At 48.3% G+C, this 70,916-nt stretch overlaps 1 long non-coding RNA gene, 5 other non-coding genes and 1 pseudogene across 7 annotated transcripts; 2 read left to right on the forward strand and 5 right to left on the reverse strand.

Moving 5' to 3' along the window:
• Positions 1-21,036: 21,036 nt before the first annotated feature.
• On the reverse strand, positions 21,037-21,138 carry LOC139013325 (U6 spliceosomal RNA). Its single transcript, XR_011471984.1, has one exon. It is a non-coding gene; the product is annotated as a U6 spliceosomal RNA (small nuclear RNA).
• A 2,045-nt stretch (positions 21,139-23,183) lies between these two features.
• On the reverse strand, positions 23,184-23,291 carry LOC139013448 (U6 spliceosomal RNA). The gene has a single exon (XR_011472081.1). It is a non-coding gene; the product is annotated as a U6 spliceosomal RNA (small nuclear RNA).
• Positions 23,292-38,608: 15,317 nt separating this feature from the next.
• On the forward strand, positions 38,609-39,235 carry LOC139012972 (uncharacterized; annotated as a pseudogene).
• A 3,492-nt stretch (positions 39,236-42,727) lies between these two features.
• LOC139013411 (5S ribosomal RNA) lies at positions 42,728-42,846 on the reverse strand. Its single transcript, XR_011472051.1, has one exon. It is a non-coding gene; the product is annotated as a 5S ribosomal RNA (ribosomal RNA).
• Positions 42,847-46,132: 3,286 nt separating this feature from the next.
• On the reverse strand, positions 46,133-46,251 carry LOC139013434 (5S ribosomal RNA). Its single transcript, XR_011472067.1, has one exon. It is a non-coding gene; the product is annotated as a 5S ribosomal RNA (ribosomal RNA).
• A 2,533-nt stretch (positions 46,252-48,784) lies between these two features.
• On the forward strand, positions 48,785-58,659 carry LOC139013302 (uncharacterized). Of its 2 annotated transcripts, XR_011471967.1 has the most exons (5): positions 48,785-49,075; positions 50,155-50,316; positions 56,604-56,729; positions 57,706-57,825; positions 58,152-58,659. It is a non-coding gene; the product is annotated as an uncharacterized lncRNA (long non-coding RNA). The 2 variants fall into 2 exon arrangements; XR_011471968.1 differs by lacking the exon at positions 50,155-50,316 and having other exon boundaries at positions 48,791-49,075; positions 58,152-58,652.
• Positions 49,510-49,628, reverse strand: LOC139013423 (5S ribosomal RNA). The gene has a single exon (XR_011472056.1). It is a non-coding gene; the product is annotated as a 5S ribosomal RNA (ribosomal RNA).
• Positions 58,660-70,916: the final 12,257 nt, after the last annotated feature.

The following is a 70,916-nucleotide window of genomic DNA, read 5'->3' on the forward strand; positions in this document are numbered from 1 at the left end:
TTCATGCCTCCTTTGTCAAAAATTAATTGAGCATATTGGTTCGGGCTAATTTCTGGACTCTCTATTCTATTCCACTGATCTATATGTCTGTTCTTGTGCCAGTACCAGGCAGTTTTGAGAACAGTGGCTTTGTAATACAGCTTGATATCTGGCATTGAGATCCCACCTACTTTGTTTTATCTCAGGATCGCTGCAGCTATTCGGGGTCTTTTTTTATTCCAGATGAATTTTTGGAGAGTTCGTTCTAGATCTTTGAAGAAGGCCATTGGTATTTTAATGGGAAGTGCGTTGAATTTATAGATTGCTTTGGGTAGTATGGACATTTTAATGATGTTGATTCTACCAATCCAAGAACATGGTACATTCTTCCATCTGTTTATGTCTTCCTCTATCTCTTTTTTCAACGTCCTGGAGTTTTCTGAGTAGAGGTCTTTTACCTCTTTAGTTAAGTATATTCCTAGGTATCTTAATTTTTTTGGTGCGATGGTGAATGGGATTGTTTTTATAATCTCTCTTTCTGAAAGTTCACTATTGGTGTATAGAAATGCCTCAGATTTCTTGGGGTTAATTTTGTATCCTGCTACATTGCCAAATTCATATATTAAGTCTAGTAGTTTTTTGATGGAGTCTCTAGGGTTTTGTATGTATAATATCATGTCATCTGCAAATAAGGACAGTTTTACTTCCTCTTTTCCAATTTGGATGCCTTTTATTTCTTCTTCTTGTCTAATTGCAATGGCTAATACTTCCAGTACTATGTTGAACAGGAGTGGTGAGAGTGGGCATCCCTGTCTTGTTCCTGTTCTTAGGGGAAATGGTGTTAGTTTTTGACCATTGAGTATGATGTTGGCTGTGGGCCTGTCATATATGGCTTTTATTATGTTGAGGTATGATCCTTCTATTCCCACTTTGCTGAGAGTTTTTATCAAAAATGGGTGTTGGATTTTGTCGAATGCTTTTTCTGCATCAATTGATATGACCATGTGGTTTTTTTCTTTCAATATTTTTATGTGATGTATTACATTTATTGATTTACGGATGTTGTACCATCCTTGCATCCCTGGGATAAATCCTACTTGGTCATGGTGTATGATCCTTCTGATGTACTGCTGGATCCGATTTGCTAAGATTTTGTTGAGGATTTTGGCGTCTATGTTCATGAGGGATATTGGCCTGTAATTCTCTTTCATTGTGTTGTCTTTACCTGGTTTTGGTATTAGGGTGATGCTAGCTTCATAGGATGTGTTTGGAAGTGTTCCATCCTCTTGAACTTTTTGTAGTAGTCTGAGGAGGATAGGTTTTAGTTCTTCCTTGAAAGTTTGGTAAAACTCCCCTGAGAAGCCGTCTGGTCCTGGGCTTTTGTTTGCTGGAAGCTTTTTGATAACTGCTTCAATTTCTTCCATAGTTATTGGCCTATTGAGATTTTTAGATTCTTCCTGATTGAGTTTTGGAATGTTGTATTTTTCTAGGAATTTGTCCATTTCCTCCAGGTTGTCTAGTTTGTTGGAGTAGAGTTCTCCGTAGTATTGTTTAACAATCATTTGTATTTCTGTGGGGTCTGTTGTTATTTCGCCTCTATCGTTTCTGATTTGGTTTATTTGGGACCTCTCTCTTTGCTTCTTGGTGAGCCTGGCTAGGGGTTTGTCAATCTTGTTTATCCTTTCAAAGAACCAGCTCTTGGTTTCATTGATTTTCTGTATTGTTTTTTTGGTCTCTATTTCATTGATTTCTGCTCTAATCTTTATTATCTCCTTCCTTCTGCTCACTCTGGGGTTTTCTTGTTGCTCTCTTTCTAATTCTTTGAGTTGTAGAGTTAGATGATTAACTACCATTTTTTCTTGTTTTTTTGAGATAGGCCTGTAGAGCTATAAACTTCCCTCTCAGGACTGCTTTCATTGTGTCCCATAGGTTTTGGATTGTTGTGTTTTCATTGTCATTAGTGTCCAGGATGTTTTTAATTTCTTCTTTGATGTCATTGGTAACCCAATCAATATTTAATAACATGCTATTCAGCTTCCAAGTGTTTGAGTATTTTGGGTTGTTTTTATTGTAGTTTATTTCTAACATTATGCCATCGTGGTCTGAGAAGATGCTTTTTATGATTTCAATCTTCTTGAATTTGTGGAGACTTTGCTTGTGACCCAATATGTGGTCTATTTTTGAATATGTCCCATGAGCACCTGAGAGGAATGTATATTCCATGGCTTTGGGGTGAAGTGTTCTGAAGATGTCAATTAAGTCCATCTGATCTAGTGAGTCATTTAGGATTGCTGTTTCTTTGCTGAGTTTTTGTCTAGCGGATTTATCCAGTGATGTCAGTGGTGTATTAAAGTCCCCTACTATGATTGTATGTTGTCAATCTCTCCCCTGATATCTTCCAGGAGTTTTCTTATGTATGTGGGTGCTCCTGCATTGGGTGCATATATGTTTATCAGGGTTATATCCTCTTGTTGTATTGATCCCTTTAGTATTATGAAGTGGCCTTCCTTATCTCTTGTTATGGCCTTCACTTTGAGGTCTATTTTGTCGGATATAAGTATTGCTACCTCAGCTTTTTTTTCATTTCCATTTGCCTGAAAGATATTTTTCCATCCTGTTTGGTCGTCCATTCAGTTGCAATGGCCCCTGGCTCTTTATATATACAGACTAGGTGTACCAGTTAATAACTCGGACTTTGTAATCAAAGAGAACACGATAATTTCAAGAGAAACATCAAAAGTGCTTTATTCAAAGTAATGTCCATTGCTAGCTCCACATTTCCCCCATCTGTCAAGTAATTGGTGGATACTGTCCCAATAGAATTTTTCTTGTTCTGAGGCAAACCATTCAGAGACCCAATTTTCTACTTCTTCGTACGTTTGAAGTGCTGCTCAGAAAGTGCGTGTGCCATCAATCAGAACAAGTGGTCATCTGAAGGAGCAAGGTCTGGTGAATACAGCGGGTGGGTTCATACTTCCCAGGCAAGACCTTTTAACGTGTTTTTAACTGTTTTTGAAGTGTGTGATGGTGCATCATCATGAAGCAAAATTACTTTGCTGTGTCTTCTGGCACATTCTGGTCATTTCACGATCAAAGTGTGGTTCAAATTGATAATTTGTTGTCGGTAGTGATCAGTATTAATGGTTTCACCTGGCTTTAGAAGCTCATAATACACCACACCTTCCTGATCCCACCAAACGCAGAGCATTGTCTTCTTTCCGCAGCGATTTGGCCTTGCAGTCCATGTTGATGGTTGACCTGGATCAACTCATGATTTTGTGCATTTGGGATTCTCAAAATAAATCCACTTTTCATCGCCAGTGAGAATTCAATGCAAAAAACACTTTCTTTCATGCTGTTGAAGCAACATTTTACTGATGATTTTTCAGTTTTCCATTTGTCTTTCGGTCAGATGATGTGACACCCATTTTCCTCCCTTTAAAACCTTTCCCATAGCTTGTAAATGATCGGAAATTGTTTGCTGAGCAATGTTTAATCTTTCTGCAAGTTGTTTTTGAGTTTGACATGCATCTTCATCCAATAATACTTGTCATTGTTGGTCTTCAAACTTTTTTGGTTGACCTGGATGTTCTTTGTCTTTCACATAGAAATCATCACATTTAAAGCATTTACACCAGTGTTCACAAGCATCTTGAGATGGAGCATGTTCACCATAAGCTTCCCGAAGTATACGATAACTTTTAGCAGCACTTTTCTTCAAAATAAAGTAATGAATTAAAACTTCCTGCAAATGCTCTTTTTTTGGCACGAAATTTGACATTTTTAAGCGTAAAAATATCTATGATGTTAACACCTTCAGAAAATTTGATATATGAAGTTTTGAAGCTTGCTGTCAATACAGCAAAATAGCATACACATCAAATCGCATATATATCAACTATGTGTAGCTCCATCTATTGAAAAAAATCCTCATTACTAACCAGTACACTTAGTAATGTCCTTCCCTTTGGGTTTGTCAGATATTCCCTCATGATTAAATTCAGGCTGTACAACCTGGGACTAATGTATATTGTGTACTAAAGTTGCATAATATTTGATTTCCCCTCACTAGTGATATTTTCATCACTATATAGCTGCTATTTTTTCTGGTGTAATTAATAAGTAACCAAAAACCCCTGGCTGGACTTCACAGTGGTTAGAGTGTTGGACCATGGACTGATTCCTGGTCGAAGGCACCTATCTCAGTTACAGGTTTGATCCCCAAACCCAGTGGGGGTGAGCGTGGGAGGCAACCAATGTGTTTCTCTCGCGGTGACATTTCTCTCTTGCTCTCTTCCCCTCCTCCCTCCCTTCCACTCTCTGAAAAAAACTCAATGAAAAAAAAATACCCTCTGATGAGAATTAAAAAAATAAGTAAATAAATGTACTTTGAAATTATGTTAATAATTTGATTCTTATTAAACTTTCCCTCCTTTGATTTAGCATCCATCAATCATTATGGTCTGAGATTAAATGGCTGTGGAGTACAAGGATGCTACACAGACACACTCCGAGGACCAAACTGAAATTACAACTAAAATACAAAAAATCACCATCCTGAATAATCAACTGACAAAGGAAGGAGAGTAGCGATGGCATCGAGACTGGTAGGAGGGGTGAGGTGCAAAAGGGCTGGCCAGACTCCCACAGATGGCAACTGAAGTTCCAGAAAGGTATCTGTGGGGGTTCCCACTGAGAACTCTGAGGTCTAAACTCCAAACAAGAGCCCCCAGCCCTGAGCACAAGAACTGAGAAAGATGCCCATATAACATCTGGCTGTGAAAAGCAATGGGGGCGCTGTCTGCCAGGGAGAGATGGCTGGAAATCAGGCACCCTCTTAAAGGGCCAAGGCACAAAATTCCCCGATGGAGCCACCCACCTTGTGCTTCGGCAGAGGGAGGGCAGAGAGGACTGGAGCTGTGTGAGGACTGGGGCTCTGGGGTTAGAGCTTGCAAGACACCTGGTTTTCCTGTGCTGAGTTATTCCCTCACATTGCAGAGGTCATCCTTCTCACAAAGACATTGCTTTCCAGGCAGGGATTTCCAGGAAGGAAGACAGTTGACCCATCCCATTGGAAAATACCTTGCCCCATGGTGTGGAGTTTCTGAGGCACATTAAGACACTGAGAATAACAAATAGCCTCCAGGCAGAAGCCATTGCCCCATCCAGTTGGAGAACCTCTCACCCCACCTATGGACAATTGCCTGAGGCCACTCAAGACTGAATCTTGACACTCAGGGGGCAGACTCAGTGAGCACCAAAGCCCCATTGAAGCAAGTCTTGCCCCAGAAGGGTGTCTCCAGCACAGAAGTTCTCCCACCGCAGACACAGCTGATTCTCACAGCCAATTGGCCTGGAGGTCAATTCCTCCCAGTGATACCTACAACAATTAAGGCTTAATTACAACAAGACTGTGCACAAAGCCCACAAGGAGGTGCACCAAGAGTGTCTACCTCGGGTAATTGGGACACTTAGCACAGAAAGGCACTCTATCGACACAACGAAGCATAAAAAATGCCGAGACAAAGAAACAGGACACAAATGACAGAAATGGAGGAAAGCAAACTGCTGGATATACATTTTAAAACCACACTTTTAAGGTCTTTAAAGAACTGTCAAGAAGCTGCCGATAAATTTAGTAAGGGCCTCAAAAAGACTGGTGAGACCGCCTATAAATGTAGTGAGATCTTCAAGAAATCTAGTGAGACCCTTGACGTTGTGATAAAGAACCAACTAGAAATTAAGCATGCACTGACTGAAATAAAGAATATTATACAGACTCCCAACAGCAGACCAGAGGATCGCAAGAATCAAGTCAAAGATTTGAAATATGAAGAAGCAAAAAACACCCAACCAGAAAAGCAAAATGAAAAAAGAATCCAAAAATACGAAGATAGTGTAAGGAGCCTCTGGGACAGCTACAAGCATACCAACATCAGAATTATAGGGGTGCCAGAAGATGAGAGAGAGCAAGATATTGAAAACCTATTTGAAGAAATAATGACAGAAAACTCCCCTACTTGGTGAAAGAAATAGACTTCCAAGTCCAGGAAGCGCAGAGAACCCCAAACAAAAGGAATCCAAAGAGGACCACACCAAGACACATCATAATTAAAATGCCAAGAGCAAAAGACAAAGAGAGAATCCTAAAAGCAGCAAGAGAAAGAAAATCAGTCACCTACAAGGGAGTACCCATACGACTGTCAGCTGATTTCTCAACAGAAACTTTGCAGGCCAGAAGGGAGTGGCAAGAAATATTCAAAGTGATGAATACCAAGAACCTACAACCAAGACTACTTTATCCAGCAAAGCTATCATTCAGAATTGAAGGTCAGATAAAGAGCTTCACAGATAAGAAAAAGCTAAAGGAGTTCATCACCACCAAACCAGTATTATATGAAATGCTGAAAGGTATCCTTTAAGAAGAGGAAGAAGAAGAAAAAGGTAAAGATACAAATTATGAACAACAAATACACATCTTTCAACAAGTGAATCTAAAAATCAAGTGAATAAATAATCTGATGAACAGTATGAACTGGTGATTGTAATAGAATCAGGGACATAGATTGGCCTGGACTGACCAATCAGGAAATGGACTGACTATTCTTGGGGCGGAGGGGGGGGGGGGTGCGGGAAGAGATTGGACAATTATCGTGCACCTATGGATGAGGACAGTGGGTGGGGAGTGAGGGCGGAGGGTGGGGTGGGAACTGGGCGGAGGGGAGTTATGGTGTGAAAAAAGAGGAACCAATGTAATAATCTGAACAATAAAGATTTAATTAAAAAAAAAAAAAGACTGAATCTAGGGAGAGATCAATCAAAGGACTTATATGCAAGCATACAGGCCTAACCAATGGACACAGAAAACGGGGGTGGTGAGGGCATGAGTGGGGGGATGGGAGGTAATGTGTCGATAAGGACACATATGTAATAACTTAATCAATAAAGTAATTTAATAAATAAATAAATACCCCCCAAAAAAAGAATGAATCTAATCAGTCTGCAGGCAGAGGCAGGTCTCTTGAGGCTTTGAGTCTTTGCCTAACCTAATTAGAAACAGTGTTTGACACTGTCCTGCACTAGAGATTGAAGGTGTAGCAGATCTACCTAGTACACAGCCACAAACCCAAACAGGCAGTCAAAACGGGGAGACAAAAAAAAAAAAAAAACAGGCACCAAACAAAAGAATAAGAATTTTCCAGAAGAAGAGAAAATGAAACGGAGGTAAGAAACTTATCAGACAGAGTTCAGAATAATGATGGCAAGGATGCTCAACAGAATGAGAAAAGAAACAGTAAGGATAAAGAATGACATAGCACTAATAAAGAACACAGTGGAAGGAACACAGATTAGGAGAAGCCAAACATGAGATCAGTGAAATAGAAAATAGGACAGAAAAAAAATCATGCAATCAGAGAACCAAAAAGAAAAAAACAATTAAAAAACAGAAGGACAGCCCTGGCTGGTTTGGCTCAGTGGATAGAGCATTGGCCTGTGGACTGAAAGGTCCCAGGTTCGATTCCAGTCCAGGGCACATGCCCAGGTTGTGGGCTCTATCCCCTGTGGGGAGCATGCAGGAGGCAGTCAATCAATGGTTCTCTCTCATCATTGATGTTTCTATCTCTCTCTCCTTCTCACTTCCTTCTGAAAGCAACCTATACTAATAATAGAGGAACATGCAAATTGTCAGGGACGCCATCACAGTAACAGTAACGGCCAAACAGCAGGCTGGCATTCTGCATGGGGCAACCAGGCTGGCAGGGAGGTTAGTGAGGAATGACCAAACAGCAGGCTGTGTGGGGTGACCAGGCCAGTGGCGGTGCAGTGAGTGGCGACTAAGGCAGTGGGGGCGGGCAGTTTGGGGTGACCAGGACAATGGGGGGGCACTTAAGGTCAACAAGGCTGGCAGAGGGGGCAGTTGGGGGCGACCAGGCTGGCGGGGGGGGGGGGAGTTAGGGGCGACCAGGCCAGCAGGGGGGGCAGTAAGGGGCAACCAGGTTGGCGGGTGGGGGCAGTTGGGGGTGACCAGGCTGGGGGGGGGGAGTTAGGGGCGACAAGGCCAGCAGGGGGGGCAGTAAGGGGCAACCAGGTTGGAGGGTGGGAGCAGTTGGGGGTGACCAGGCTGGCGGGGGAGGGGGGCAATTGGGGACAACCTGGCCAGCATGGGGGCAGTTAGGGGTGATCAGGTTGGCAGGGTGAGCAATTAGGAGCCAGTGGTCCCCGATTACAAGAGGGATGTCTGATTGCCGATTTAGGCCTATCTCCAGATCGGGCCTAAACTGGCAGTTGGACATCCCCCGAGAGGTCCTGGATTAGAGAGGGTGCAGGCTGGGCTGAGGAGAAACCACCCCCCACTCCCCCCACCCCCGGGCACGAATTTCATGCACAGGGTCTCTAGTAAAAATATATTAAACAAACAAACAAACCAGGAGGACAAACTAAGGGAGCTGTGGGATGACGTGAAATGTAACAATATTTGCATCGTAGGAAAACCGGACGGTGAAGAAAATGAGCAAGGAAGGGAGAACCAATTGCAGAAAACTTCCCTAACTTAGTAAAGGTAAATGTCACACAAGTCCGGGAGGCAAAGAGAACCCCAAGCAAAAAGACCCCAAACAGGACGATGCCTACACACATCATAATTAAAATGCCAAAAATTAAAGACAAGAGAATCTTTTTCTTTCTAAATATTTTTTTATTGATTTTAGAGAGGAAGGGGAAGGGAGAGAGAGATTAGAAACATTAATGATGAGGGAGAATCACTGATTGGCTGCCTCCTGCATGCCCCATACTGGGGATTGAGCCCACAACCCAGGCATGTGCCCTGACCGAGAACTGAACCATGACCTCCTGGTTCATAGGTCTATGCTCAACCACTGAGCCATGCCATTCAGGCTAAAAGAGAGAATCTTAATGACACCTGATTTCTCATTAGAAACTCTACAGGCCAGAACGGAATGGCATGAAATTCTCAAGGTAATGGAAAGCAAGTACCTAAAACCAAGATTACTCTTTCTAGCACAACTATCAATCAAAATTGAAAGTGAAATAAAGAGCTTCACAGACAAAAAAAAAGGGGGGGGGGCTAAAATAGTTTATCACCACCAAATCAGCAATATAAGAAATGCTAAAGAGAAGAAATAGAGAAACATAGGCATACAGAATTAAAATGGCAATAAATAAGGACCTATCAATAATAACCTTAAATGTAAATGGATTAAATGCTCCAATCAAAAGATATAGGGTAGCTGGATAGATACAAAACATGACCCAACTATATACTGTCAAAAGAGACCCACCTTAGAACAAAAGATTCACACAGGATGAGTGAAGTGATGGAAAAAATTTTCAATGACAATGGAAAAGAAAGCTGGGCAGCAATACTCATATCTGACAAATTAGACTTCAAAATAAAGGCCACTGCCCAAATGGTTTGGCTCAGTGGATAGAGTATCAGCCTGCGGACTGATCCTGGGTTCCATTCTGGTCAGGCACACATGCCCGGGTTGTAGGATGGATCCTCAGTACAGAAGGCAGCCAATCAATGATTCACTCTCATCATTGATGTTTCTACATCTCTCTCTCTCTCTCTCTTCCTCTCTGAAATCAATACAAATATATATATTTTTAAATCCTATATAATAGAGCCAAGGAAGATGGCTGCCGACAGGAAAGCAGACTGCAAGACAGTGTGAGAGTGAGAGAACGAAAGGAGAGTGTGTGAACTTACCGAGAGTGTAAATTTGTGGGTGAGCGATAGCTATACTCCAGGGTACTGTTGGAGACTGCGGGATCGGGCTCCCCTAACCAGGCAGCCTCCACTGCTGCTGAAATCTCTCCCGGAGTGGCCGGCTCAGCTGTGGAGACCATGCCATCTTGAGTGGCTGTTATCGGAAGCTTATACATCCAGAGATCCTGCAACCACAGCACCCAGGGACCAGCTACGAACCCAGGAACACCGGATCTCAAGCAGCGCGAATACATCGACTCAGATGAGCCCTGCTCCTCCTCACAGAAAGGTCACCTAGATAAAGGTGCAGTTTGTAATTCAGATTGGAGAGAGGAACGTGCGCAGGGGAAGTCTGCGTCCCACGAAGTCCGCAGTCGTTGAGGCCAGCGTGATCCACGAGTGTGGAAGGGGTCCCCCAGGGCTGCTGGCAGAAGGGAACTCTAAAAATCAGCCCATAGCTGGACTGGGTGCAAAAAGGCAGCCTCGGATTTTGCGAGTGTGCCGGCTGCTTAGTGCCAGAGGAGAGAGGATGTGCGGAAGAGACTTTGGGAGAATTGCACATAGAGCTGGACAGTGGAGGGTTGGAGCTCCCGCACTTACTCTGGCTCTTTTTTTTTCTCCTTAAATCTTTGCTTTTGATTATTAAACCCAATACATAGGATCGCCCAATTGGGGTCACTCACAGAGACTGCAGGGGAAAGTTGTTTTTGTGGAACCTGGGAATCAGAGCGGGGAGTAATGATCAAGGAACCAGCTCTGGGGCAGTCGACTCTCCCCAGCCAGTATTAAGTGCGATAGAGAAAACAAAACCTAAATACTGGCTAGAGAGGACTTATAGCCTCGGAGGTCAATCCAGAAACACTGCCACCCAGGGGCTGAACCACAAACTGACTCTTCTGTAAATATAAATAAAGGCAGTCTGGGAAACAAAGAAATACTGCCTGCTTTAAAATCAGGACTGTGGTTTACAACACGAAGAAACAGTGTATCGCAAGGACCTTCAACACTCTCCTGAATACCTGACAGGACTAAGGCGTGCCAAACAGAAGAGTAGAGGAAGTGAAGGACCTTCACTACTGCACATTTTTATTTTTTTCACCTTTTACTTAAGAAACTAAATTTTTTTTCTTTTTTCTTCACCTGATTTTACCTTTTTAATTTTAACCAGTATTATTACTACTACCATTTTACTTTTTAAAGTGTCATTTTATTTTCCCTTTATTTTATTTTGGGATTAGTGTTCTACATTCTATTTTCATCTTTCCTTCAGCATCATTTTACTCTATCTCAACTTCACCTTTATGCCAAAACTCTCTTCCTCACTTTTCCCCTTTTGATGTCGTTTCTCTTACCATATTCCTGCTTTAGATTTTCCCTATTCCTTCTTTTTACCCCCTGTTAACATTTCACCCTACTTACATATCTAATTTCCAATCCCCTCCTCTAAGTCCATATACACCTCTCTCTTCTCTTTCTTCACTATCCAAATTTTTTCTCTCTCTGTCGTTTTGTTGTTGTTTGCTTGATTGTTGATTATATTGGTTTTTTTTTATGCTTCTTTGTGAGATTGTTTCGCTTTTTCTTTTTATTTTTTTGTTGGTTTTTTTTTTCCAGTTATTTTTTGCTTCTGTTTTCCCTCGCCTCGCTTTATATTAGTTGTTGTTTGTAGTTTGCATTAATTTCTAGGTATCTGTTGCTGGCATTTGTTGGGATTAGTGGCTGTTCTATTGGAGTTTTCTCCCCATATAAATAGTTTCTTCTGCTCTTCTATTTCATTCTCTTTCTTTTCTCTCTTACTTTTTTTTTCCTTTTCCCAATTTCATTTGTGCACTCCTTTTCTTTTCTTTTTCTCTTCTTTCTTTCTTATCCCCTAATTCTCTTTTTTCTGGTGGTCACCTTTATTTGGGGTTATTAGTATTGTGAATACATTTGTGTTCAGTGCCTTGTGCATTGTGCCTTGTGGTGTTGTATTTTGTGCCTTTAAATCAATGCGGCAGAGAGAGAACTACATAACCAAAACCCGGAAAAGAGAGATCATGGAGAGACAAAGAAACAGCCCACATATGAAAGAAAAACAGGTATCACCAGAAAAGAAAGTAAACGAAATGGAGGCAACGGAGGCAAGCAACCTGTCAGAGAAAAAATTTAGAGAAATGGTCGAAAGGTGGATGAAAAGAATGGAAGACAAATTCAACAATATGTGTAAGAACCAAGAGGAAAAGAAGAACCAAGAAGAAATGAAAAATAACATCACTGCTATAAAGAACTCAATAGAAAGCATCAACAGTAGACTAGAAGAAGCAGAGGACCGCATCAGTGAGCTAGAAGACAAGGTAGGAAAAAATACCCAAGCAGAGCAGCTTCTAAAAAAAAATTAAAAAGCAGGAGGAGAGCCTAAGAGAACTTTGGGACAACACGAAACGAAACAACATCCACATAATGGGGGTGCCAGAAGGAGAGGAAACTGAGCAAGGAATAGAAAACCTGTTTGAATAATGACAGAAAACTTCCGTGATATAGGGAAGAAGAAACTCACACAAATCCAAGAAGCTCACAGAGTCCCAAACAAAATGAACCCCAAAAGACCGACGCCAAGGCACATTATAATTAAATTGGCAAACACCAACGACAAAGCAAGAATCTTAAAAGCAGCCAGAGAGAGACAGAAAGTTACCTACAAAGGATCCCCCATCAGACTAGCAACTGATTTCTCAACAGAAACACATCAGGCAAGAAGGGAATGGAATGAAATATACAAAGTCATGCAAAGGAAGGGTCTGAATCCAAGAATACTGTATCCAGCAAGGCTATCAATCAAAATTCAGGGTGAAATCAGGAGCTTCACAGATAAAAAAGGACTACTGGAGTTTATTACCACCAAACCAGCAATGCAAGAAATGCTAAAGGGTCTGTTGTAAAAAGAAAAAATAGGAAACAAAGAAGGAACACAGGGGTAAAGAATAAAAATGGCGACAAACAAGTATCTATCAATAATAACTTTAAATGTTAATGGATTAAATGCCCCAATCAAAAGACATAGGGTAACTGAATGGATAAGAAAACATGACCCATATATCTGCTGTCTACAGGAAACCCAACTCAGAAAAAAAGACACACCTGACTGATGGTGAAGGGATAGAAAAAGGTTTTTCAGGCTAATGGAAATTTTAAAAAAAAAGGTGGAGTAGCAATACTTATATCTGACAAATTATATCTCAAAGTGAAGGACATAAAAAGGGATAAGGAAGGCCACTTCATAATACTAAAGCGAGCAATCCAACAAGAAGAAATAACTCTGGTAAAGATATACGCACCCAATATAGGAGCACCCAAATACATTTAAAAACTTCTGGAGGGGATCAAGGGAGAGATTGACAGCAATACAATCATAGTAGGGGACTTTAACACCCCACTATCACCATTGGACAAATCCTCTAAACAAAAAATCAGCAAAGAAACATCGATCCTAAATGACTCACTAGATCAGATGGAATTAATTGACATCTTCAGAACATTTCACGCCAAAGCCACAGAATATACATTCTTCTTAAGTGCACATGGGTCATTTTCAAAGATAGACCATATATTGTGTCACAGGCAAAGTCTCTTCAAATTTAAGAAGATAGAAATCATATCAAGCATCTTCTCAGATCACAATGGCATAAAACTGGAAATCAACTACAATAAAAACAATCCAAAAAAATCAAACACATGGAGACTAAATAGCATGCTATTAAATAATGACTGGGTTACCAGAGAGATCAAAGAAGAAATAAAAAACATCATGGCAACAAACAACAATGAAAACACAACAATCCAAAACCTATGGGACACAGCGAAAGTAGTCTTGAGAGGGAAGTTCATAGCTCTACAAGCCTATTGCAAAAAAACAAGAAACAATGATAATAAATTACCTAACCCTACAACTCAAAGAGTTAGAAAGAGAGCAACAAGAAAAGCCCAGTGTAAGCAGAAGGAAGGAAATAATAAAGATCAGAGCAGAGATTAACGACATAGAGACCAAAAAAACAAAAGATCAACAAAACCAAGAGCTGGTTCTTTGAAAGGATAAACAGGATTGATGCACCTCTAGCCAGGCTCAACAAGAAGCAAAGCGAGAGGACCCAAATAAACGAAATCAGAAATGATAGCAGCAAAATAACAACAGACTCCACAGAAATACAAAGGATTGTTCAAAAAAATATGTAAAGATTATCAGGTCAGAAGAAAGCCTCAAGCCATTGCAATCACAGCAGGGCAGCCCTGCTGAATATCAAAGTTCATTGGCCTTCCAATGTCTCTTTTGCACTTTTATGCTAACTGCTGTTTGCTTTAGCCTCCAGCAACAAATGCCTGCTGAAGATGAGAAGGTAACCTGAGTGAGCAGGCCAGGCCAGGAGGGAATGACAGGGGCAGTGCCTGGAGGACGGTGTCCCTCCTGGAAGCGGGGAGGCAGCTATTTCTCATCTTTAGCTGAAGATGACAATTGAGAATGTGGCCCCAGAATATAGCAAAATTTTTAGATTTTTCAAGAGAAGGCAAAAATCTGGAGTCTTATGAGAAATATATATACATACATATATATATATTGATTTCAGAGAGGAAGGGGGAGAGAAACATCAATGATGAGAGAGAATCTTTGATGAGAGAGAATCTTTGATCGGCTGCCTCCTGCATGCCCCTCACGGGGATCGAGCCCACAACCTGGACATGTGCCTTTGACCAGAATCGAACCCAGGAACCTTCAGTCCACAGGCCGATGCTCTATCGACTGAGCCAAACTGGCTCGGGCATTGAGAAATATATTAACTTTTAACTCTTAAAAACTAACTAGAAATTGTAAAATTATCTCTACAAGATGAAATTGGCCTCCTGACCTCCAGTTTGAGACTTCTGGTATAGCTGTTTATTTTAATATCTGCTAATAATGGACTGTTGTTTACTATTTTATAGCCAATCTCTACTCCTTCCTTAACATTTTATTCCGGATAACGATATATCCACCTACAAGGTACCTTGCAGGCCCATCTGCTGCCAGTGTTACAGTAAACTCACGAAGGCAATGCTACAATATGAAAGCTTGTCCAGCTGGTTATGGGTGTTCCCAGGAACACCCTCAACTCACCCAGCACTTCTTTCACCTCAACACCATCCTGAGCTTGTGGGTGGCCAATGATATCTCTGTGGAACTTTTTGGGATGGGAATTCTAAGAAAGCTTCTAAAAGCCTACTCAGCTGGGAATTATGCCCTTTGCACCTTCCCCTTCTTGATTATTCCAGCCTGGAATGTGCATGTGATGGCAGGACCTCAAGCAGCTGTCCTGGACCATGAGGCAATCTTGCACATGGAAGCCAGCACTAAGATGTGTGTGAAAGGTCTGGGTCCTTATTCGCTGCAGAATGACTGCATCCTAACTTCATCGATGTGAGAGAGATGAAAGCCGCTGTCTTGTATAAGCCCTTATTTAGAATGTCTCCATATGTAATAGAAACCAAACCTATCTGGTAAAGTACAATTTTATTAACATTTTTTTATTTTAAAATAAATTCCTACCTACTCCCTCTACACAACCTATGTGCCCTAAGAGTACCAGTGGTTTCTAATAGTATTGGCTAATCCAGAGGATACTTTTCAGTCTCCCTCTTAATGTTTCCAAGGCATTTGACACTGTTGACCCTCCCTCCTCGGATTGTTTCACTTCCACGCACTAAGCTGAGAGGCCCTGATTAGGCCTAATGTATCTCTGCTTTCTCTATCTCCTCTTCTCTTCTCTGCCTTCACCAAGTGATACTGACGTTAGTCTGGAAAAATAAAAATAAAGAGTAGTCACAAAGCTATTAGTAAGAATAAGCTGATAGATCTACTGAGAAGGAGGCCCAAATGTAAGAATTTAATACAAGGTGAAGGAGAAATTGCAGGTTGATGAACATTCAGTAAATGATGCTGCAACAACAAGCTAGCTGTGTGGGATAAAGATAAAAAGATCCCCTATTTACTTCTTACACCAAAATATACTCTATATCAATGAAAGATTTAAATTTTTAAAAATGAATCCAGGAGAAAACCAAGATGGTGGCATAGGTAAACACCGGAAATTGCTGCCTCCCACAACAAATTCAAAAATACAACTAAAAGACTAACGGACATCATCCAGAACCACAGGAAGGCTGGCTGAGTGAAAATTCTACAACTAGAAGGAAAGAGAAAAGCACACTGAGACTCAGAGGAGGTGCGGTGTGGAAGTAAAGTGCAGAGGTACAGAGGCGCACGTGGAAAGGGCTGGCAGCTGAGGACGCGGAAAGGGCTGGCAGCTGAGGACACGGAAAGGGCTGGCAGCTGAGGACACGGTGTCTTTTTCAATTGGAAGGGAGTCTCAAGCTCCTGACTGCTCTGAACTCCAGTTCCGGGCGAGTCTCTGGGGACCCAGACTCATATGGGGAGAAACTGGACTGTCTGGCATTGGTCGGAACTCGATGGCAGCTTTCTCTCAGAGGTGCTTGCAGTGATTACCGGGACACTGAGAAGTGGGGCCTCTTAGGGTAGGACTGAGGAGCAGCCATAGCTGCTTGCTCCACCCTGTTGATCCCCAGAGACCCAGCCCCACCCAAGCTGTGTGCAGAGGCTTTTCATATGAAAGGCCTGGCCCTTTGCAATCTGAAAATTACCTAACAAACTGCAGCTGGGTCAGAGAGACCCAGAACTTCCAAAAGAAGGCCCAAGGCCCCACAGCAGCTTGCATTGCTTTACAGCTGGGCCTCATCTGGGCACCTCCAAACCCCAAACAAAGAAGAGGAATCTGCAGATCTCCCCGTAGCTCCTGCTGGGTAGCCTCAGGCAGAGGCTAAATTAGCACCTCCTTTAGAGATCCAAGAGCCAGTGTACCCAGTGGTCAGAGTGGGACCATCCAGATTACAACTCCTCAGATCCATAAGGGACACACTCAGGGGGAGACTCAGTGAGCACCAAAGCCCCACTGAAGCAAGTCTTGCCCCAGAAGGGTGTCTCCAGCACAGAAGTTCTCCCACTGTAGACACAGCTGATTCTCACAGCCAATTGGCCTGGAGGTCAATTCCTCCCAGTGATACCTACAACAATCAAGGCTTAACTACAACAAGACTGTGCACAAAGCCCACAAAAGGGTGCATCAAGAGTGTCCACCTCAGGTAATTGGGGAGGCTGAGCCACTGGGCCCTATAGGACACCTAGCACACAAAGCCCCTCTACCAACACAGGGAAGCATAAAAAATGCGGAGACAAAGAAACAGGTCACAAATGACAGAAATGGAGGAAAGCAAACGACTGGATATAGAGTTCAAAACAACACTTTTAAGGTTTTTTAAGAATTCTCTAGAAACCGCAGATAAACTTAGTGAGACCCTCAAGAAATCTAGTGAGACCCTCGAGGTTATGAAAAAGGACCAACTAGAAATTAAGCATACACTGACTGAAATAAAGAATATTATACAGAGTTCCAACAGCAGACCAGAAGATCACAAGAATCAAGTCAAAGATTTGAAATATGAAGAAGCAAAAACACCCAACCAGAAAAACAAAAAGAAAAAAGAATCCAAAAATATGAAGATAGTGTAAGGATCCTCTGGGACAACTTCAAGTGTACCAACATCCGAATTATAGGGGTGCCAGGAGAAGAGAGAGAGCAAGATATTGAAAACCTATTTGAAGAGATAGTGACAGAAAACTTCCCCTACCTGGTGAAAGAAATAGACTTACAAGTCCAGGAAGCGCAGAGAACCCAAAAAAAAGGAATCCAAAGAGGACCACACCAAGACACATCATAATTAAAATGCCAAGAGCAAAAGACAAAGAGAGAATCTTAAAAGCAGCAAGAGAAAGATAGTCAGTTACCTACAAGGGAGTACCCATACAACTGTCAGCTGATTTCTCAACAGAAACTATGCAGGCCAGAAGGGAATGGCAAGAAATATTCAAAGTGATGAATACCAAGAACCTACAACCAAGATTACTTTATCCAGCAAAGCTATCATCCAGAATTGAAGGTCAGATAAAGAGCTTCACAGATAAGGAAAAGCTAAAGGAGTTCATCACCACCAAACCAGTATTATATGAAATGCTGAAAGGTATCCTTTAAGAAGAGGAAGAAGAAGAAAAAGGTAAAGATACAAATTATGAACAACAAATACACATCTATCAACAAGTGAATCTAAAAATCAAGTGAATAAATAATCTGATGAACAGAATAAACTGGTGAATATAATAGAATCAGTGGCATAGAAAGGGAGGGGACTGACTATTTTCGAGGGGGAAAGGGGTGTGGGGCGTGCGGGAAGAGATTGGATACAAATCGTACACCTATGGATGAGGACAGTGGGGGGGGGGGGCGGTAAGGGCAGAGGGTGGGGTGTGAACCAGGTGGAGGGGAGCAATGGGGGAAAAAAGAGGAACAACTGTAATAATCTGAACAATATAGATTTAATTTTTTAAAAAATGAATCCATAAAAGCTCTTTTAAAAAACTGATTTATTTTTTTAAATCTTGTCTGAAAATTCTTTCTAATTGTGACCCCCAAAAACTGAAGCCAGAAATAGATAAATTATATTACATAAAATTAAAAATTAAACGACTTATATACAGAAATATGCCTCTAAGTGATAAAGGAAAAATGGAAAAAAGTTATTTTTAGCAAATAAGACAAAGGATGAATTTCTTAGAGATACAAAATTCTTTCACAAATCTAAGTAAAAAGCAAAGAAAGAGAGAAAGCGTGTAAAAAATTTGAACAAAATACAGGGGAAAAGAACAAATGGTTCATAAACATGTGAAAAGAGGTTCAACTCACTATCTTTTATTAATTTATTGAGAGAGAGAGAGAGAGAGAGAGAGAGAGAGAGAGAGAACCATCAATTTGTTGGTCCACTTATTTATGGATTCATTGGTTGCTTCTTGTATGTGCCCTGACCATAGATCAAACCCACAACCTTGATATATTTAGACAATGCTCTAACCAAATGAGCTACCTGGCCAGAGCTTCAACTCACTATAAATAAAATAAAATAATAAAATAAAATAAAGTGATGTTGCTTTTAACTTATGAGATCAATAAAGAGTAAAAAGATCAAGAATAGTGTTGGTGAGAATGTGAGGAAATAGGTATTTCAGTACAGTGTAAGAATATAAATTGGGAGAGCATTATTAAGAGCAATATGGCAATAGCTAATTTTTAAAAAATGCACAAACTCTTTAAACCATTTACTCCACTTCTCTCCCGTCTGCACAAAGATAATCTATCTATATAAAACCCTAATATTCAAATAGACTGAATGGCGGAACAACTGAACAATCGGTCAGCGCAGGAGGTGAGCGCAGAACACAGCGGGCATCAGCTGCAGCGGGATGGTGGAGCAGGTAAGTGGGGGCGCCAGACAAAGGTGAGGCACCAGTTGCTGTCATTGGGGTGAACCTCTGGTGGTTACTGAAAATTTTTTGCTCCTGTGCACCGTGATCCCTCCCAGCGCCACCTGGCACCGGTCCCAATCGCTTGGCGCTGACAGTAGGTGCGAGCGGTGGCTGCTGGCCCTGATCACCCCTGAGGGCTTCTGCACCTCCTCCTGCTCCTGAGGGGCAATCAGGGCAGCAGCTGCCACTTGCACCCACTGACGGTGCCGGCCTTGCTTGCACCTGCTGCTGGCGCTGGCCCCAATCGCTCCACGCCATCAGCAGGTGCAAGGGGCTGGTGCCATCAGTGTGTGGAAGTGGCGGTGGTGGGAGTGAGGCTGTTGGCAGACAGGAGACTGGGGGCCATGATGGGAGGGGCTGGGTGGGGGTGTGGACGATGGGCCAAGACCTGCCCTTTTGTCCACCACAGCTTCACAGACCACAGTTCCTTTCAAGGTGCATGAATTCGTGCACTGGGCCCCTAGTTGATTATATAAGGCCATTATAGCGTTGTTTGGATTTGTAAAGTACTGGAACTAACATAAATATGCTTCCATATGGGGACATGTTAATGAAAATGCTATGTGGGCATAAAGTGGAATACTCTGCAGGTACCAAAAAGAAGGAACTAGGTCATGTGTACTAATATTGAAAGATGTGTGGGATTCATTCATTCATTGAACACATGTTTGTTGAGTGTCCACTATGTGCCAGGCTCTCTTTAGGCTTTAGAACAAAAAGGTTCCTGGGCTAACAAAGTTGCTTTCCAAAGGGGAAGATGGACAATAAGCAAACCAAGAAATCCTATATAGTAAAAGGCTAATATGCAAATTGTCCACTCGGGAGTTCGACCGACCCGGAGTTCAACTGACTGGGAGTTCGACTGCTCGCTAGGACATGCGCTGACCACCAGGGGGCAGCGCAGAATGAAAGAAGGCCTCAGCTGACAGCAGGAAGACCTCGATGGCCCTGATCCCTGGCCAGGCCTAGGGACCCTACCCATTCACGAATTTCATGCACTGGGCCTCTAGTAAATACATAATATGAAAAATGCCATGAAGAAAAATGAATCAGAATATGTAGGATGTTAGGGGCAAAAATAGAATATTGGGGACTAGTTATGGTTATGGAAAATATTAATCATGCTCTGTTAACTATGATTGCCTTATATTGGTTAAAGAAAGGACATTCTCACCTGGCTGGGAATTGTACAACCCTGGGACCTAGGAGTCAACCTTGGACTGTGGTCCATTCTCATTCACGAACTGCCTATTGACAGAACCTAGCTGGAGAACCTGGAGACAGAACATGGCTGGAGAACCTAAAGACAGATCCTGGCTATGCTGATCGACTGAAGGCTGCCTCCGTGTCATTCCTTCTTATCCGACTCTGTCCACATCTTTGGGAACCCCTGGACCAGCTGGGGCTGGACCCCAACATCCGCCCAGGCCACCCCCAGCAGCATCCCCCACTCTTCCCCTAAGCAGAAGCCGGGAGGCCGGTTCTCTTCTGGCTCTTCCACAGCCTTACCTGGCCCACGTTCTAGCACCATGGATTCTGGAAGCGGGGATAAAGACAGAAACTCGGCAGACTCGGAGCCTCTTTGGACCAAGATCCCTCCAGAAGTCTGATTCGGGAGGCTTTGCCACCCAGCCCTACAGAGGAGCCCAGAAGCCTTCTCCAATGGGACTGATGTGCATCGGCCACCGAAAGGCCGAAGGTCCAGCCACCTTCAAGCCGCCCAAGATGGACCTGCCAGTGATGGGAGGGAAGAAGCAGCCGCCTTGGACCCCTAGTCTCAAACCCCGTGACTTGAATGTGCTCACACCCACTGGCGTTTAGAGCTTTCTCTTCCAATGACTGAATAGAGGTGTCTTTATTACCCTGGCTCTGACATAGGAATCTGTTTGTTTTTAATATGAAGCGCTTCGCGAATTTGTGTCATCCTTGCGCAGGGGCCGCACTAATCTCTGTATCATTTCAATTTTGGTGTATGTGTTGCTGAAGTGAGCACGAAAAGTAGTTTCTTGATCAAATGTGTTTGGGAAGTACTGAGCTAAACCAAATTTAAGAGGACTTTTTAGAGCATGCATCATGAATATTCTAAGTATTAATACAATATGTAGTAGTGCTCACCCTTAATTGAGCACAATATTTTTCCTTCCTTCCTTCTTTCCTTCCTTCCTTCCTTCCTTCCTTCCTTCCTTCCTTCCTTCCTTCCTTCCTTCTTATGGCAGAGAGACTCCAAGATGAACCCTAATGATCACTGCCTCCTGGTGTTCATAGGCCTGTGTAATTTGTTTCCCTCAAGTGTGGGCAGGGCTTGGATCTTGCTTGTAACCAATAGAATATGGAAAAAGTGAGGAGAAAAAAAGAACTGCCTATTAACATGGAAAGATTAACAACCTTCTTGCCCAAACAACGGGGTCCCACCCCAACTTCCTACTTTCCCATATAATCCTTGTCCTACCTTATATAAGCAGATAGCTTATGGGGGACTGTTATGGGGGGCTGCAGGCAGATTTTCATGGTTGCCCTGCTCTCCCATACTGCTCTGCTGAATTGGCTCAAGTAGAGACAGGCAGCCCAGACCCATTGATTGTCTGGTTATTGATGGAGAGTAATTGGGGTTTCTATACTAATAAAAGGGTAATATGCTAATTAGACCAGACATCTTCCAGACAACCTTCCAGGTGTCCTTCCTTTTTCTTTTCTTTTTTTAAATATATTTTATTGATTTTTTACAGAGAGGAAGGGAGAGAGATAGAGAGTTAGAAACATCGATGAGAGAGAAACATCGATCAGCTGCCTCCTACACATCTCCTACTGGGGATGTGCCCGCAACCCAGGTACATGCCCTTGACCGGAATCGAACCTGGGACCTTTCAGTCCGCAGGCCGACGCTCTATCCACTGAGCCAAACTGGTTTCGGCAAAGGCGTCCTTCCTGACAAAGTCGGGCCCAGTGAAGCCAGCAGTGGTCCTGGGCACCTGCGGCTGTTGCTGGCCCGGGAGAAGCCGGCCCAGGTCCTGGGTATCTATGGCCGGCCTGGGAGAAGCTGGCCCGGCTCCCAGGTGCTGCGGCTGGCCAGAGGGAGGGAAGCCTGGGGCCCGGGTGTGGGAGCTGAGGCAGAGGCAGTTAGGGGTGATAAGGCAGGCAGGGGAGCAATTAGGGGTGATCAGGCTGGCAGGGGAGCAGTTACAGGCAATCAGGCAAGCTGGCAGAGGTGGTTAGGGGTGATCAGGCAGGCAGAGGTGGTTAGGGGCAATCAGGCAGGCAGGCAGAGGGGTTAGGAGCCAGTGGTCCTGGATTTTGAGAGGCAGTCAGACATCCCCCAAGGGATCCCAGATTGGAGAGGGTGCAGGCTGAGCTGAGGAACACCCCACCCCCCTCCATACACAAATTTCGTGCACTAGGCCTCTAGTGTTTTTATATTGGGTGGTCAGAGAAGGTCTCTCTGATGAGGTAGCCAATGGCTGCTGTAGTTTTGAGTCTTTTTCTTTTAATCTTTTCAATTTTCTCTCCTTCAGTTTCCCAATTAATAATAATAATTTTTAAATATACTTTTATTGATTTCTATTCCAAAAACTTCAAGAGGCAGGAACACTTCTAAGGTCTTTTTTATGAGGCCAGCATTACCCTAATTCCAAAACTAGATAAAGACACTACAAAGAAAGAGAATTACAGGCCAATATCCCTGATGAACATAGATGCTAAAATCCTCAACAAAAAATTAGCAAATCAGACCCAGCAATATATTAAAAAGATCATAAACCATGATCAAGTGGGATTTAAGAACAGGAACAAGATAAAGATGCCCTCTTTTGCCACCCTAATTCAACACAGTACTGGAAGTCCTAGTCACAGCAATCAGACAAGAAGAGGAGATAAAAAGCATCCAAATTGGAAAGGAGGAAGTAAAACTGTCATTATTTGCAGATGAGATGATATTGTACAGAGAAAACCCAAAAGACTCCACCAGGAAACTAATAGACTTAATAAATAAATTTGGCCAAGTAACAGGATACAAAATCAACATCCAGAAATCAATGGCATTTTTATTCTTATGAGTGCTTCAAGAATTTGCGTGTTAATCCTTGCACAGGAGCCATGCTAATCTTCTCTGTATTGTTCCAATTTTAGTATATGTGCTGCCAAAGTGAGCACTGATGGCATTTTTATACACCAATAATGAACTCTCAAAGAGAGAAACTAAAAACGCAATCCCATTTACTGTTGCAACAACAAAAAAAAATAAGATACCTAGGAATAAACTTAACTAAGGTGGTAAAAAACTTGTACTTAGAAAACCATAGGACATTGAAAAAAGAAAGAGAGGAAGATATAAAGAAATGGAAGCGTATAGCACGTCCATGGATTGGAAGGATTAACATCAATAAAAAGTCTATACTACCCAAAGCAATCTGTAGATTCAACGCAATCCCTATTAAAATACCAATGGCATACTTCACAGAGTTAGAACAAATATTCCAAAAATTTATATGGAATCATAAGAGACCACGAATAGCTGCAGCAATCTTGAGAAAGAAGAACGAAGTAGTGGGATCACAATGTTGTAAATGTTTCCCTCCACGTCCCGCGTGGTTCAGGGTTCAGGATCTGGAAGAAGAGCCACACACAAATGAAAGATAAGAGACACGAGATAATTTGGGAATATTGGGGGCCAGGCGGGCAAGTCCAACTCAGGAGGAAGGACTTCCACCGGTTCTCAGGCCGTACCAACCTTTTATAGTCAGAGGTAAACAGGGCAGTGGTCACCATAGTTACACAGTTCTTGTGAGTTTCACTTGCTTTGACCATAGTTACACTTCCTGCACTTCCCTCAGCCCATTAGCTTCCCGGATAAGATCTAGGGAGCGTCATAAGGTCAAGCCTAATTATGCTAAGAGGACTGTGCCCTCTAAGCTGGGACTTGTTTGTGACTTTGCCAACAGGTCAGTCCGAGGCTTAACCCTATATCAGTTCCCCCCACATCTCACCCTTTTTTTTATTATTATTAAGCTACTATAATGAAAATAAAACTTAAACATCAAGAACAAAACTCTGGCTATTAAAACAATAACAAAACAATGCCAATCCATAACCCAAAACTTTTTAAAACTTAAACATAACATTTCAAGAACAAAAAATGTTTAAATCCCAATTTCAATGTCCAACAGTTCTGAGCCCAAGTTTCAATGTCCGACAGTTCCTCATGTGTACATGTCAGCAGTCATATTTCAGTTCTGGATGGTGGACAAATGGTGGCAATGCAGAGATCAAGCCTCTCTGGTTTGATCCTGGGCAACCTGCAGCGAAGCACAGCTGCTGACTGCTAGCATGGCAAAGCATCGTCAGTGTCTTCCCTCTCTGGATTGTTTTTCCTCTTGTCCTCGTGGCTGGAGCATTCCTGATAATTCCTCCCTGTTGCAGGAATCCACATGGTCTTGGAGTTGTTTTCTGAAAATATACAAACGTATTCTCGACCAAAGGTTAATAGAGGAAAATTTTACTTGGGGTCCTTTTTATTTTTGCCCAAATGATTTTCCTTTGGCTTATTTTGACACCACGTATGTTTTTCATGGGTGTCTTGCTGTTAGCATTACAAATGAAAAAGAATTTTTTTCTAGATGTAATTTAGTTACAGGATATTTTTCCTTACATGATATTTTTCTACTATCCCCCTTTTTTGATTTATTAGGAGGCTTTTGGAAAATTTTTATAATGTAGTCTAGATAACTTTAAATTTTTAATTTTTTTGCACAAAAATATGACTGCTTTAAGTTCATTGCATTTTAAGCAATTTTACCATGAAATGAAAATTTTGGTTAATACTACTTATTTCAATTAAACTCATTACTGTCACATTAAATACTCTAACAACAATCTTAGTTTACACTGTAAATATTAATGGAAAGGATTATTTTGCATCCTTGAGAAGGCCCTGAGCATTCCTGGTGTTAGGCTGGATTTAGTAATAGGGTAGCTGCTGTCAGCCAAGTCTCTGTTGTTTGAGTCCCGATCTGAGCTGGGCCAAGTCTCTTTCTGATATCTGGGTCTGGATCTGATCTGGGCATGGAAAGCGGGAAGCAGCCATGGGGGCAGGAGACCGCCCTCAGAAGGGGCGAGTGTTCAAGCCCCTGCATAGTTGGGGGGGTGAGGATCTGTGCCCCACCTCTGTTAACCCCCAAGTTCTCTCCTGATGGCCCCTCTGTGACTGTGCCTGTCTTAGGTCGTTCCTTCCCTGAGGAATCTTACCCATCTCTGCCTAACCAGCCATCCTCCGGGGCCAAGCAGGGTGATGTGAGGTTCAGTTCTGTCTCCTTGGTAGCCTATGCCCCTGTGGCCTCCACGCCCAGCAACTGTCTTGGGATCCCCTCGCCTGCTGGCGGGGCCCCGGCATTGATCACATATCTTGGGGAACCCAGGTTTCTTCTCCAGAGAGGGCCCAGCTCACACCATTGGGCAAGAGACAGATCCATGGTACCAGCCACCATGAGGCTTCAACCTCAGCATGAACAGAGAGCTCAGGCAACAGCTGTGGGCAATTGGAAGAGGGACCCCCTTGGCAAAAAGGGCAAGAGAGGCCAATACAGAATGCTCAAGTGCCTTCCCAGGGGGCCTTCCACACAGTGGAAGGGATGAAATCATTTCATGTTCTTTTTAAATTGCTGCCAAACATTCAAAGAATTAGTTTGTAAGTTTGTTTGGGATAAATGCACAATATGCTGTTGTAAAATATCAAAAATTATTAATAACATTGTAGAATAATATCATGTAAGGATATTCTTTGCTCAATTCAATTTTAAACTGGAAATGATATTAATTAAATTTAAGGCAAAAACCCAAATTATTTATCTTTCTATATTAAACCTAGTACATTTAATTGCAGTCCTCCAGATGTTTGAAGGAAAAACCTCTTTCTATTATTTTCTTGCAGAGTAATTTCTAATCCGCATCCTCATCCTCTCACAGCTGGGTTACACTTGGAGAATTTCAATTTAAAAAGAAAAATCTTTTTCTTTTAAACCAAGTAACCTACAGGGTTACTTCTTGGATGTTGACTGATAGTGCCGCAAGGTCATGTATTTCAAGTCAAAGTCATTGAACATTTATGGTGACTGTACATATTTTCAGATTTGGTATTTTAACAGCAAATCATTAGATTATCCTATAAATATTAGTGGAAGATACTTCAAAAATTTTAAAATTTCTCCTTTTTATTAAATTTAAAATAATATTTTTAAACAGCATTCCCTTTCAGCTTATTTGCATATACAGAGGGATCATGGGAAGCCTTCAGTAACTTTTTTTTTACTCTTTTTTAAATTTTTATTGCTTAAAGTATTACAAAGAGTATTACATATGTCTCCTTTTTTTCCCGCCCTTGACAATCCCCTGGCCTCCCCTACCCCCCAGTGTCTTATGTCCATTGGTTATGCTTATATGCATGCATACAAGTCCTTTGGTTGATCTCTTACCCCCTCCCTTCCTGCCCTCCAACCCTCCCCGGCCTTCCCGCTGTTGATTGACAGTCTGTTTGAGGCAGCTCTGCCTCTGTATCTATTTTTGTTCATAAGTTTATAATGGTCTTTATTATCCATAAATGAGTGAGATCATGTGCTATTTTTCCTTCATTTGACTGGCTTATTTCACTTAGCATAATGCTCTCCAGTTCCATCCATGCTGTTGCAAATGGCAAGATTCCTTCTTTTTTACAGCAGCATAGTATTCCATGGTGTAGATGTACCACAGTGTTCTGATCCATTCATCTACTGATGGGCACTTAGGCTGTTTCCAGATCTTAGCTATGGTGAATTGTGCTGCTATGAACATAGGGGTGCATATATCCTTTCTGATTGGTGTTTCTGGTTTCTTGGGATATATTCCTAGAAGTGGGATCAATGGGTCAAATGGGAGTTCCATTTTTAGTTTTTGGAGGAAACTCCATACTGTCTTCCATAGTGGCTGCACCAGTCTGCACTCCCACCAGCAGTGCAGGAGGGTTCCCTTTTCTCCACATCCTCTCCAACACTTGTCGTTTGTGGATTTGTTGATGATAGCCATTCTGACAGGTGTGAGATGGTACCTCATTGTTGTTTTGATTTGCATCTCTCGGATGATTAGTGACTTTGAGCATGTTTTAATATGTCTCTTGGCTTTCTGAATGTCCTCTTTTGAAAGGTGTCTATTTAGGTCCTCTGCCCATTTTTTGATTGGATTGTTTATCTTCCTTTTGTTGAGTTGTATGAGTTCCCTATAAATGTTGGAGATTAAACCCTTACCACCAGTGATAACATTGGCAAATATGTTCTCCCACGTAGTGGGCTTTCTTGTTGTTTTGTTGATGGTTTCTTTTGCTGTGCAGAAGCTTTTTATTTTGATGTAGTCCCATTTGTTTATTTTCTCTTTAGTTTCCAATGCCCTAGGAGCTGTATCAGTGAAGAAGTTGCTTCGGCATATGTCTGAGATTTTGTTGCCTTTGTATTCTTCTAGTATTTTTATGGTTTCCCGTCGTATATTTAAGTCCTTTATCCATTTTGAGTTTATTTTTGTGTAGGGTGTAAGTTGGTGGTATAGTTTCATTTTCTTGCATATATCTGTCCACTTTTCCCAACACCACTTATTGAAGAGACTATCTTGACTCCATTGTATGTTCTTGCCTCCTTTGACAAATATTAATTGAGCATATTGGTTCGGGCCAATTTCTGGGCTCTCTATTCTATTCCATTGATCTATATGTCTGTTCTTGTGCCAGTACCAGGCAGTTTTGAGAACAGTGGCTTTGTAATACAGCTTGATATCTGGTATTGAGATCCCACCTACTTTGTTCTTCTTTCTCAGGATCGCTGCAGCTATTCGGGGTCCTTTTTTATTCCAGATGAATTTTTGGAGAGTTCGTTCTAGGTCTGTGAAATATGCTGTTGGTATTTTAATGGGAAGTGCATTTAATTTATAAGTTAATAATGGTTCATAAGTTTATAATGAACCATAAGTTCATAATGAACTTATAAGTTCATAAGTTTATAGATTGCTTTGGGTAGTATGGACATTTTATTTTATTTTATTTTATTTTTTTAAAATATATTTTATTGATTTTTTACAGAGAGGAAGAGAGAGAGATAGAGAGTTAGAAACATCGATGAGAGAGAAACATCGATCAGCTGCCTCCTGCACATCTCCTACTGGGGGTGTGCCTGCAACCCAGGTACATGCCCTTGACTGGAATCGAACCTGGGACCTTTCATTCCACAGGCCGACGCTCTATCCACTGAGCCAAACCGGTTTCGGCTAGTATGGACATTTTAATGTTGTTGATTCTACCAATCCAAGAACATGGTACATTCTTCCATCTGTTTATGTCTTCCTCTATCTCTTTTTTCAACGTCCTGTAGTTTTCTGAGTAGAGGTCTTTTACCTCTTTAGTTAATTTTATTCCTAGGTAGCTTAATTTTTTTGGTGCAATGGTAAATGGGATTGTTTTTTTAGTCTCTCTTTCTGCAAGTTCACTATTGGTGTATAGAAATGCCATAGATTTCTTGGCGTTAATTTTGTATCCTGCTACATTGCCAAATTCTTTTATTAAGTCTAATAGTTTTTTGATGGAGTCTTTAGGGTTTTTTATGTATAATATCATGTCATCTGCAAATAAGGACAGTTTTACTTCTTCTTTTCCAATTTGGATGCCTTTTATTTCTTCTTCTTGTCTAATTGCAATGGCTAATACTTCCAGTACTATGTTGAACAGGAGTGGTGAGAGTGGGCATCCCTGTCTTGTTCCTGTTCTTAGGGGAAATGGTGTTAGTTTTTGTCCATTGAGTATGATGTTGGCTGTGGGTTTGTCATATATGGCTTTTATTATGTTGCGGTATGATCCTTCTATTCCCACCTTGCTGAGAGTTTTTGTCAAATATGGGTGTTGAATTTTGTCAAACGCTTTTTCTGCATCAATTGATATGACCATGTGGTTTTTATCTCTCAATTTGTTTATGTGATGTATTATGTTTACTGACTTGCAGATATTGTACCATCCTTGCATCCCTGGGATAAATCCTACTTGGTCATGGTGTATGATCTTTCTGATGTACTGCTGGATCCGATTTGCTAGGATTTTGTTGAGGATTTTGGCATCTATGTTCATGAGGGATATTGGCCTGTGATTCTCTTTCATTGTGTTGTCTTTCCCTGGTTTTGGTATTAGGGTGATGCTGCCTTCATAGAATGAGCTTGGAAATGTTCCTTCCTCTTGAATTTTTTTGTAGTAGTCTGAGGAGGATAGGTTTTAGTTCTTCCTTGAATGTTTGGTAAAACTCCCCTGTGAAGCCGTCTGGTCCTGGGCTTTTGTTTGCTGGAAGCTTTTTGATGACTACTTCAATTTCTTCCATAGTTATTGGCCTGTTGAGATTTTTAGATTCTTCCTGATTGAGTTTTGGAATGTTGTATTTTTCTAGGAATATGTCCATTTCCTCCAGGTTGTTTAGTTTGTTGGAGTAGAGTTGTCCATAGTATTTTTTAACAATCATTTGTATTTCTGTGGGGTCTGTTGTTATTTCGCCTCTATCATTTCTGATTTTGTTTATTTGGGTCCTCTCTCTTTGCTTCTTGGTGAGCCTGGCTAGAGGTTCATCAATCTTGTTTATCCTTTCAAAGAACAAGCTCTTGGTTTCATTGATTTTCTGTTTTTTTGTGTTTTTTTTTTTGGTCTCTATGTCATTTATTTCTGCTCTAATCTTTATTATCTCCTTCCTTCTGCCCACTCTGGGCTTTTCTTGTCGCTCTCTAATTCTTTGAGATGTAGATTTAGATGATTTACTACCATTTTTTCTTGTTTGTTGAGGTAGGCCTGTAGAGCTATAAACTTCCCTCTCAGGACTGCTTTCATTGTGTCCCAGAGGTTTTGGATTGTTGTGTTTTCATTGTCATTAGTTTCCAGGATGTTTTTAATTTCTTCTTTGATCTCATTGGTAACCCAATCAATATTTAATAACATGCTATTCAGCTTCCAAGTGTTTGAGTATTTTGAGTTGTTTTTATTGTAGTTTATTTCTAATATTATGCCCTTGTGGTCTGAGAAGATGCTTGGTATGATTTCAATCTTCTTGAATTTTGGAGACTTTGTTTGTGACCCAATATGTGGTCTATTTTTGAAGATGTCCCATGAGCACTTGAGAAGAACGTATATTTTGTGGCTTTGGGGTGAAGTATTCTGAAGATGTCAATTAAGTCCATCTGATCTAATGAGTCATTTAGGATTGCTGTTTCTTTGCCGATTTTTTATCTAGAGCAGGGGTGGGCAAACTTTTTGACTCGAGGGCCACAATGGGTTCTTAAACTTGACCGGAGGGCCAGAACAAAAGCATGGATGGCGTGTTTGTGTGAACTAATATAAATTCAAAGTAAACATCATTACATAAAAGGGTACAGTCTTTTTTTTTTTTTTAGTTTTATTCATTTCAAACGGGCCGGATCCGGCCCGCGGGCCGTAGTTTGCCCACGGCTGGTCTAGAGGATGTATCCAGTGATGTCAGTGGTGTATTAAAGTCCCCTACTATGATTGTATTGTTGTCGATCTCTCCCTTGATATTTTCCAGGAGTTTTCTTATGTATTTGGTTGCTCCTGCATTGGGTGCATATATGTTTGTCAGGGTTATATCCTCTTGTTGTATTGATCCCTTTAGTATTATGAAGTGGCCTCCCTTATCTCTTGTTATGGCCTTCACTTTGAGGTCTATTTTGTCGGATATAAGTATTGCTACCCCAGCTTTTTTTTCATTTCCATTTGCCTGAAAGATATTTTTCCATCCCTTCACTTTCAGTCTGTGTGAGTCCCTTTTAATGAGGTGGGTCTCTTGTAGACAGCAAATGTATGGGTCATGTTTTTTTATCCATTCAGGCTCTCAATGTCTTTTGATTGGACCATTTAGTTCATTTACATTTAAAGTTATTATTGAAAGGTACTTGTTTGTAGCCATTTCTATTTTTTGTGGCTGTTTTCTTTCTGAGCTTTTTATTTCTTCTTTTTACACCAGTCCCTTTAGCATTTCTTGCATTGCTGGCTTGGTGGTGATAAACTCCTTTAGCCTTTTTTTGCCTGTGAAGCTTCTTATTTCCCCTTCAATTTTGAATGATAGCCTTGCTGGATAGAGTATTCTTGGATTCATTCCTTTGCTTTGCATCACTTTGTAAGTTTCCGTCCATTCTTTTCTGGCCTGATGTGTTTCTGTTGAGAAATCATTTGATAATCTAATGGGAGATCCCTTGTATGTAACTTTCCATCTCTCTCTTGCAGCCTTTAAGATTCTCTCTTTGTCCTGAACATTTGCCATGGTAATTATGATGTGTCTTAGTGTTGGTCTTTTTGGGTTCACCTTGCTTGGGACTCTCTGTGCTTGTGTGACTTTTTTCTTCCCCACCTCAGGGAAGTTTTCTGATATTATTTCTTCGAATAAGTTTTCTAATCCATGTTCATCTTTCTGTTGTTCTGGCACCCCTATTATTTGTATGTTGTTTCATGTTGTCCCATAGCTCCCTTAGGCTCTCCTCCTGTCTTTTAATTTTTTCCTCCAATTACTGTTCAGTTTGGGTGTGTTTTGTTTCCCTGTCTTCTAATTCGCTAATTCGGTCCTCCGCTTCTCCTAGTCTACTGTTGGTGTTTTTTATTGCAGCTATATCACTCTTCATTTCTTCTTGGTTCTTACATAATTTATTGATTTTTTTTCATCTGTTTCTTCTTGCTTCTTGCATAAGTTGTTGATTTTTTCCTCCATCCGGTTTATGCATTCTAGGACCCTTAATCTGAATTCTTTTTCTGTCATGCTGCATGCCTCGGTTTCACTTAGCTGCTTTTCTGGCGAGTCCTCCTTTCCTTTCTTTTGGGGGTTTCTTTGTCTACCCATGTTTGATCTCACCGACATATCTAGATGTTGAGTCGTTCAGTGGCTGCTCCCTGGGTGGCAGTGGCTCCTCGGGCTGTGGTTGCTCCTCGGGTGGTTGTGGTAGCAGCTGCTCCTCAGTTGGGAGCAGCTCCTGTGGTGGGTGCTGTTGACTGCTGTGGTGGCTCCTCTGGCTGGTGGGGGGAGGCTTCACACACAGCTGCTGTTCCTCAGACAGAGGGTGCGGTGATCAGGAGGCTGCTGTTCCTTGGATGGGGGCGGGCTACACCTTCAGTAATTTTTTTAGAAGAATTTATTTTACTAGGATTCAATTGCTTACAAAGATACTGGCTTCTTATAGTAGGTACTTTTATTAATAAAGTTAGTAAATTTAGTAAAGTTTTATGTCTGATTTACGAGGTGCAAACGCTGCCCATCTCCAGCCTAATTTAAAATGCAGCAGTGAGGAGCTTTTGTTATTTTAAATTACATCTTAAAATTCCACTGCTGTATTTTAAGAAATATTAAACAAAATAACTTGTTTTGCCTTTTCTTAGGGGCAAAACTTCAAATATATTTATTAATTTATATTTGATAAAGCTTTCCATGTTGTAGAGGGCCCCCTGGGAATGCACATGGATGACATTTAAATTAATGTCAGCTGAGTCCGAGGTGACTGACAGGGCCGTCTCCCAGAAAAACAGCCTCCCAAAATGTCGGAGACTGTTATCAGTACTGATATCTTATCTTTATCCATGTGCTGGGAATAAGGAATGAATTGACCCACCCAGGTCTTGATACTAAATCCTGTCCTTGTGCCAGGAATGAGGAATGAATAGGACCTGGGTACACGCAAAATTCCTTTGACCTTAAACCTCCCCTTTGGAAGTAAATAAATGCGCTGTGTTGTCTGTGGTGGGGTGTGACTGTCTCTCCATCAGAGTGGCAGCCCCCCACCTGGCCCCAGCTTTTCTCTATTTCTGTGTCTGGTCTCGTTTTTTCTTTATTTTCTTAATCCCCAGCTCCTCCGCTCAAGAACCTGTCGTTTTTCCCGTGCGGGTCGCGGGAAACAGAAACAGCTCACCACACATGTGATTTCAAGTATATTAAATTTGGTTGAATTAAAAAATCCTTTAAAAAGAGAGAATAGCCGAAACTGGTTTGGCTCGGTGGATAGAGCGTCGGCCTGCGGACTGAAAGGTCCCGGGTTCGATTCCGGTCAAGGGCATGTACCTGGGTTGCGGGCACATCCCCAATAGGAGATGTGCAGGAAGCAGCTGATCGATGTTTCTCTCTCATCGATGTTTTTAACTCTCTATCTCTCTCCCTTCCTCTCTGTAAAAAATCAATAAAATATATTTTTTAAAGAGAGAGAGAGAGAAAGAGAGAGAGAGAGAGAGAGAGAATAAACTTTTGAAAACATTTCAGGGCCCATGAAATGTCCCAAAGTCATTCCTTGGTTATAGTTTTGAAATCCAACTTAAAAGACCATCAAATATATATATATATATATATATATATATATATATATATATATATGATTTAAAAATGATATACTTTTTATAATTATTAAGAGATATCAATTAAATTTAAACTGATCTTTGTATTTAAAAATTTTGGTTGGGATTACAGAATTTATCCTCTTTTTCAATTAGACCAATAAGCAACATATTTTGAATTCCTAATTATTTCAGAGAAAACAAAAATTATTTCCAAAAAAATAAATTTCTACACTTTAGGCATCTAGCTACAAATACACAATTTCTCCCAATTCAATCTGAACCTTAAACTTTTAGCTGGCAAGTCAAATATTTAGCATTTCTCAATCAGTAACATTTTTAAGAATAAATATCAAAAATACAAAACATAACCAACCAACAGATTCAATACTATCCTCTAGATTTCGTACGAAGCATACTCAGATCAATATTTCAGCATTATTTCACTTCAAAATACCTAGGTATAAGTTTTTATCATTTGATTCCATAAACTTCAAGGTCCCAAGTTCCCAGCGGCTCTGGAAAAGTACTTTTGAGGCTGGCAAAACAGGTCTGGCCCAGCTCTTGACTTTAAAACGACCATAATTTTTTCTGGGGAAAGTCAAGAAGCAAACTTGTAGCTACATTGTTTCCTGCTGGTTGCTTGCTGGCGGGAAATTTCAAAATTGGCCACGAGATCACAGCTTCGGGAAAACTGTTTTCCGCTGGGGAAACAAGTTTGGTCTAACCTGGTCCATTTAAATGTCAAAGAGCTAAGCTAGTTTCTCCCTGGGCTACTGAACCTTCATAATTAATATATTTCAATAATTCTTGAGATTCAAATCCATTTATTATTTTAAGGCATTTACTTTGGCAAATTTTCTGTAACAGACAATTTTACTGAATTTCTTTGAGGCTTTAAGATTAACTTTGGAACAGGCTTTATTAACATTCCAAAAATCACTTTATTATGGAAAAATACCAATCTTGTTGCTAGAACCAGCTTGCATTTCTTCCCTGGGTCAAATTCGTCATTTTTCTTAGGAAATAATCAGTCTTGGGTTTTATTTTGTACATTTGCAAAGAGACTCCAGCTCAAAACTCTATTTAAATGTCCAAAAACAGGACAGTTGCACACATTAGTTTTAAGCCAGCTTTTCTCTTTACATGTGCACAAAAATCCCAGACACATTTTTAAATTTTGTAAAACTTTTCAATTACAAGAAGGACTTTAAATTAGAATACTTGGGGAGGAGGCGTCCATATTGGATCGCCATGTGCTCCCTTCTTCCCTTCCCCACATCCTTTGCTTTGGGGGAAGTTTCAACAAATGACTCAGATGGGGTATTTTTCCCAAAGTCATGCTTAATAGGAAAAGACATTTTAAATTTTTTCCTATTTCGCTTTCCAAAGTTATAGCTAGCACCCAAGATTATCTTAGCCAAAATTTGGTTATCATAAGATGTTCTCCGGTAATTTTTAAATAAAACATTAAGTAATCTCATTGTGGGAGAGCTTATACCTCTGCCCTCTCCTGCCACCTTTGAATCTCTCCACAGCAGAGGCGGATTCGGCAGCAGGGTTTCATTTCTTATTACAGATTTTAGATTCCAAATACAAATTAAGATTTTAATTTGGACAAGAAACCACATTGAGATGACCATGGCACTCTTTTTTCAGCCTGATTTAAAAGAGTACCTCTTAATATTCCAGTTTCTTTATAATTTGGCCTTTTTGCACAGGTGATTCTATTAACGGAGAATTAAATATTTCAGGATTAGGACATGGAGGTGGAGGGAGCCATGAAGGCCATTCCTCCCATTTTTTCTTTTCTTTCTGCTCCTCTTTAGGAGTGGAGGGTGCAAGGGGAGGAGATTTATCCTCCTTGGCCTCTCTTAAAGGCTCTAGCAAATGAAATACCGTGTTCCACAAGGGAAAACAGTTTTTGGAGGCAAGTTTTTTCCCTACTGCTGACCTTTTTTTCAAGTTCTGATTAACTGTTTGGCAAACTTTCAAGATCTAATGTACCTACTTCAGGAAAACAAGGGTTATGTTCTATAACATCAAGCAAAAATTATAAGAGATTACCTTCTGAAACTTTAAACTCTTAAGCATGCAAATCAAAAACCTATAATAAAGTTTCTTACTTTTTATAAGCCGAATCTACTTTTTTAAAGCCTAATCCTGCCCCGTTAACCTGGTTAAGAAAAACGTCCCCACCCTGCTTACAGATATGGACTTCTGCAGCTGATCGTGAGCTTTTGTGTGCGGTGAAATAATCCCCTAAGATGCGGGAAGAGACTGGACAAAAATCGTGCACCTATGGATGAGGACAGTGGATGGGGAGTGAGGGCGGAGGGTGGGGTGGGAGCTGGAAGGAGGGGAGTTATGGGGGGAAAAAAGAGGAACAAATGTAATAATCTGAACAATAAAGATTTAATTAAAAAAAAAAAAAAAAGAAATAACCCCCTACCTTTACGGTGAATTTTCCTACCTTTATGGTGAATTCTTTGTTCCCTACCTTGCCGGTGAAAATTCATTTTTTTGCTCTAGTGAAACCTTCACTTCCAGATTTCCCATCGGGCGCCAGATGTTGTAAATGTTTCCCTCCATGTCCCGCGTGGTTCAGGGTTCAGGATCTGGAAGAAGAGCCACACACAAATGAAAGATAAGAGACACGAGATAATTTGGGAATATTGGGGGCCAGGCGGGCAAGTCCAACTCAGGAGGAAGGACTTCCACTGGTTCTCAGGCCGTACCAACCTTTTATAGTCAGAGGTAAACAGGGCAGTGGTCACCATAGTTACACAGTTCTTGTGAGTTTCACTTGTTTGGACCTTAGTTACACTTCCTGCACTTCCCTCAGCCCATTAGCTTCCCGGATAAGATCTAGGGAGTGTTATAAGGTCAAGCCTAATTATGCTAAGAGGACTGTGCCCTCTAAGCTGGGACTTGTGTGTGACTTTGCCAACAGGTCAGTCCGAGGCTTAACCCTATATCAGTTCCCCACATCACAATACTGGATATCCAACTATACTACAAAGCCATTACAACCAAAATAGCCTGGTAGGCACAGGAACAGGCATATAGACCAATGGATCAGAACAGAGACCCCAGAAATTGACCCACACCATTATGGTCAATTAATATTTGACAAAGGAGGCAAGGGCACACAATGGAGTCAAGACAGTCTCTTCAACAAATGATGCTGGGAAAACTGGACAGACACCTGTAAAATAGATGAACTAGACATCACCTTAGACAATACACAAGAAAAACTCAAGGTGGTTAAAACACTTAAATGTAAGGCATGAAACCATAAAATTCCTAGAAGAAAACATCTACACTAATAAAAGAGAAACATGGTAATTGGCGGACGACCGCTACCCTTCCCATTGGCTAATCAGCGTATCCTTATGCAAATTAACTGTCAGCCAAGATGGCGGCCGGCAGCCATGCACTGAAGCGAGCAGGGAGGCTTGCTTCCTCCAGGAACTGCAGACTCCAACGTTCCCCGCCTCACTCGCCGGACTCTCAACTGCAACTCTAAGCAACTATTACTATGTTGCAAATAAGAAGCTAAACAAAAACCAGCTGTCAGTCAGCCCCGGACTGCAACATTGTATCCATGTTTTCAGCAGCGAGGCCTCAGAGCTAAAGCTGGCCCAGAATAAAAAAAAATAAAGAAAACAAGGAGCGGTTGGGAGCTTTTAGTCAACTGCCAGCGGGAAAACAGCCCTCAGCCCCTCACCCAGACTGGCCAGGCACCCCAGTGGGGACCCCCACCCTGATCCAGGACACCCTTCAGGGCAAACCAGCCGGCCCCCACCCATGCACCAGGCCTCTATTCTATATAGTAAAAGGGTAATATGCCTCCCGGCACTGGGATCAGCGTGACAGGGGGCAGCGCCCAAACCCCCTGATCAGCCCTGCTCTGTGCCTGATAGGGGGGGAGCTCCCCAATCCCCTGATCGACCCTGCTCTGTGTGTGACAGGGTAGAACCATAACCTCCCTATCGGCCCTGCCCTGAGTGTGACAGTGGCGGTGCCTCAACCCCCTGATTGGCCCTGCTCTGTGGGTAATAGAGGGTGGCGCCTCAATCCCCCTCCACGGGCCTTGCTCTGTGTGTGACAGGGTAGAGCCATAACCTCTCCATCGGCCCTGCCCTGAGTGTGACAGGGTGCGGCGCCTCAATCCCCCTCCATGGGCCTTGCTCTGTGTGTGACGGGGTAGAGCCATAACCTCCTCATTGGCCCTGCCCTGAGTGTGACAGGGTGCAACGCCCCAACCCCCTGATCCGCCCTGCTCTGTGTGTGACAGGGGGCGGTGCCCCAGCTCCCCTATCGGCCCTACTCTGTGAGTGACAGGGGGGAGCTCCTCAACCCCCTGATGGGCCTTGCTCTGTGAGTGACAGGGGGCAGCGCCCCAACCCCCCTGATGGACCCTGCTCTGTTAGTTACTGGGGGCAGTGCCCCAACCCCCTGATGGGCCCTGCTCTGTGCATGACAGGGGGCTGCGCCCAACCCCCTGATCGGCCCTGCTCTGTGCGTGACAGGGGGTGGCGCCACAACCTCCCCATTGACCCTGCCTTGAGTGTGACCGGGGGCGGTGCCCCAACTCCCCAATCGGCCCTGCTCTGAGCCTGACCAGGGGCTGCACCTAGGGATTGGGCCTGCCCTCTGCCACCCGGGAGCAGGCCTAAGCCAGAAGGTCATTATCTCCTGAGGGGTCCCAGACTGCGAGAGGGCACAGGCCGGGCTGGGGGACCCCCCTCCCCACCCCCCCCATCCCCCCCCGCCGAGTGCACAAATTTTTGTGCACCGGGCCTCTAGTAGGCAATAAAATCTGAGACATCTCTGGTAGCAATATGTTTACAGATACATCTCCTGGGGCAAAGGAAACTAAGGAGAAAATAAACAAATGGGACTATGTCAAAATAAAAAGCTTCTGCACAGCAAAAGAAACCACCATCAAATTGAAAAGGAAGTCCACTGTTTGGGAGAACATATTTTGCCAATGATACATCTGATAAAGGACTAATATCCAAAATATGTAAAGTACTCATACAACTTAACAAAAGGAGACAAACAATCCAATTAAAAAATGAGCAGAAGGCAGAAGCCCAAGGAGCACATGGTAGCCTGGATCCTGTGGGTGTAGGGCCAAGGCGGCTCGGCCCTGGCCCTCAATTCCTGGGAACTGGCACTGCAGGCAACCTGACCAGCCACACCGTCAACCGCCTCTGCAAGGGCCAGGGTGGCGCAGGGCCTGCTCACCGGCTGCTGCAGGCCTGGTGCCAGCGCCAGAGTCCTTCCTGCACTTCAAGGTGAGGTCACCAAGATGCCCTTCAGGCCCTGGGCCACCGTGGAGCAGGGCATCCAGCTGGTGTGCCAGCTGAGCACACTGGACTGGATCTCCCGTGAGCCTGCATCTGAGCAGGCACCATGGCCTGCGCCCGAAGACGCCTTCACACAGGGCCTGCCTTGGCACCTGGTGGCGCTGGCCAGGTCCTCAGAGATGCAGCGGTCTCTGGTCCACCTGCTGGTCAAGGGCATGACGGTGCTGGAGGTGATGATGGAGGTCCAGGGCAGAGACCACCTCAGGGACCACCTGCGAGGGCTCCTGAGCCGCGGTGTGTCCAAGGAGACGGTGGACAAGCAGTACACCAAGGGCCTCCTGGACCAGTACATGCTGGAGGAGGAGCAGCCCCACCACCCGCCTACTCCAACCAGGCTGTGGGTAGGAGCCACAAACTCCTAAACCCATCTCCCCCCACTGCCCCTGTGGGCCCTGGCTAGGAGCCCCTAGTTTCCAGGGCAGGAAGCTGGGGCCTTGGGGAGATGCAAAGTCCCCTGAGGGGCTGCCCATCTGTTCTTGAGTTTCTTATGGGCAGGCCACCCTCACCTAGTTTTTGAGGAGCCCAGAAGAATAGGTGTCCTTGCTCCTAGCTACTTCATGGTGTCACTGGCCGGAGCTGGTGGAGGGGAGCTAGCTGTCTGGGCACAGTGGTTCCGTAGAGATCCCAGCAGGCCTCTTACATTTCAGCCCAAATAGCATGTGGGGTGGGCTCCCACCCCTCTCTCCCACCCCTCTCTCCCACCCCTCTCCCCCACAGGCCCCCAAAGAACTGCAGGTCCAGCAGGGAGACCCCATAGCCCACAGCATGAAGTTTGTACCGTTTTTTGTTAAGTTTCATTATTTGTTCATGTACTGTTCTCACTTAATACTTGAAGCATATACATCACTTTGGTTTTAAGCACTAAATAAATAAATAAATAATGGGCAGAAGACCTGAATAGACATTTCTCCAAAGTGGACAGACAGATGGCCAAGAGACATATGAAAAAGTGCTCAGTCACTGATCCTCAGAGAGATGCAAATTAAAACAACAATGAGGTGTCACCTCACACCTGTCAGAATGGCTACCATCAACAAATCAACAAATGACAAATGCTGGTGAGGATGTGGAGAAAAGGGAACCCTTGTGCACTGCTGATGGGAACACAGACTGGTGCAGCCACTGTGGAGAACAGTATGGAGTTCCCTTAAAACATTAAAAATGGAACTGCTATTTGAACCAGTGATCCCACTTCTGGGAATATGTCCTAAAAACCCCCAAACAGCAACTAGAAAGAATATATGCACCCCTATGTTCATAGCAGCACAATTTACAATAGCTAAGATCTGGAAACAGCCCACGTGCCCATCAGTAGATGAGTGGATAAAAAAGCTGTGGGACATTTACACAGAATACTATGCAGGAGTAAATAAGAGGGATCTCTTACCCTTTGGGACAGCATGGAGGGACTTGGAGACTATTATGGTAAGTGAAATAAGCCAGACTGAGAAGGACAAATCTCACATGATCTCACTTATTTGTAGAATCTAATAAATAAAATTAATTGACCAACAAAATAAGACCGGAAGCAGGGAGGCATGGAACAGACTGACATACCTCGATGTAGGGTTGGGGTGATGAGAAGAGATAAACCAAAGAACTTATATACTTACTAGAGGCCCGGTGCACAAAAATTTGTGCACTTGGGGGGGAGTCCCTCAGCCCGGCCTGTGCCCTCTCGCAGTCTGTGACCCCTCAGGGGATGACCACCTGCTGGCTTAGGCCTGCTCTCCGGGGGATTGGGCCTAAGATGGCAATCAGACATCCCTCTGACAGCCCGTGAGTCCCCAGGGGATGTCCACTTGCCAGCAGGGAGCAGACCTAAGCTGCAGTCGGACATCCTTAGCGCTGCTGAGGAGGCAGGAGAGGCTCCCACCACCACCGCTGTACTGGCAGCCATCAGCCTAGCTTGTGGCTGAGCAGAATTCCGTGCGTGCGTGCGTGTGTGTGTGTGTGTGTGTGTGTGTGTGCGCGCGAGCGTGCTGGAGCGAAAGAAACTGCAGGAGGGGTGGTTTGCTGGGTCTCTTAAGTGCCTACCTCAGGTCATGGGGGGCACAAGAGGAAGTGAGTGCTGGGGACCAAGCTCCTGTACCCTCTGGAAATCCTAGGGGTTGAGGGCTCATTTTATTCCTTCATGGCTAGAAGTCTATTCAGACAACCCTGTGCACCTGATCAGGGAAAATGACTTTATGGTGGGTTTTCCTACTGTAGTGAGACCCGGGCAATTTTCCAATGGCCCGGACACCAGGCGTTGCCTTATCAGAGCTCCACCCAGGTGGTCATGGAGACTCAGTTGGACTAGCACAACTTCTTCCAATCCTTGCCCGGGAGCTAGAGACCAGACCACCCGCAGTCAGAGTGGGCCTAGAGTTGAGGGTGGGTACAGAGGGCGCTGTCCCCACGGGATTAAGATGACCAAGGAGAGCCAGATATCAGATTCCCCCGAGAGTGTTCAGCAGTTCCACCTGTATTTATTTATTTATTTGTGCATTTATTTATGCATTTATTTATTTATCTATCTATTTATTTATTGATCTATTTACCTATCTATCTATCATCTATCTATCGATCTATCTATCTATCTACCTATCTATTTATTTATTTATCTATTTATTTCTCATAGTCCTCGGCCAGACTATCTCTCCCTTGACTTTTAGGGAGACTGGGAAAAACCGGGAGAGGCAGAGAGAAACATGGATGTGAGGGAGACACCTGGATTGGTTGCCTCTGGCAGGCGCCCCCGAGGGGGGGCAGGGTTCCAGCCTGCAAGGGCGGTAAGTGCCCTTGACCCCAGTGGAACCGGAGACCCTTCCATCCACAGGCCTGCGCTCTGTCCACTGAGCCAAGCCCGCTGGAGCCTCTTCCACTAGCGTCACAGACACATCCCTCCCATCCCGGGGTGCCCTCTGTCAGGCGGGAGACCCCTTTCCCTGATTGGGGGGTGGAGGTCGTGGTGGCCGGGGCTGGGGGATCCTAGAGTAGGGCCAGGGGTCTCCCCAGCAAACCCTCAACACCGCCAAGGCGAGGAGGGGAGTGGCCTGGCCGCTCTCCTGGGCTCAGGGTGAGTGTTTGGGGGTGGGAGGTGGAGTGTTGCAGAGTGGCAGGAAGGGGGCGGGCGTCCCAGTGGACCTCAGGGCCCTGCCTTGGCCACGGGGCGGAGCTTGGGCAAGGAAAATATAAACATAAAAAAGCCCTGTCCCCGCACCCCCCCTCCCCGACCTGGTGCTCCGCCACCCCTCTCCGCACACCAGCCGCCCCAGCCCGGACCAGATCTCTTCTTGCAGAGCCACCAGCTGTCTCTGGCCCGCCCAGCCCATCTCCTGAGCTTCGAAAAGATGCAGGAGGGCGCCTTCCTTTGGGGGTGCGATTGCCTGATATGCGGAAGGGGGTGTCCCCCGCCACCGGGTAGGACGAAGCCCCGCGAGGGATGGCACAAAGCGAGGGGCGGGCGGCCTGGGCCTTTGGTGGGGACCGCGGGGTTCCCTTAGCAGTTTGGGGAGCTACCTCCCTCCGCAGCACCGGGGGTTCGATGGGTTCCGCCGGTTGTGGGTCCCCTGTTGCCCCCGCAGAGCACAGAGCGCTTGGGGCTTGCACGGGTGCGGGGGGGGGGGGGGGGGCGGCGGGGGCGGGCGGGGGCGGGGGCGGGCGGGGGCGGAATGGAAGAGACACGCCCCTGCAACGCAGGGCTGCTGTCTGTTAGGCGCGAGACAGCATTTCCTAATTTTTGACGGCGGACGAGGCTGGGCGAGGGGAGGTGGGGGTTCAGTTCTGAGAGTAGCCCCGCGGGGGCGATGGGAGGTTCCCCCCACACCGCCAAAGGGCGGATGGGGCGGGCTCAAAAAATGGCAATGAAAAGCCTACAGCACCCGGTATTCCCAGGCGGTCTCCCATCCAAGTACTAACCAGGCCCGACCCTGCTTAGCTTCCGAGATCAGACGAGATCGGGCGCGTTCAGGGTGGTATGGCCGTAGACGCTGGAGCCGGCCTCCGGGAGCCTCAAGAGCCCGCGGCGCCGGGCCTCCAGGCCCGCTGAGCCCTGGGCCCCCTGGCTGACCTGCTGCTCAGCTCCCCCCACCCTCTGCCCCGCCCGCCCTCTGGCCGGGACTACATCTGTCCCTGCTGAGCCACCAGCTGCCTCTCATCCACCTTCTGAGCTTCCAGGAGATGCGAGACGCGGGAGAGCGGCTCCCGGGGGCGGTGTGCGATGTCCCGGGGAGCCCGGAAGGGGGCGCCCTCCCCAACTGGGCTCCGCTAGGGATTCCATTTCACATCCCCATGGCAGCATTTTGTTGGGGAGAATCCAATGGCTAAACACGTAGCTGGGACCAAAAATGTGCATGTGCCTAGGCAGGGTCCAGGGGGGGAGGGGAGGTGGAGGCCGCCCACCGTGTAGGCCCACAGCCAGCCCCAGGTCTGATGCGCCGTGTCCGGGGAGACCATAGGAGGGGATATGGCCTGGGTGGTCACCCCTTCGTTTCCTCCGTTTCACCCTCTTACAGGTGGAGACCTAGCGAGGTGGCCCAGGGCGGTGTGACTCCACCAGTATCACAGTGCTGAAGCCCAGGCCTGTTGGGAGTGGCGGTCCAGGCCACATCCCACCCCGTCTAGTGATCTGGCCCTCTCTGAGTTTTTGCATCCGGCGCAGGTCACACTGCCCACAGGTGGGGCGGGTTTGATGTCATATACACCGGTCCAGGCCTCTAGAAGACTGTTTCCTGTACCATCCCTCGTGTGTCGGCAGGGTCCCTGGGAAGGCCCAGGAGGACACAATGGCTTTGCCAGGACACTAAGCCAATCAGACAACACAGGTCTCACTGGGCTCTCCTGAATGCTAGGCCCCTGGTGGCAAGATCGGGGAGCTGTGGGAGAAAGCTGAGCTGGGGAACTTGCAGTATTTCTGGGGGTGTCAGTCAAAAGCCCAGAGGGCTTTCCGGGCAAGTGTGCTTAAAGGAACACATACAGGTAATGGAACCTTGCAAACCTGATGTCACTTCCTCAGTGACAGGACAATACAGAAGCTAGAACTCTGGTCACCAGGCCCCACATTCCTGAGACAGGCCCCTATCACCTCACTTGACTGGAGACCTGGGAGAGAGCAGGATGTTCTCCACTGGTCTCCAGATGTCCTTGGGCTGTGTCTTTGCAAAAGCTTACAACAAAACTGTTTCACACAGGCAGACAGTGGCTCTAGTCTCCCTTCTGACGCCTGCTGTCCTTGAGCAGTGTGTAGCCTCAGGTAACTTAGGACTGCCTAGCGTTGGCCAATCCCAGGGAGGCCACAACTGGGAGCACTTGAGGGCATCGTATCAGTCCTTGCCACTGTGCGTGCGTGCGTGCGTGCGTGCGTGCGTGCGTGTGTGTGTGTGTGTATGCGCGCACGCGCGAGCGTGCTGGAGCGAAAGAAACTGCAGGAGGGGTGGTTTGCTGGGTCTCTTAAGTGCCTACCTCAGGTCATGGGGGGCACAAGAGGAAGTGAGTGCTGGGGACCAAGCTCCTGTACCCTCTGGAAATCCTAGGGGTTGAGGGCTCATTTTATTCCTTCATGGCTAGAAGTCTATTCAGACAACCCTGTGCACCTGATCAGGGAAAATGACTTTATGGTGGGTTTTCCTACTGTAGTGAGACCCGGGCAATTTTCCAATGGCCCGGACACCAGGCGTTGCCTTATCAGAGCTCCACCCAGGTGGTCATGGAGACTCAGTTGGACTAGCACAACTTCTTCCAATCCTTGCCCGGGAGCTAGAGACCAGACCACCCGCAGTCAGAGTGGGCCTAGAGTTGAGGGTGGGTACAGAGGGCGCTGTCCCCACGGGATTAAGATGACCAAGGAGAGCCAGATATCAGATTCCCCCGAGAGTGTTCAGCAGTTCCACCTGTATTTATTTATTTATTTGTGCATTTATTTATGCATTTATTTATTTATCTATCTATTTATTTATTGATCTATTTACCTATCTATCTATCATCTATCTATCGATCTATCTATCTATCTACCTATCTATTTATTTATTTATCTATTTATTTCTCATAGTCCTCGGCCAGACTATCTCTCCCTTGACTTTTAGGGAGACTGGGAAAAACCGGGAGAGGCAGAGAGAAACATGGATGTGAGGGAGACACCTGGATTGGTTGCCTCTGGCAGGCGCCCCCGAGGGGGGGCAGGGTTCCAGCCTGCAAGGGCGGTAAGTGCCCTTGACCCCAGTGGAACCGGAGACCCTTCCATCCACAGGCCTGCGCTCTGTCCACTGAGCCAAGCCCGCTGGAGCCTCTTCCACTAGCGTCACAGACACATCCCTCCCATCCCGGGGTGCCCTCTGTCAGGCGGGAGACCCCTTTCCCTGATTGGGGGGTGGAGGTCGTGGTGGCCGGGGCTGGGGGATCCTAGAGTAGGGCCAGGGGTCTCCCCAGCAAACCCTCAACACCGCCAAGGCGAGGAGGGGAGTGGCCTGGCCGCTCTCCTGGGCTCAGGGTGAGTGTTTGGGGGTGGGAGGTGGAGTGTTGCAGAGTGGCAGGAAGGGGGCGGGCGTCCCAGTGGACCTCAGGGCCCTGCCTTGGCCACGGGGCGGAGCTTGGGCAAGGAAAATATAAACATAAAAAAGCCCTGTCCCCGCACCCCCCCTCCCCGACCTGGTGCTCCGCCACCCCTCTCCGCACACCAGCCGCCCCAGCCCGGACCAGATCTCTTCTTGCAGAGCCACCAGCTGTCTCTGGCCCGCCCAGCCCATCTCCTGAGCTTCGAAAAGATGCAGGAGGGCGCCTTCCTTTGGGGGTGCGATTGCCTGATATGCGGAAGGGGGTGTCCCCCGCCACCGGGTAGGACGAAGCCCCGCGAGGGATGGCACAAAGCGAGGGGCGGGCGGCCTGGGCCTTTGGTGGGGACCGCGGGGTTCCCTTAGCAGTTTGGGGAGCTACCTCCCTCCGCAGCACCGGGGGTTCGATGGGTTCCGCCGGTTGTGGGTCCCCTGTTGCCCCCGCAGAGCACAGAGCGCTTGGGGCTTGCACGGGTGCGGGGGGGGGGGGGGGGGGGGCGGCGGGGGCGGGCGGGGGCGGGCGGGGGCGGAATGGAAGAGACACGCCCCTGCAACGCAGGGCTGCTGTCTGTTAGGCGCGAGACAGCATTTCCTAATTTTTGACGGCGGACGAGGCTGGGCGAGGGGAGGTGGGGGTTCAGTTCTGAGAGTAGCCCCGCGGGGGCGATGGGAGGTTCCCCCCACACCGCCAAAGGGCGGATGGGGCGGGCTCAAAAAATGGCAATGAAAAGCCTACAGCACCCGGTATTCCCAGGCGGTCTCCCATCCAAGTACTAACCAGGCCCGACCCTGCTTAGCTTCCGAGATCAGACGAGATCGGGCGCGTTCAAGGTGGTATGGCCGTAGACGCTGGAGCCGGCCTCCGGGAGCCTCAAGAGCCCGCGGCGCCGGGCCTCCAGGCCCGCTGAGCCCTGGGCCCCCTGGCTGACCTGCTGCTCAGCTCCCCCCACCCTCTGCCCCGCCCGCCCTCTGGCCGGGACTACATCTGTCCCTGCTGAGCCACCAGCTGCCTCTCATCCACCTTCTGAGCTTCCAGGAGATGCGAGACGCGGGAGAGCGGCTCCCGGGGGCGGTGTGCGATGTCCCGGGGAGCCCGGAAGGGGGCGCCCTCCCCAACTGGGCTCCGCTAGGGATTCCATTTCACATCCCCATGGCAGCATTTTGTTGGGGAGAATCCAATGGCTAAACACGTAGCTGGGACCAAAAATGTGCATGTGCCTAGGCAGGGTCCAGGGGGGGAGGGGAGGTGGAGGCCGCCCACCGTGTAGGCCCACAGCCAGCCCCAGGTCTGATGCGCCGTGTCCGGGGAGACCATAGGAGGGGATATGGCCTGGGTGGTCACCCCTTCGTTTCCTCCGTTTCACCCTCTTACAGGTGGAGACCTAGCGAGGTGGCCCAGGGCGGTGTGACTCCACCAGTATCACAGTGCTGAAGCCCAGGCCTGTTGGGAGTGGCGGTCCAGGCCACATCCCACCCCGTCTAGTGATCTGGCCCTCTCTGAGTTTTTGCATCCGGCGCAGGTCACACTGCCCACAGGTGGGGCGGGTTTGATGTCATATACACCGGTCCAGGCCTCTAGAAGACTGTTTCCTGTACCATCCCTCGTGTGTCGGCAGGGTCCCTGGGAAGGCCCAGGAGGACACAATGGCTTTGCCAGGACACTAAGCCAATCAGACAACACAGGTCTCACTGGGCTCTCCTGAATGCTAGGCCCCTGGTGGCAAGATCGGGGAGCTGTGGGAGAAAGCTGAGCTGGGGAACTTGCAGTATTTCTGGGGGTGTCAGTCAAAAGCCCAGAGGGCTTTCCGGGCAAGTGTGCTTAAAGGAACACATACAGGTAATGGAACCTTGCAAACCTGATGTCACTTCCTCAGTGACAGGACAATACAGAAGCTAGAACTCTGGTCACCAGGCCCCACATTCCTGAGACAGGCCCCTATCACCTCACTTGACTGGAGACCTGGGAGAGAGCAGGATGTTCTCCACTGGTCTCCAGATGTCCTTGGGCTGTGTCTTTGCAAAAGCTTACAACAAAACTGTTTCACACAGGCAGACAGTGGCTCTAGTCTCCCTTCTGACGCCTGCTGTCCTTGAGCAGTGTGTAGCCTCAGGTAACTTAGGACTGCCTAGCGTTGGCCAATCCCAGGGAGGCCACAACTGGGAGCACTTGAGGGCATCGTATCAGTCCTTGCCACTGTGCGTGCGTGCGTGCGTGCGTGCGTGCGTGTGTGTGTGTGCGCGCGAGCGTGCTGGAGCGAAAGAAACTGCAGGAGGGGTGGTTTGCTGGGTCTCTTAAGTGCCTACCTCAGGTCATGGGGGGCACAAGAGGAAGTGAGTGCTGGGGACCAAGCTCCTGTACCCTCTGGAAATCCTAGGGGTTGAGGGCTCATTTTATTCCTTCATGGCTAGAAGTCTATTCAGACAACCCTGTGCACCTGATCAGGGAAAATGACTTTATGGTGGGTTTTCCTACTGTAGTGAGACCCGGGCAATTTTCCAATGGCCCGGACACCAGGCGTTGCCTTATCAGAGCTCCACCCAGGTGGTCATGGAGACTCAGTTGGACTAGCACAACTTCTTCCAATCCTTGCCCGGGAGCTAGAGACCAGACCACCCGCAGTCAGAGTGGGCCTAGAGTTGAGGGTGGGTACAGAGGGCGCTGTCCCCACGGGATTAAGATGACCAAGGAGAGCCAGATATCAGATTCCCCCGAGAGTGTTCAGCAGTTCCACCTGTATTTATTTATTTATTTGTGCATTTATTTATGCATTTATTTATTTATCTATCTATTTATTTATTGATCTATTTACCTATCTATCTATCATCTATCTATCGATCTATCTATCTATCTACCTATCTATTTATTTATTTATCTATTTATTTCTCATAGTCCTCGGCCAGACTATCTCTCCCTTGACTTTTAGGGAGACTGGGAAAAACCGGGAGAGGCAGAGAGAAACATGGATGTGAGGGAGACACCTGGATTGGTTGCCTCTGGCAGGCGCCCCCGAGGGGGGGCAGGGTTCCAGCCTGCAAGGGCGGTAAGTGCCCTTGACCCCAGTGGAACCGGAGACCCTTCCATCCACAGGCCTGCGCTCTGTCCACTGAGCCAAGCCCGCTGGAGCCTCTTCCACTAGCGTCACAGACACATCCCTCCCATCCCGGGGTGCCCTCTGTCAGGCGGGAGACCCCTTTCCCTGATTGGGGGGTGGAGGTCGTGGTGGCCGGGGCTGGGGGATCCTAGAGTAGGGCCAGGGGTCTCCCCAGCAAACCCTCAACACCGCCAAGGCGAGGAGGGGAGTGGCCTGGCCGCTCTCCTGGGCTCAGGGTGAGTGTTTGGGGGTGGGAGGTGGAGTGTTGCAGAGTGGCAGGAAGGGGGCGGGCGTCCCAGTGGACCTCAGGGCCCTGCCTTGGCCACGGGGCGGAGCTTGGGCAAGGAAAATATAAACATAAAAAAGCCCTGTCCCCGCACCCCCCCTCCCCGACCTGGTGCTCCGCCACCCCTCTCCGCACACCAGCCGCCCCAGCCCGGACCAGATCTCTTCTTGCAGAGCCACCAGCTGTCTCTGGCCCGCCCAGCCCATCTCCTGAGCTTCGAAAAGATGCAGGAGGGCGCCTTCCTTTGGGGGTGCGATTGCCTGATATGCGGAAGGGGGTGTCCCCCGCCACCGGGTAGGACGAAGCCCCGCGAGGGATGGCACAAAGCGAGGGGCGGGCGGCCTGGGCCTTTGGTGGGGACCGCGGGGTTCCCTTAGCAGTTTGGGGAGCTACCTCCCTCCGCAGCACCGGGGGTTCGATGGGTTCCGCCGGTTGTGGGTCCCCTGTTGCCCCCGCAGAGCACAGAGCGCTTGGGGCTTGCACGGGTGCGGGGGGGGGGGGGGGGGCGGGCGGGGGCGGGCGGGGGCGGAATGGAAGAGACACGCCCCTGCAACGCAGGGCTGCTGTCTGTTAGGCGCGAGACAGCATTTCCTAATTTTTGACGGCGGACGAGGCTGGGCGAGGGGAGGTGGGGGTTCAGTTCTGAGAGTAGCCCCGCGGGGGCGATGGGAGGTTCCCCCCACACCGCCAAAGGGCGGATGGGGCGGGCTCAAAAAATGGCAATGAAAAGCCTACAGCACCCGGTATTCCCAGGCGGTCTCCCATCCAAGTACTAACCAGGCCCGACCCTGCTTAGCTTCCGAGATCAGACGAGATCGGGCGCGTTCAGGGTGGTATGGCCGTAGACGCTGGAGCCGGCCTCCGGGAGCCTCAAGAGCCCGCGGCGCCGGGCCTCCAGGCCCGCTGAGCCCTGGGCCCCCTGGCTGACCTGCTGCTCAGCTCCCCCCACCCTCTGCCCCGCCCGCCCTCTGGCCGGGACTACATCTGTCCCTGCTGAGCCACCAGCTGCCTCTCATCCACCTTCTGAGCTTCCAGGAGATGCGAGACGCGGGAGAGCGGCTCCCGGGGGCGGTGTGCGATGTCCCGGGGAGCCCGGAAGGGGGCGCCCTCCCCAACTGGGCTCCGCTAGGGATTCCATTTCACATCCCCATGGCAGCATTTTGTTGGGGAGAATCCAATGGCTAAACACGTAGCTGGGACCAAAAATGTGCATGTGCCTAGGCAGGGTCCAGGGGGGGAGGGGAGGTGGAGGCCGCCCACCGTGTAGGCCCACAGCCAGCCCCAGGTCTGATGCGCCGTGTCCGGGGAGACCATAGGAGGGGATATGGCCTGGGTGGTCACCCCTTCGTTTCCTCCGTTTCACCCTCTTACAGGTGGAGACCTAGCGAGGTGGCCCAGGGCGGTGTGACTCCACCAGTATCACAGTGCTGAAGCCCAGGCCTGTTGGGAGTGGCGGTCCAGGCCACATCCCACCCCGTCTAGTGATCTGGCCCTCTCTGAGTTTTTGCATCCGGCGCAGGTCACACTGCCCACAGGTGGGGCGGGTTTGATGTCATATACACCGGTCCAGGCCTCTAGAAGACTGTTTCCTGTACCATCCCTCGTGTGTCGGCAGGGTCCCTGGGAAGGCCCAGGAGGACACAATGGCTTTGCCAGGACACTAAGCCAATCAGACAACACAGGTCTCACTGGGCTCTCCTGAATGCTAGGCCCCTGGTGGCAAGATCGGGGAGCTGTGGGAGAAAGCTGAGCTGGGGAACTTGCAGTATTTCTGGGGGTGTCAGTCAAAAGCCCAGAGGGCTTTCTGGGCAAGTGTGCTTAAAGGAACACATACAGGTAATGGAACCTTGCAAACCTGATGTCACTTCCTCAGTGACAGGACAATACAGAAGCTAGAACTCTGGTCACCAGGCCCCACATTCCTGAGACAGGCCCCTATCACCTCACTTGACTGGAGACCTGGGAGAGAGCGGGATGTTCTCCACTGGTCTCCAGATGTCCTTGGGCTGTGTCTTTGCAAAAGCTTACAACAAAACTGTTTCACACAGGCAGACAGTGGCTCTTGTCTCCCTTTAGGCTTCATAGGAATTATATAGTCTAATTTCGTTATATTAGAGAATAGAAAATGAGGCCCAGTGGTTCTGACTTTTGAGTAGTGTTACAAGAAATTCAGCAAAGCCAAGAGCTGACTGTTCTCCCAGGGGCCTCTCTGCAATCACAGCTTCCTCTCTTCATAAATACTTACTATAGGAAAGAGACCTCAGGAGCAGTGAGGGTTCTGTTAGCACACTTAGACAAGGATCAGATTTGAGTTCAATGGTATTAGTAGAAGAAAAAGAGAAGCAGGAAAAATAAAAACTGGAAGAGTATGAAAATACAACCTGTTCATAATAATAAAAACCTTTATAGAAAATCTGAGACTTGTGAGAAAGCAGGATGGAAGAACATGGATCACAAGGTATATGTAATGTTCCTTCAAAACACTGCAAGGACCATTATAATCTTGTAAACCCACAAGTGGTCAAATTACATTTTCCCATCACAAACATCAAACTCACTTATTTATTTGATGGCAAACAGCCCCTCTGTCCTACAGACCCATCCTGTGTGTTAATCCGCACTTCACACTGTCGGGCTGTGTCCCAGCATTGGAAAGGCTTACGTTGTCTGTGGGACACTCTGAATGGCATCATCTCAGTCTCCCTTTCCAAGTGTCTCAATGGAAGTGTTCTCCAGTTAATTCACTTATTCACTATGACACGCTTTTTAGAAAAATTGTACTGAATTTATTTGGTTTCATATGTACATTTCTATAACACATCATCTGTGCCTAGGTCCAAAGTCAAGTCTCCTTCCCTTCCACCTTCCACTCCCTCCCCCACCCCTTTCCCTCTTGTAATCGCCATACTGTTCTCTGTGTCGATGCGTTTTTTTTTTTCTTTTTGGTGAATCCCTTCACCTTTTTCATCCAGCCCCACACAGCACCCCTCCCGTCTGACAGCTGTCAGTCTGTTTCGTATCTATGAGTCTGTATATATTTTGTTCATTAGATTATACGTGTAAGTGAAATCATATGGTATTTGTCTCTCTCTGATTGGCTTATTTCACTTAGTATAATACTCTCCAGGTCCATCCACCCGTGCTTTCTCAAAAGGTAAGATTTCCTCTTTTTTTATGGCCAGGAAGTATTCTATTGTATAAATACTCTATATATCTAGCCTGTGTTGAAACTGAAAAATGACGTCAGATAAAATGAGAGGAGTTTGGGGCTGCGATGGTTACAGGATGGTCCAGGGGAGGATGCAGGAACAGCCTGTGGGAAAAGCCCTGCTCCCTCTCCTCCCCGGGCTGTTTGTGGGGAGGGCGGCTAGGAGAGAGTGACAGAGAAAGGGGAGCCCACCTTTAGTTCTCTCCTGCCTGTATCCACAGAAACAAAATGATTCCAGGGACTCTTGGGTTCCTCCAGAGCCAGGACACGCTGTAGGACCCGCCGGCTGAAGCCAGCGTGGAGGGAAATGTGCTAGTGATGAGGTTGCTGAGCTCGGGTCCAAGCCCCTCTCCTCCGCTTCGTCCTGCTGTGGCTGGGGCTCTGCCCGGCGCTGCACCGCCTGAAACCAGAAGGGTGAAGGGAGCCGCAGGGGTGGCTGGCGCGTCTGGGAGCCCCTGCTTCAGTGCCGCACGCCCTCCTCTAAATGACACTTAACAATCCCAGCCCTGGCCTGCTCTGCCCACCCTCGGGGTCAGCTGGTTCTTGCTTTTGGACCCATCGCAGGGCGCACAGAACACTAATGACTAAAACCCTGTTGCACCAAAACAGGTATTTTTTGCCAATTTGACCAAAACACAGGTGTATTTTTATTCATTCCCACAGATGGCTATTGTGCTGGCTGTTGGCATTTTTCATTTGACATCTAAGGGAAAAGAGGTCGGTGCCCGGACTAAATAGTTTTAAAATTCCCGCAGCACATTGGTTTGAAATCACTGCCTTTGAGTAACATTTTTACCTTTTAGTTACCTAAGCAATAACTTTCTACCGAATTATATTATATTTTATTACTAGAGGCCCGGTGCACAAAAATTTGTGCACTGGGGGGGAGGGGGGAGGGTCCCTCAGCCCGGCCTGTGCCCTCTCACAGTCTGGGACCCCTCAGGAGATAACGACCTGCTGGCTTAGGCCTGCTCCTGGGTGGCAGAGGGCACGCCCAATCCCTAGGTGCAGCCCCTGGTCGGGCTCAGAATAGGGCCGATTGGGGAGTTGGGGCACCGTCCCCTGTCATGCACAGAGCAGGGAGGATTGGGAGGTTGCGATGCCATCCTCAGTCACGCTCAGGGTAGGGTTGATTGAGGGGTTGGGGCACCGCCCCCTGTCACACTCAAGGCAGGGTCGATGGGGAGGTTGCGGCGCCACCCCCTGTAATGCACAGAGCAGGGCCAATCAGGGGGTTGGGGCGCTTCCCCCTGTCACACACAGAGCAGGGCCCATCAGGGGAGTTGGGGAGCTCCCCCCTGTCACACACAGAGCAGGGCTCATCAGGGGGTTGGGGAGCTCCCCCCTGTCATGCACAGAGTAGGGCCAATAGGGGAGTTGGGGCACCACCCCCTGTTACACACAGAGCAGGGTGGATCAGGGGGTTGGGGCACTGCCCTCTATCACCCACAGAGAAGGGCCGATCAGGGGGCTGGGGCGCCACCACTCTCACACTCAGGGCAGGGCCGATGGGGAGGTTATGGCTCTACCTCGTCACACACAGAGCAGGGCCCGTGGGGGGGGGGAGTTTGGGGCACCGCACCCTGTCACACACAGAGCCGCAGGGCAACCAGGGGGTTGGGGAGCTCCCCCCTATCAGGCACAGAGCAGGGCTGATCAGGGGGTTGGGGCGCCTTCTCCTGTCATGAACAGAGCAGGGCAGATAGGGAGGTTGTGGCCCCGCCCCCTGTCACACACAGAGCCGCAGGGCGATCAGGGGGTTTGGGCGCTGCCCCCTGTCACACTGATCCCAGTGCAGGGAGGCCTCGCGGCTCCCCTGATCCCGGTGCTGGGAGGCATATTACCCTTTTACTATATAGGATATAAGCCTGGTGCACGGGTGGGAGCTGGCTAGTTTGCCCTGAATGGTGTCCTGGATCAGGGTGGGGGTCCCCACTGGGGTGCCTGGCCAGCCTGGATGAGGGGATGATGGCTGTTTGTAGCTGGTCACACACCCTTCAGGGTGGGGGTCCCCACTGGGGTGCCTGGCCCGTCTGGGTGAGGGGCTGAGGGCTGTTTTCAGGCTGGTGGGTGACTGAAGCTCCAAACCGCTCCTTTTTTTCTTTTCCTTTTTTTTTTTTCTGGGCCAAGGCCTCTGCTGCTGAAAGCAGGTATCTGGTTTGTTTCGGTTCTATAATCAAAACACTGTATCATCTCCAGCTCTGAGATCCCGGCCGGCTGAAAGCTAGTTTCTGGGGTTTTGTTTAGCTTCTATATTTGTTACAATGTTTCAAACTGCCAGATCAGAGGCCGGCAAGTCAGGCAGGGAACGTTGGAGTCCGCCATTACTAGAGCAAGCAAGCCTCATGTTCGCTTCCAGCTGCCTGGCTGCCGGCCGCCATCTTGGCTGGCAATTAATTTGCATATCGCCCTGATTAGCCAATGGGAAGGGTAGCAGTCGTACACTAATTACCATGTTTCTCTTTTATTAGATAGGATTATATTTTACTGTGTGGTTTCTACCTTCAGGTCTTTACTTATGTAAACTCACACCAGGAAGGGACCCTGGGGTGGGGGTGGGGGGCTGGAGGGCTCGGTGTGGTGACAGGTGGCAAAGCGATGCTTCCTCCGGGTGGGAATCAGCTGCTGGCCACACAGCAGGAGCAGCCACTCCCCGGACTGTGGCCTGGGCGGCTCTCACCACCCACTGGGGCCTTTACAGAAAGAAAATGAGAAGGTCTCCGCTCAGGTCCTAGTCAGACCACCAGGGAACGGCTATCACAGCCTAAACCACCAGCTACTTCTCACCCTCACGGGCCTCATCTTGTTGGAAATAGACACAAACCTCATTGTGCAGATGGCGAAATTATAATGTACCGACCAGAGCAGAGAGCGCTGACCTCGTCTCTCTGAGCCTCGCTTCTGAGCAGAGAGAGTCCGTCCTCTTGCGTGTGAGGAGACACCTTCCCTCCGGGCACCCGCCTGCCTCCCGGGCGCTGAGCTGCCCAGGGCGCCTTCTCCCGAGACCCGTCCTTCAACCCCGGGCCCTCCGCACCCATAACGGGGACCTGATTTCAAACTGCCCGGCAGGTCCGGACAGTGACTCGGGATGAAGCAAAGTTTGGATAAAATCCACGGCAGATCCCTGCGGCCCGGGAGAGGGTGGAGGGGAGGACCGCGCGCTGGGCTGAGCCCAAGCCCAGGCCCGAGCGGGCAGACGGGCTGCATGCGGTGTGTCCTGGAGCGGGAAGTGGCTGCTCAGTGTCCGCGGAGGCGGCGGCTCGGCCTCAGTTCATGGCGCTGAGGTTATTGCGCTGAGGTTATTGTGCTGAGATGCCCGAGCGCCCCAGCCGGAGGCAGAAGCCGCAGCCAAAGGCTCCCGCCGCCTCCGCCTTTGAGAGCTGGTGCCAGTGGCAGAGGCTTCCAGCAGCGCGGGGCCCGGGGGGAGGGGGTGGATTGTGGGAGACCGGGAGAGGGTCCACAGTACAACACTCGGACCCACAAGGACCGTGGCAGCAGCCACTGAATCAGTCTAGGCTTGAAAGGGCGTCGCTTGTTACAGGCAATTGAAAAAGACCAGGTCTTGTAACCAGGAAACTGACTCGAGTAGCCAGTTTCTAACAGCAGCTCAGCCTCAGGGCGTTTCCTGTGGGGCTGGCTGTGCCCTTGGCGAGGAGCCATCACCACCGCCGGTGCCTGTGGTCCCTGCCACGCCTCCCCCAGAGACTGGTCCGTGCAGAGCGACGGGCAGCACGATGCCTCCATCTCAGGGTTCATAGAAACTGGCTCTCACATGTGCTAATTCCCGACTCCAACTTCCACGGGGGCCCAGAGGCCCGCGGTCCAGGGGACAGGCGATGGCTGGCCCAGCACCCACTCCTGTGGCCCAGGGACCCGAGGGCCCGGGCTGGAGTCACTTCCCCGGGGGCTGAATAGACGATCAGACAGACATTCTTGGCAACCGGCCAAAAGCCCACATTGCTCTCTGACGCACAGTGAGGTGGGTAGGTTTCCGCAGAGGCCCCTGGAAACGACCAACAGCAATGCCACTCGCGGGAGGACTGCAGGGGCCGGGCCACCACCGCCACCACCCCGGGTCTCACAGATGCACCAGTGGCCAGACCTGTCCCGTCTTTGTCCTCTCGCCTGTATGCTGAGTGTGGCGGCTGCCCCAGGGCAACCCCCGCTTTCTAATGGCGGGAGTGGGTAGGAGACTCGTGAGCTCTGAGGCCAGAGAGAGTCCAGACAGCCCAGAGCTCTTCAGTTCTGCTCAGGTGACACGCAGCAGCCAGCGGGCACCTGAAGGCGGGCACCTACAGGGGGCACCTCAGGGCAGGCAGCACACGGACATCATAGCATCTGTTCTGCACTGTTGGGGTCCAGCCCCAGCAGGTCCAGGGGTTCCCAAAGGTGTGGACGGAGTCGGCAAAGAAGGAATGACACGGAGACAGTGTTCAGTTGATCAGCATAGCGAGGTTCTCTAGCCAGGTTCTCTGTCTTTATTGTCTTGTTACATCTGTATTTATACCAGTTGATTTTAATCCTATCCATTCTATTCCAAAGGTTAGGGCGTTTGTTAATCTAGTTCTGTTAAGTTTAATCCTGTCTAGGTTAATCTCTGTGTTCCATTATAAGGGCTATTCCAAGGTCACTGCTCTACTGATAAGCTACAAGGAAGTGACTGAAGGAGATTATCCTACCCAGTAAAGGTTATGTCCTCCCAGCCTTGCTGCTTGCCTTCCCTGGGACTGCCCTGTGTCGGTGAGTCTCCAGGGGTATAGGCTTTGGTGCTTTCCCTGGTGGACAGACCCCTGGGGATGTGGGCCCAACAAGTCCAAAATTTATTGAAAAATCCTCACCTGGGGAAACAACCTTTCTTAGGGAGGTGGTCCTGTTTAAAACACATAGTGCTAAGAGGGGGGGGAGCAAACATATGCCATATATGCCAGGTCCCTTGAAACATAAGCTGTGCAGCTGTTTCTTCCCTGCAGCGACTGTGTCAAGCAGCAAGGGTGGACCAGCTTCCAGCACTGCACCAGCCACTGTGCGGGAGACACGTCAGGGCCCCGGGGAGCATGAGGCCTGGAGGGGCTCGAGGAGCTCCCGTTCTTAACACAAAGGCACAGCTCCGGGGGACAGGTGCCAGGGGAGCTTCCTGAGGGCAGAGCCCATGCCCGTCCCCCCCCCCCCCCCACACACACACCCATGGCGGGCACTCAGCTCTGACAGGGCAGCCAGCACCAGGCCCTCGGAGCCTGTGGGCAGACTCCTAGGCTCAGGGGGAGGCTGCACCCATGCTGGTCGGAGGCGCAGAACTCGGACAGTTGAGAGTTGGGCAGAATATCTTGCCTGTGAAGTTCCCTCTTTGGTGCAAGGTGAACTACGGCACACTGGGTTCCCCAGTCCTGAGCACCAGTGGGGGAAAGGGGGTCCCCACAACATCTGCCTGTTCAAAGCCAAGGGTTCCGTGGGGGTGCCATGGAGGGCTGCATCTACATTTCTGAGTGGTAGATCATCTCCGAGTGCCATGGTCAGCAAACTGAGGCTCGCGAGCCACATGCAGCTCTTTGGCCCCTTGAGTGGGGCTCTTCCTAAGCCTTAGGAGTACCCTAATTAAGTTAATAATAATGTACCTACCTATATAGTTTAAGTTTAAAAAATTTGGCTCTCAAAAGGAATTTCAATCGTGTTGATATTTGGCTCTGTTGACTAATGAGTTTGCCGACCACTGTCCTAGTGTATCCAGGTTCCTTACCAAGAACACGGTGTCACAGGCTGGGAGAGCAACAGGGAACACGACACACCACCCCGTTCAGGCGGCGAGCCGATCCCAAGGAGGTGCAGGTACAAGCCCAAGGTCAGCAGCTGGGCACTGGCAGGAGGGTGGGTCCCCCAGCCAAACCACGCCTGAGGCAGGTTGTCCCTGAGACCATAATGAGGGGTGCAGTCATGCAGAGCTCAACAAACGTACCCGAAGCCAGAGAAAGGAGCTATGCTTTACATTTAGTTTTCACGTATATATTTTTATTTTTACAAAGAAAAAGAGATTAACTTTATAACAGCAGCCAGGGAAAGGGAAAAAAGTCTAGAAAAGTGCCAAAGCAACACAAACTCTGAAGCACCCTTAACCGCCCCCCCCCTTAGAAAGTAGTTTCTAATTATGTAACCTGTCTCCCTTTCCAGTTAAGAAGAAAAGTGATTCTGCTACAAGGCAGAAAGAACTTCTTGCTAAACCAGTTGTTTAAAACAATACAACAGGCCCCACATGGAGCAACTTATGGGAAGCCCCATGTCACCAAAAGGAGACAATCACACCTGCAGCCTCTCCCGGAAATGGGAGGGTAAGCCAGTCAGTGAGGAGCGGCCTGGCCAGCACTGTGAGGGCCTCTGTCATCCCCGAGGAAAGTGTCCTGAGCACAGCAGTCCAAGCTCTGCTATAGGGCTTCCTTGTTCCCGCCTCCTTCTGCCCAGAACAGTCTCTCATTGGCACAGCCTTCGGAGCTCCCTCTATTGGCTGGATGGGATGCTGCCAGAGCCATGAATCACCGAATAAAGCCAATATCTTTAAAATGTATTCAGTCCAATTCTGTTTTTTAACACTTCAATTTCTTTGGTTCTTAAAAGTTTTCTGGAATGAAAGTTCTTTTTCTCAGTGGCTGAACTGAAACTTGTACCTTATTTTGCAGTTTGAGGAGTCTTATCAGATTAAACAAATATATGACACATGATGAAGTCTACAAGCAGATCTATGGGCTTGACCATTTGGTGGAATAATCCAGCCAGTATTTGATAAAAAACATAGATGCGACATAGAGGACATGAAATCTATTATAGGGAAGTTAGTTAAACCCAAACTCCTCCTCTTAACAAACTGTCAAATAGTTTGTGTTAAAACACCCTTTTAAAAAGTTGAAGCTTGATAAAGTTGAAACATTCATTAATAAGTAGTTGCAGGACTTGTGTGCTTTCTCAGGTGAGTTTCTGTTCCAGTTTGTACCTTATTTCCCAACTCATGGATCATGTTGAAATATTCACAGCTAAACATCGTTTCATTTTTCCTGCTTCTTGCTAAGTGTGCATTAAGATCTCAGTAGTTGCTTTTCAAGCTATCGTGTGTTAAATAAAAACGTTTAAACACTACACGAGTTTAACCTGCTCCACAGCCGCTCCAATTCCAGCCGGGACTTGGAAAAAGTGTGCACAAGAAACGCGATCTGCCCAGATTGTCAAAAACGTTGACGTGCACCTCCCAGGGTTTTTAAACTTCTCACATTCATCTGGAAAAGATAGATGCACTTAAGCTACATTTGCCAGAGCCATTTTTTACCAAGCTCACCACTCTTAAGTGGTTTTTAAAGCATTGCCTTCCGTTTTTGGTACTCCTGACCCCACCTTATTTCACCCACACAAGTCAACTGAAAGGCTGACAACGAAGATCTTTGAATAAATTTAATAATTTGGTGTGGTGGGCTGTTTCTGTTTCCCGCGACCCGCATGGGAAAACGACAGGTTCTTGAGCGGAGGAGCTGGGGATTAAGAAATTAAAGAAAGACCAAGATGCAGAAATAGATTTTAAATTGGGGCCAGGTGGGCGCCATCCTCTCTGATGGAGAGGCGGCAAAGCGGCTGAGCCACACAGCAGGTTTATTTTAAAGGCCTAGATTTACATATCTAGTTCCGCCCCTGCCTGATTAACATGTCCAGCCTTATTGGGGAAGCATGTTCCCAGGGCGTGGCTGCCTATGCTCTGAGTTCAGCTGACAATAATAAGAAAATGCCTAGGTGCCTCCCAGGCGGCCCTCTACAATTTGGTAAATAGATCCTCCCTTCTTTCTCCAGCTCCCAGAAAGCTATCAATTTTTTGGATTCCATCTAGAGAAGAAAAATGGATAGAAATAGACACAGTATTAACTTGGGTTACTTATTAAAGTTAATTTCAATCTCCCCTACATATACACCAAAAACACCCGTCTTCCCTGCTCTCCCTCCTCGTTCACCAGCCGCAGTAACAAGGGGGGCGGGCACTCCGGGCCCCACAGGAAAAAGGATGAACCTGTTCCTCTCGTTAAGGCGATTCCCGGACTGACCGAGTGTGGGTGGGTGAGCCCAGGAGACGCACGTTTTTCTCACTAAGCTTTTCAAGGACGAACGCCCGGGTGAGCCGCGCCCAGGCTCCTCCGCAGCTCAAAGGGCTTGTGACGGACCAGAGCGGCCGCCTCCCCTCGGCCCGCGTCCCGGCTGACTCCGAGGCGGCTCCCCAGGCCCGTCGGCCCCGCACCCAGGTCAGAGGGTGGCGCGCGCGCACTCACACGCACCAAGCCCGCAGCGCAGGCAGTGGGCGCCCCCTCCCTCCCACCCTCTCCTCCCAGGACAGCGCCCCTCCCTCCCTCCCCACCCCGCACAGCGCCCCTCTCCCCCGCCCACCCCGCACAGCGCCCCTCTCCCCCCGCCCGCCCCGCACAGCGCCCCTCTCCCCCCGCCCACCCGCACAGCGCCCCTCTCCCCCCCGCCCGCCCCGCACAGCCCCCCTCTCCCCCCGCCCGCCCCGCACAGCGCCCCTCTCCCCCCGCCCGCCCCGCACAGCGCCCCTCTCCCCCCGCCCGCCCCGCACAGCGCCCCTCTCCCCCCCGCCCGCCCCGCACAGCGCCCCTCTCCCCCCGCCCGCCCCGCACAGCCCCCCTCTCCCCCCGCCCGCCCCGCACAGCGCCCCTCTCCCCCCGCCCGCCCCGCACAGCGCCCCTCTCCCCCCGCCCGCCCCGCACAGCGCCCCTCTCCCCCCGCCCACCCGCACAGCGCCCCTCTCCCCCCGCCCGCCCCGCACAGCCCCCCTCTCCCCCCGCCCGCCCCGCACAGCGCCCCTCTCCCCCCGCCCGCCCCGCACAGCCCCCCTCTCCCCCCGCCCGCCCCGCACAGCGCCCCTCTCCCCCCGCCCGCCCCGCACAGCGCCCCTCTCCCCCCCGCCCGCCCCGCACAGCGCCCCTCTCCCCCCGCCCGCCCCGCACAGCCCCCCTCTCCCCCCGCCCGCCCCGCACAGCGCCCCTCTCCCCCCCGCCCGCCCCGCACAGCGCCCCTCTCCCCCCGCCAGCCCCGCACAGAGCCCCTCTCCCCCCGCCCGCCCCTCACAGCGCCCCTCCCTCCCTCCCCACCCCGCACAGCGCCCCTCTCCCCCCGCCCGCCCCTCACAGCGCCCCTCTCCCCCCGCCCGCCCCGCACAGCGCCCCTCTCCCCCCGCCCGCCCCTCACAGCGCCCCTCCCTCCCTCCCCACCCCGCACAGCGCCCCTCTCCCCCCGCCCGCCCCGCACAGCCCCCCTCTCCCCCCGCCCACCCCTCACAGCGCCCCTCACCCCTCGCCCACCCCTCACAGCGCCCCTCTCCCCCCACCCGCCCCGCACAGCCCCCCTCTCCCCCCGCCCGCCCCTCACAGCGCCCCTCTCCCCCCGCCCACCCCTCACAGCGCCCCTCTCCCCCCACCCGCCCCGCACAGCGCCCACCCCGGCAGCCTCCCTCCCCCCTGGGCCCGCGGGTGGGAAGGGCACTGCGGTCTCTTCCCTCGCGGGCTGCTTTCCGGTAAGCGCGGCGGGGCGGTGGGGGTGACGTGTCCCGAGTGGGGGGCGGACAGCAGAGGCGAGTGCTCCTCCGCCCCATCTGCAGCCGCGGCGCCCGCCCGAGGAGCTGGCCGGGCAGCTGTGCGCCAGGCGGACCCGGACCGGCACTGGGAAGGAGGGAAGGAAAGAGGGAGGCGGGAGGGGTGACCGACCGGGAGGGGTGAGCCGGGGAGGGACTGCCGCCCTCCTCCCCGAGTTGTGGCTCGTGTAGAGCGACCTGGGGTCGGGGGGAGCCTCTGGCTGGACCAGGAGGCCGGGGTTCAGGGTCAGCTCAGCCCGCCCGGGAGGGGTCCTTGCTGACACTTCCCCAGCTTATTCCTCGGGCGATCAGCTTTCTTCTCGGGCCGCTTCTTTGCTAGAAAATCACTTTCCAGTCATTGCAATGATTATCTGTCATCTAAAAGGAAATACATTTTTGATAATGTTTTGTTAATTGTTTAATATCTGTTTGGCACTCTAGCAACAAGGGCTTATTGAAACAATGCAGATTGGTTTAGGTTTCATTTCACAAAATAGGTTAATAATAATTTAGTTTGTTTTTGTACTAAATTGTGCCTGGCACAGACTATAATGAAGTTTCTGAATAAGAAATGAAAAACTATTTTCTTGAGATAAAGCTTCAAAATATCTTTCACGTCTAAAAGAGTAAAAAACCAAAAACAGCTGCTTGACCTGCTTTCTGTCTTTATTTTTTTATTTTCTTTGTTTTTCTTTTTTGGCAGTTTGCTAAAGTGGTTTAAAAATCAAAGATTTGGCCAGGCCAGTGTTCCTCAGTGTTTGAGCATCAACTCATGAACCAGGGGATCACAGTTCGATTCTATAGTCAGGGGACTCTCTCATCACTGGTGTTTCTATCTCTCTCTTCCTCTCCCTTCCACTCTCTCAAATTAATAAAAATATATTTTGAAAAAAATAAAAGTTTTGAACATGCCCAGATTTAAAAACACAACAACAACACACACACAATTGGAACATAGTAATGATCTTGAATGGTCATTTTTCTTCAGCGAATCATTCAGCAAACATGTATTATGTGCTCACAGGGTCTACAAAGGTAAGGCAGGTCAAAGTCCAGCCATAGATCTAAAGCCGTCTGCGGAAAAGCAGACTGTAGACAACTGAAATTACTTCTGTGTTGTTTTTTTTTAAATTAAATCTTTGTTGTTCAGATTACATTTGTTCCTCTTCCCCCCCCCATAACTCCCCTCCTTCCAGTTCCCGCCCCACCCTCCGCCCTCACTCCCCACCCACTGTCCTCATCCATAGGTGCATGATTTTTGTCCAGTCTCTTCCCGAATCTCCCATTCCCCTTTCCCCCCCAAGAATAGTCAGTCCATTCCCTTTCTATGTCCCTGATTCATTATAATCACCAGTTCATTCTGTACATCAGATTATTTATTCACTTGATTCTTAGATTCACTTGTTGATAGATACATGTTTGTTGTTGTCAATTTGTATCTTTACCTTTTTCTTCTTCCTCTTCTTAAAGGAAACCTTTCAGCATTTCGTATAATACTGGTTTAGTGGTGATGAACTCCTTTAGCTTTTCCTTATCTGTGAAGCTCTTTATCTGACCTTCAATTCTGAATGATAGCTTTGCTGGATAAAGTAATCTTGGTTGTAGGTTCTTGGTATTCAGCACTTTGAATATTTCTTGCCATTCCCTTCTGGCCTGCAAAGTTTCTGTTGAGAAATCAGCTGACAGTTGTATGGGTATTCCCTTGTAGGTAATTGAGTCTCTTTCTCTTGCTGCTTTTAAGATTCTCTCTTTGTCTTTTGCTCTTGGCATTTTTATTATGATGTGTCTTGGTGTGGTCCTCTTTGGATTCCTTTTGTTTGGGGTTCTCTGCGCTTCTTGGACCTGTAAGTCCATTTTTTTCACCAGGTGGGGGAAGTTTTCTGCCATTATTTCTTCAAATAGGTTTTCAATATCTTGCTGTCTCTCATCTTCTGGCACTCCTATTATTCTGATGTTGGTACGCTTGTAGCTGTCCCAGAGGCTCCTTACACTATCTTCACACTTTTGGATTCTTTTTTCATTTTGCTTTTCCAGTTGGGTGTTTTTTGCTTCTTCGAATTTCAAATCTTTGGTTTGATTCTTGTGCTCCTCTGGTTTGCTATTGGGTATAATATTCTTTATTTCAGTCCGTGTATGCTTACTTTCTAGTTTCTTTATCATAGTGTCGAGGGTCTCATTAGTTTTCATGAGGCTCTGCTCAAGTTTATTCCAAGCCCTCAAAATTGCGATTTTTAGCTCCATATCCTCCATTTCTGTCATGTTTTTTTTGTCTCTGCATCTTTTATGCTTTCTTGGTGCACCCCCTTGTGGTCTTTGTGCACAGTCTTGTTCTAGTTAAGCCTTAATTGTTGTAGTTAATACTAGAGGGATTTGACCACCGGGTCGACTGGCTGTGAGAATCAGCTGTGTGGAAAACTTCTGTCCTCTGGGGAGGTGCTAATCTAGCCTTTGCCTGAGGCGAACCGGCAAATGGCTCCTCTGCGCAGGGCTTGGGCGGGGCAGGCTCAACAGGGCGGGGGGAGGGAGCAGCTATGGCTGCTCTCAGTCCGTCCCCAGGGACTCTGCCTCTCTGTCCCAGCAACCGCTGCAAACCTCGGAGGGACCGTAGCCAGACAGTCCCGCTTCTCCCGTTTGAGTCTGGGTCCCTAGAGACTTGCCTGGATCTGTAGCCCAGAGTCTGAGACTCCCTCCTGATTGAAAATGACAACTGTGCCCTCAGCCACCAGCCTGCTTTGGGAGCGCACCTCCGCACCTTTAAATTTTCCACACTGTGCCTCCTCTGAGCCTCGGTTTGCTGTTGTTTTTCCTTCTAGTTGAAGAGTCTCTCCTCAGCCAGCCTTCCTGTGGTTCTGGTTGATATATGTTCTGTCTTTTAGTTGTATTTTTGAAGTGGTTGTTTGCGGCAGCAGTCTCCGGTGTTTACCTATGCCGCCATCTTCCTCTCCTTCTCTGTTGTTAAGAAGCATCTTCAGCCCTAGCTGGTTTGGCTCAGTGGCTAAAGCCTTGGCATGAGGACTGAAGGGTCCCGAGTTCGATTCCAGTCAAAGGCACATGCCCAGGTTGTGGGTTTGGTCCCCAGTAGGGGACATGCAGGAGGCAGCCGATCAATGATTCTCTCTCATCATTGATGTTTCTATCACTCTCCCTCTTCCTTCCTCTCTGAAATCAATCTCAACTGCCCTCCCCTGCTGGCATGATTGCCCCCAACTGCCCTCCCCTGCCGGCCTGATCACCCCTAACTGCCTCTGCTTCAGCCCCGCCACCTGTGGCTTTGTCTGGAAGGAAGGCAGGACGACCTGAAGATGTCCCGTCCACCTGGTCTAATTAGCATATTACTCTTTTATTAGTATAGATTATATTTTTACAACTAAGGTTTCTTTATTGTCTATGTAAAATTATCAGTATACATTTTTTTCTTGCTTTACTTCTTTTTATGGCTTCTCTGTTTCAGACCTCATTTGAAGATATTACAGCTGATGGCAATTACTCTTCTTATACTATAAAAGGTAGTGTGTCTACTGAGATTATATTTGTAGCAATGTTGAGTTTTACAAAAATTTCAAAAGGTTTATTAGATAAGTATCACTTTGTTCTAGTTTAAAGATAATATCATGGTTTATGGTTACTCAACATATGGTAAATGATACTCATCAATCCAAGGCATTCATGATTATGATATCTTGCCATCTCTCTTCAGCTGAGCTAATATGCACAATATAATCAGGTAGTGTGTCAGCCAGTAAAATATTTCTTATTGCTTCCTTAACTACTGAAGCTACAGTTCCAGTTACCTGCTACTGAGTAACAACCCACACCAAAGCCGTGGCTTAAAACAGCAGGACTGGGGGGCAGGCTGCGGTGGTGCTGGTTCTTGGCAGGTGGAGAAGGGGGCTGCCCCAGACACGGGCAGCTGCTCCTGGTGAGCTGCCAGCCTCCCTTCTGGTTGCCCATGCCCCTGACCTTTAGCTCCTATAAGAACTTGGTTTTGCAGATTCCTGTGGTCATTGTGGGTGTGAAGTCCGTGTTGCCTTTGTTTCCTGCCCCTGAGTTGGAGATAAAGGTGCGAAAACTCCAGGAACTGTGACAGTAGCACTAATACAGGCTTGCTCTGCCCTCTGTGCCTCTGACTTCACAGAAATGGCCAACCACACATCGCATTTCACACACTGACCTCTTTAAGGACACACCATGTGATAAAGGAAACTTGGAGAAATCTCACTACCGAACTTCTGTGTTGCAGAAGACACTTTGGTATAAAAGCCTCTCAGAAAATATGTTTTCTAAAGGAATAGAAACGGAGTGAGAGTGAAAGTGCAGTGTGTTTGTGGGTAGAGCCTGTTTTCTCTGTTCCTCAAGGGCCGGTGAGCAGGCTGTACCGCCTGATTGCAGCCACACCTCCATCGCTGCCACAGGCCTGTGTTAGGTGAACCCCAGAGGCTGGTCAGCTTATACCCGCCCCCCCCACCCCCTGGGAGAACAGAGGGCTCCCTGGTGCTCTGTGTCCTGTAGGCCTGAGGGGGTGAGAGCAGAGGAAGGGGGAGAGGACACAGCTTTGTCCAGGTAGCTAACTGGTCTGTTTGTAATGTCTTCATTTTATGTTCTGTTTTATTAACGGGTATTTTTACTAGGAAATCACCCAAGTCCTCCAGGTTTCCAGGTTGATGCAATAGGTTTCTCTTATTTTACTTTTAATTTCTCCTCTTTCTGGTTTTCTACAGAATCGTTACAGTTATGAACAAATATTGATACATTATTGTCAACTTAAGTCTACATTTTATTTAGGCTCCCACAGTCCAGGCTCAGTCTCAGTCCTGACACCTCTTTTAATTACTCTCCAGTCTTCCAGCTGGTTGGGTGCTATGCTAGGACACGGGAGGGGGGAGAAATGCGCTGCCAGGGTCCGTGCTGTGCAGACCGCAGGGACTGCATGGGGAGGCATGTGGGCAGCTCTTACACACGCCAAGTGGCAGGATCCGGTCCTAACTTAGAAAGGTCGGCTGGTCACAGCGTGGAGGTGGGACTGGACGAGAGGGGACAGGAAGCCGAGCAGTGGGCTGGCTGGTGAGTGTGGTACTGGCCACGCTGAGGCAGGGACGGGGTTGCAGAGGAGCAGGGTGTGAGGACCAGAGAGGCGCGGTCAGCACTGTGCTGAGGATGGAGCCAGCAGGGGTGTGGGAGCTGGAACCAGGGGGACTGGCCATTCGGACCCCAATAGGAGAGCAGATTCTGTTGAAAGGAGACTATTTGCTAATCTCTGGATCTATTGACCTCGAAGGAAGGATGGGACTAAGAAGGAAGGGGGAAGCGTGCTGATCCACGCTGGGCAGCAGCCAAAGGTACCACCTCACTGAGTCCTCCCAGCCACCCAGAGGGAGTGCCGTCCTCATCTGACAGGGGAGACCGAGTCTCCATTCTCTGCCTGAAGCCGCACAGCCGGGAGGTGGTGGGGCCAGAAGCCGGCTCTGCGCTGTTGGGCTCAGGCCCTGCCCTGCAAGGGCCTGGGCTCCACTCGGAGCTGCCAGGAAGCTCTTGTCAGGTGAGGCCTCAGGAAGGGGCGTGGGCAGAAGCAGACCTGCTGTGGCCAGGAGCACAGCTTTCCAACCCTGGAGGAGCCTGGCCGATGTGGCCCAGGGGCTGGCATCGTCCTGCGCATCAGGAGGCCCCAGTCCCACTCCTGGTCAGGGCACGTGCGGGTTTCAGGCGTGGTCCCCAGTGTTAACATAAAAAAAACCATTGAAACTTGTAAAGAATTTTTGTGAGTTTATTTGAGCCAAACTGTCGACATATGCCGGGAAGCAGAACCTCAACGAATTGAGATAATGCTCCGGAGAATGGCGGGGTTACATTTGTATTTATACATTTGCAATCAAAGGAGGAACATAGGTGAGTTACATGAAATTCATTGGTGATAGATTAAGGAGGAGGGATAAAGCAAAGCAGGGAAACCCCTGGGATTGGATAAAAAGTAAAATGATGGACACATACTTAGGTGGGGGCAGGAACAATTAACATGATTGTGAAGGAATTTGTGGTATCTGTCCTGGGCCCAGCACATGGTTGTGCCCCAGGGGCTCCAGAAAAAGGGACGTTACAAGTTGCCCAGTCATTTCAAGGGTATGTTATCATAGATGCAAAAAGACAGATAGGCTCAGTTAAGGTAAAGGTTGACCTTGTCAGTGAAGATACTGGCCCAGGACGTAACTGCCCACCATAACTGCTTTAGTTAAAGTTTAATTTCAGACCATCCTTTGTGGTGACTTTAGGTCTCCGAGTTTGCAAGCCCGCCATTCAGGCCTCCCCTGAGCTGTCAGGTCAGCATGTGGCCCCTTTCGTCCACACCGGTCTGGGCGTGTGGGAGGCAGTGCGTTGGTGTTTCTCTCTTTCTCCCTTCCTCTCTCTCTAAAATCAGTTGTTTTTTTTTAAATACAACGCTGGCGGCAGGGGTAGGAGTGGTGATGGCGAGAGGCTGCAGTTTGCAGGGTGAGCACCAGAGAGGAGGGTTTTAAGCAGAAAAAGAGTCTCCGAAATGTCATGAAGATTCTTCTTGATTCTCTGGTTGAACACCAGCCACACGTACCTGGATGGGATCCCAAGAGGCCTGGATGGACATGACTGAGGACCGAGCCTCTCCTGTGAGGCTGCAGCTTGCACGCGCGAGGGAAGCCCTCCTCGCTGGCCACCAGGGCGCAGAGACTCACTGAAGACGGGTCACCCCGTAGAGAACTCAGAATCGGTCATGGCTGCTCTCGTCGCACCTGGACTTATTTTAAAAGCAAGCCTCGGACGGACCAAGTCTGTCTGAAATTCAATAAGTTGTTGCCAAACGAAGCACTATGTCTACTGAACCCTGTCAGCATATGGCTACCTCAGGATGAACAGCGTGGAGTCCAGCACCCAAGCAAAATACAAGACCCGAAGAAGCAAACGTGTGACTGATCATCAAGAGGAAATAGTAGAAACCGACACAGAAATTACAGAGTTGACGATAAACCACCCCAGCATTTAAAAAGTATATTCAAGTGTTTATAACAAACATAAAAATAAACAAAAATGAAATAAATGGAAGAATATGTGTGTAAAAAATATAAAATCCAAAACCTTATGCCTGTTGATGGGCTCAGCAGTAAGTTGCGTGTTGTGGAAACAAGAGATTTGTGGACTGGGAGACATGGAAATAGCAACTGTCTACACACAGCACAGATGAGACGCAAACAGGCTGCCCCTCTTCCCAAAAGCGATCTATGAGACAGCGTCTCCCCAAAGGCGGAAGCATTTACCGCCCAAGCCCGGGAGGAGCAGAGGAAAGGGGCAGAAGGAGACTGTGTTCCCAGGGGGCTGCCCTGCTGATGCTCATTCAGGCTGGAGGGAAAGGGAACTAAAAGTCCAGAGCGGCTTCCGGCCGGGCACCCCCGCCAGAGGCAGCCGCTGTGCCCACAAGCAGCGCCCAGACCAGGTGGCACCGTCACAGGCACCGCCGTCGCCACTGGCCACCCCGATGGCGACAGGTGCCCACTCCTGGGCGGCACCGCAAGGGGCCTCCCTCATCCGGAGGCTGCTCTGGGAGCAGCCGAGCATCTACCAGCCAGTGGAGCTGAGGAGCCCGCGGCGCCCCTGGCAGGCGGGCACCATGGGCACCAGCCTGTCTGGGGGCTGTTGCGGGGGTGGGAGGACCCCCTCCCTCCTGCTCCCCCCACGCGTCCAATCCACTCAGGGCATAGACACCCCTGTTATTAGAAGGGTTTTTATTTTATTGAGACCAAAGCATCATTCCTTATAATTATGGCCTTTGGTTCATGATTTGTCTTAACACACACACACACACACACACACACACACACACACACACGCGCGCGCACGCGCACATACATACACACACACATGCACACACGCACACACATACACACACATACACAATCGCTCGGTGAATGGGACACGCCCCTCCTCAGGCTGGGCCCCTCCTGCTGGGCAGAGGGAGGTACTGGAGGGCCAGGGACTCGGAAGCCAGGAGCCGGGTGCCCCTCAGCCAGGAAAGCCTGGCTGCCATTAGGACCCCGCAGCTCCCGACCCCTCCCTGCAAGCCGGTTGCTCTCTTTCCTATGACACCTGCGCTGGGAAAGCCTGCGCAGCGGCCCCCTCCCCGCACCCGCCCCCTGAGGCCGGGAGGCTGGCGGGACTGGCACCAGGTGCAGAGGGAGCGTCACAGGGCGCCCCCCGGGCGCGCGGGGGCCCTACTGCCCCCTCCCCTGGCGCGCGGGGGCCCTACTGCCTCCTCCCCTGGCGCGCGAGGTCCCAGTGCCCCCTCCCCTGGCGCGCGGGGGCCCTACTGCCCCCTCCCCTGGTGCGCGAGGTCCCAGTGCCCCCTCCCCTGGCGCGCGGGGGTCCCACTGCCCCCTCCCCTGGCGCGCGAGGTCCCAGTGCCCCCTCCCCTGGCGCGCGGGGGTCCCAGTGCCCCCTTCCCTGGCGCGCGGGGGTCCCAGTGCCCCCTCCCCTGGTGAGCGGGGGTCCCACTGCCCCCTCCCCTGGTGAGCGGGGGTCCCACTGCCCCCTCCCCTGGTGAGCGGGGGTCCCACTGCCCCCTCTCGCCGCCTGACCCCCCAGTTACTTCTCTGTCTGGATCCGAGAACAAGCCCCGAGGTCTGGCCTGGCACTTGGGTAACAACACAGGATCCCAGCGCCCACTCAGCGCCCGCAGGCCCAGCATTAGCCCCCAGAGACCTGGAACCCGCTGCGCTTCTGTCCTGACAAAGGCCCCAGGGACTGCTCAGGGGAAGCCGCTCAGGGAGACCGTGCGGGGAGGGGGGAGGGTGGCTTGGGCGCCTGCAGTGGCGCCGGGAGCCCCACACAGCACGGGGGCTGGCCCTCAGGTCAGAGCAGAGTTCCTGAGCCGCCCCTGCTTCCCGGATCGCCCTGTTGAGTCCCAGCATCGGAAACCCGGCGCCGCCAGGCGGAAGGTGGACACTTAGACCCGCCGCCTCTCTGGGCCGGGGAAGGTCTCTAAGCTCCGGGGTGAGTGTCCTGCCTGTGACACGGGGCTGAGGAGCCCGGCCTCCCTGTCCGGACGGTTCTGAGCCAGTTGGGATGACGCACTGACCTGCAGGGGGATGAGGGCTCTGGTTGTGGACACCAGGGAGCAACCTGTCCGGCTTCCATGTCACTCCTCGGCCTGCAGTGTGCTTTGCATGTGTAAGAACGTGTTACAATCTCTTGTTTGTACATTTTAAGGCACCTCAATGCTTTTTGAAATAGGGTGGGTGTGGAGCAAACATAAACAAACATTTTTTGTTGTTAATCCTCACCAGAGGATATTTTTTTCCCCATTGCTT

Source organism: Myotis yumanensis, unplaced genomic scaffold (genome assembly GCF_028538775.1).
Source record: "Myotis yumanensis isolate MYYU_CA2020_CCGP unplaced genomic scaffold, mMyoYum1.0.hap1 SCAF_6, whole genome shotgun sequence".
NCBI classification, from domain to species: Eukaryota; Metazoa; Chordata; class Mammalia; order Chiroptera; family Vespertilionidae; genus Myotis; species Myotis yumanensis.